At 47.0% G+C, this 72,089-nt stretch overlaps 2 protein-coding genes across 2 annotated transcripts; one reads left to right on the top strand and one right to left on the bottom strand.

The window, feature by feature from the left end:
- Positions 1 to 28,696: 28,696 nt before the first annotated feature.
- Positions 28,697 to 39,548, top strand: LOC125519664 (ultraviolet-B receptor UVR8). Its single transcript, XM_048684394.2, has 11 exons — positions 28,697 to 28,897; positions 28,973 to 29,117; positions 29,223 to 29,333; positions 29,409 to 29,469; positions 29,548 to 29,666; positions 29,995 to 30,080; positions 30,182 to 30,383; positions 30,805 to 30,858; positions 37,501 to 37,611; positions 37,733 to 37,789; positions 39,235 to 39,548. Exons 1-11 carry the CDS (start codon positions 28,860 to 28,862, stop codon positions 39,418 to 39,420), a joined length of 1,170 nt encoding a protein of 389 aa, XP_048540351.1. The 5' UTR covers positions 28,697 to 28,859; the 3' UTR covers positions 39,421 to 39,548.
- A 19,650-nt stretch (positions 39,549 to 59,198) lies between these two features.
- On the bottom strand, positions 59,199 to 61,942 carry LOC125520039 (Aha1 domain-containing protein). Its single transcript, XM_048684833.2, has 3 exons — positions 60,940 to 61,942; positions 59,706 to 59,785; positions 59,199 to 59,609 (listed from the first exon to the last, which is right to left on the bottom strand). Exons 1-3 carry the CDS (start codon positions 61,840 to 61,842, stop codon positions 59,516 to 59,518), a joined length of 1,077 nt encoding a protein of 358 aa, XP_048540790.1. The 5' UTR covers positions 61,843 to 61,942; the 3' UTR covers positions 59,199 to 59,515.
- Positions 61,943 to 72,089: the final 10,147 nt, after the last annotated feature.

Genomic DNA, 72,089 nt, shown 5'->3' with positions numbered 1-72,089 from the left:
TCCATGGTTAGGAAACCGTAACCATCTATTGATCAACGAGCTAGTCAACTAGAGGCTTACTAGGGACATGGTGTTGTCTATGTATCCACACATGCATCTGAGTTTCCTATCGATACAATTCTAGCATGGATAATAAACGATTATCATGAACCATGAAATATATAATAATAACTAATTTATTATTGCGTCTAGGGCATATTTCCAACACCCTCGCGCAACACCTCGTCGCCGTCCGGTAGGTAACCGGACCAGGCCGCCCCTCTGCTCCCCTTCCTCCTTCCCGTTTCCTTCTCCTCCTCTCTCTCAACTCCCTCTCCGTCTCTGTACCAGGTACGAACAGGAGAGCACCCGACCCCATGGACGGCCTCGAGCTCTTCCCTAACACCAGCCTTCTCAACCACCTTGTGTCACCACCGGCAGCTTCGTCGTCGGAGACCCACCAGCAGGTCACCAGCATCGTGCCCCGCCATCTCCAGCCTCGTGCCATTCAAGCCGTCGTCGCTGCTTGCCTCCTCTCCCTCCCTTGTTGCGAGCCGCCGTCGCCTGGATTCGTCGGACCCCTGCTTCATCAACGTCGTCACATTGCCGGCAAACTCCGGTTATCCAAGCCCGTGGCCGCCGCCTTGCCTCGTCGCCAGAGTCCCTCGCTCGCGCCAAGCTCCTGTCGCCATCGTTCCTCGTCGCTTCTTCTCTGTGCGAGGGAGACGACCAAACCAACACCAAGTCCCGCTCGATCCCCTGCGTTGACCACACGAGCGCGTCCGCTCGCGGGATCCAGCCGCGCCCGCTCCAAGGCCCGGCCTGCCTTGGCCTCCTCACTGACTGGGCCCAGCCCATGGTGAGCAACCAGCAGCTCCCCCCAGCCCAGTTTGCCTCTGATTTGGCCCGTTCATGTTTTTTTCTTGATCTACGAATTTCCTATTTATTCTAGTAAAACAGTTTTGCAGAAAGCCCCCTAGACTTCATGCATTTAATAACTCACAAACTATGCATCATATGTAAAAACTTTATATATGTAAAATGCTTAGAATTTCATCTAGTTTAATAATATGCCACTTTCATCCATGTTTGAGATGTTTAAAATGTTGTTTGGTTAAATTTGCTTAAATGCCATGCTAAAATGCTTTAATTCATAACTAAATAACGGTAGCTCCATTTTTAATAAACTTTATATGTAAATGGGGTACAAAAATACATTGGTTAACATGGTGGCAATACTTTGCATGTTAAACAACTCTAAAATATGGTTTAGGGTAGAACAGTACCAAATCCATAAATATGCCCATGAGGATTTTTCGGAATTGTTGTTTGTTGTTTTCGGCCTCATTTAAACTTGACTAGATAGTTAGTTTATGTATGCTTCACCCCTTGCCATGCTAACCAACATTTAATATTATTGAGTACTTAAATGGGAGAGAACTAAATAATTGTTGTGGTGTTTTATCAATATGCAACTCGTTGCATATTGAGCTCCACTTAACTTGTAGTTTTGCTTGTGCACTTTTCCATGCCATGCCTCATTAAACCGGACATGCATCATATTTGGTTGTGCATCATGCCATGTTTATCTGGTGGTTGTTTACTATGTTGTTTGCTTCTTTCTGGGTTGCTTCTCTCGTTAGCTTCGGTTTCGTTCTGGAGTTGTGAGGATCCATTCGACTACGTCTGTTTGTCTTCTTCATCGACTCGTTCTTCTTCCTTGCGGGATCTCAGGCAAGATGACCATACCCTCGAAATCACTTCTATCTTTGATTGCTAGTTGTTCGCTATGTCGTGCTACCTACCACTTGTTATATCATGCCTCCCATATTGCCATGTCAAGCCTCTAACCCACCTTCCTAGCAAACCGTTGTTTGGCTATGTTACCGCTTTTGCTCAGCCCCTCTTATAGTGTTGTTAGTTGCAGGTGAAGCTGAAGTTTGTTCCATGTTGGAACATGGATATTATTAGGATATCATTACTATCTCTTATTTAATTAGTGCATCTATATACTTGGTAAAGGGTGGAAAGCTCGGCCTTATGCCTGGTGTTTTGTTCCACTCTTGCCGCCCTAGTTTCTGTCATACCGGTGTTATGTTCCTTGATTTTGCGTTCCTTACGCGGTTGGGTGTTATGGGAACCCCTTGACAGTTCGCTTTGAATAAAACTCCTCCAGCAAGGCCCAACCTTGGTTTTAACATTTGCCACCTAAGCCTTTTTCCCTTGGGTTCTGCAGACTTAAGGGTCATCTTTATTTTAAACCCCCGGGTCAGTGCTCCTCCGAGTGTTGGTCCAAACTGGGCGATATCCGGCGCCCCCTGGGCAACCAGGGTCTATGCAAACCCGACGTCTTGCCCATCCGGTGTGCCCTGAGAATGAGATACGTGCGACTCCTATCGGGATTTGTCGGCACATCGGGTGGCTTTGCTGGTCTTGTTTTACCATTGTTGAAATGTCTTGTAACTGGGATTCCGAGACTGAACGGGTCTTCCCGGGAGAAGGAATATCCTTCGTTGACCATGAGAGCTTGTGATGGGCTAAGTTGGGACACCCCTACAGGGTTTGAACTTTCGAAAGCCGTGCCCGCGGTTATGCGAAGATGGGAGTTTGTTAATATCCGGTTGTAGAGAACTTGACACTTAACTTAATTAAAATGCATCAACCGCGTGTGTAGCCGTGATGGTCTCTTCTCGGCGGAGTCCGGGAAGTGAACACGGTTCTTGTGTTATGCTTGAACATAAGTATTTTAAGGATCACTTCTTGATCACTTCTAGTTCACGACCGTTGCATTGCTTCTCTTCTCGCTCTTATTTGTGTAAGTTAGCCACCATATATGCTTAGTGCTTGCTGCAGCTCCACCTCACTACCCTTTCATATCCATAAGCTTAAATAGTCTTGATCTCACGGGTGTGAGATTGCTGAGTCCTCGTGACTCACAGATACTTCCAAATAGTTGCATGTGCCGATGATACCAGTGCAGGTGACGCAACCGAGCTCAAGTGGGAGCTCGATGAAGATCTTGATCATTGTTTTGTTTCTTTTCCAGTTGATCAGTAGCGGAGCCCAGTTGGGTCGATCGGGGATCTAGAATTTGGGGTTGTCTTCTTTTATTTTGGTTCCATAGTCGGACCTTGATTGTACTCTGGATGATGTATGTTTAACTTGTATTTGTGTGAAGTGGCGACTGTAAGCCAACTTTGTATCCCTTTCTTATTCAGTACATGGGATTGTGTGAAGATTACCCCTCTTGCGACAAACCTACCATGCGTCTATGCCTCTAAGTCGTGCCCCGACACGTGGGAGATATAGCCGCATCGTGGGTGTTACATACACAGACAAAACACTGTGTCCCTAGTAAGCCTCTACTAGACTAGCTCGTTAATCAAAGATGGTTAAGTTTCCTAACCATAGACATGTGTTGTCATCTGATGAACGGGATCACATCATTAGGAGAATGATGTGATGGAAAAGACCCATCCGTTAGCTTCGCATAATGATCGTTCAGTTTTATTGCTATAGCTTTCTTCATGTCATATACATATTCCTTTGACTATGAGATTATGCAACTCCCGGATACCGGAGGAAGGCCTTGTGTGCTATCAAATGTCACAACGTAACCGGGTGATTATAAAGATGCTCTACAAGTATCTTTGAAGGTGTTTGTTGGGTTGGCATAGATCGAGATTAGGATTTGTCATCCGAATATCGGAGAGGTATCTTCGGGCCCTCTCGGTAATGCACATCATAATAAGCCTTGCAAGCAATGTGACTAATGAGTTAGTTGCAGGATGATGCATTACAGAATGAGTAAAGAGACTTGCCGGTAATGAGATTGAACTAGGTATGAGGATACCGACGATCGAATCTCGAGCAAGTAACATACCGATGACAAAGGGAATAACGTACGTTGTTATGCGATTTGACCGATAAAGATCTTCGTAGAATATGTGGGAACCAATATGAGAATCCAGGTTCCGCTATTGGGTATTGACTGGAGAGGTGTCTCGGTCATGTCTACATAGTTCTCGAACCCATAGGGTCCTCACGCTTAACGTTCGATGACGATTTGTATTTATGAGTTATGTCTTTTGGTGACCGAAGTTTGTTCGGAGTCTCGGATGAGATCATGGACATGACGAGGAGTATCGAAATGGTCGAGAGGTAAATATTGATATATTGGAAGGTAGTATTCGGACACCGGAAGGGTTCCGGAGTGTATTGGGTACATACCGGAGTACCGGAGGGGTTACCGGAACCCCCCGGGGAAAGATATGGGCCATAGGAGGGAGGCTAACAAGCCCACAAGGGGCTGGTGCACCCCCACAAGGGAGGAGGCCGAATTGGACTAGGGAAGGGGGCGCCACCCCCCTTTCCTTCTCCTACTCCCTCTCCTTCCCCTTTTCCCCTCCAGTAGAAGGAAAAAAAGGGGTGGGCCGAATCCTACTAGGACTGGAGTCCTAGTAGGACTCCCCTCTCCTTGGCGCGCCCCCTTTGGCCGGCCTCCTCCCCTCCTCCTTTATATACGGGGGCAGGGGGCACCCCAAAGCACAACAGTTGTTTCTTAGCCGTGTGCGGTGCCCCCCTCCACAGTTTACTCCTCCGGGCATAGCGTCATAGTGCTTAGGTGAAGCCCTGTGCGGATCACATCACCAACACCGTCGCCACGCCGTCGTGCTAACGGAACTCTCCCTCGACCCTCTACTGGATCAAGAGCTCGATTGACGTTATGGAGATGAACGTGTGCTGAACACGGAGGTGTCGTACGTTTGGTACTTGGATCGGTTGGATTGTGAAGATGTTCGACTACATCAACTGCATTAACCTAACACGCTTTTGGTCTACGAGGGTACGTGGACACACTCTCCCCGTCTCGTTGCTATGCATCTCCTAGATAGATCTTGCGTGATCGTAGGATTTTTTTTGAAATTGCATGCTACGTTCCCCAACACTTACAACCCACCAATTACAGATGGTGCATTATTGTTTGTCATGATACTTTCTTGTGCATCTTATTGCTCATGTTCGATATATGTCCTTTGGATGCTCATTGTAATATGTGGTACAGTGCTGTGATAATTGTCAAGTCCCATTGTTAATGAAGCTATGATGGCAATATTTCATTTTATTTTATTGTGGTAATTTAAATAAAATTTTGCCTACAATTTCAAACCATACGTGATTTGACGCCATCTAGAATATGCGACAGAAATTCAAGCCATCACCATCGTATGGAGCCCACATGTAAGCAACCACATCAACACCATCCGGACCCACATTTTAGCAGCCACGTCAGCATCTTCTTGGCCCAATGTCAGTACGCTGACCGGTCAAAACCGACGCCTTTCTTCTACTGACGGGCACCATGGTAATAAAAACCATAGTCGGACCCACATGGAGGTAGCCATGTCAGCATTTGCTGGGCCCATTTTGTCAGAATCTTTGACCGATCAAACTGATGAACCGATTAGTAGTGACGAATTATCATCACCAAAAGCAATCTTAGGTGACAAATCAGCCTATCAAAGGTGACAATTTTGTCAGTCACTGAAAATGGACATTCATGACAAAACTGGCTTCGTCACCTAAGATACGATCTTACGTGATAGAAAAAGGGGAACTTTCAATATTTTTTGTGCCGGTGCTTCAGTGATGATGGGGTTGACGGTCGAAACCGTCAACAAACCATTTTGGTTGATGAAAACCGGTTTTACGTGACACAAGTGAACCGACGCTAAAAGTCCTCCATTTTGTAGTGCATGGAAGTGGCCAATATTCATTGTCCTTCCCTGGCACTTATTGGAAGCGCCCCCTTCTACCACAATCTTGCCCTTTACTTCCTAGAACATCATTCCTAGTGATTAATTCACATGTAGACTACTGCAACGAAGAACATCAAGATCAATACACTATCATATTGCATCATAAATCGACCCACAATGTGCAGGATCATAACAATGTAGGTTTGTGCTATAAGACCACTCTTTCAACCATGACTAGAATGGTATGTTTACTTGTGCCATTTGTGCCCATGTTATGACATGACTGGGTTGAACACTTCATATACACCTGATCAGATCTGAGAAGAGGCTCTCCAACTTTCCACGATCATATATCTTTGATTCTAGAGAGATTTGAGAGAACCAAAGCACATATCTACTCCTCTCTTTTTCAACCAATCAGGTCTGTGAATTGAGCATGTTTTGAGCTTTCTCCTTTGTTTTTGTTACTCTTGGAGGTTGGAGACTCCTAGGCGGTAGGATTTCTTGGTAAGAAATCTAGTTTATGATTTTACCCCCGAAGTTTGTATAGGTTTGGAGTCTGTCTCAAGGTCTACCATGAGTGATTGAGAATAGCCATTATGGTGATATCTCAAGGAGAAGAAGGTGAGGCTTTTTAGTGTTGGTGTGCCCTTGTGGTACTCCCACCTTTCCAAGGGAGTAACATCGGGATACATTTATATCTCCATGTGCTTTTAGTTATCCTCAACCATAGCTTATTTACTTGTGTTTAACTTTGGTCCCATGACCTTTCCAACATCATATAGGTTGTTATCTCATCGTAGCATATTTAGGCGCACATTTTATAGTCCGTACAATCTAAATTTGTTAATAAGTGAAGTAAAATGTATATCTTCTCATACTCATCCCGCTCTAGGTAATTTATATCCTTCCAGTTTTGAACTGTGGAAAACTAGATTGTGCTCTCTAGGGTTAGAACACTCAGATGGCTCGACAATATTGGTTATGAAAAGCACAGTGGTACGAGTGCTTGGGAAAGATGGATGTTGAGCGGCTAAGGGTAGATACTTGGAGGATCTTTCGTTGGGATCTTTCATTGGGTTCAAATCATAGAGCCTTTGTGTGCATATCTCTTGATAGTACAATTGTCCTATAGTTAACAGGCATCTCGGCAAAGCACCCAACAGACCATCCCCACACCATTCTGTTCCAAGCACCAGGATGACCATCTTCCAAGGAGTTGGTCAGCCCAGGTGGGGAATGAGGCCAACTTCACCGCGTGAACCCATCCTGTCCGCGCGCGTCCGTTTGGGGTAAAACGGACTAACCAGACGGCCCAGCGCGCGGACACAAACAGACTTTTGTTCGTTTTCTGTCCACTTTCGATCCATCCTGGTCCAAGTTTGCGCCGCTTTTGGGGTGAAATGGACAGCACGCGGACGCGCGGGCCGTCTACGCGTGTCCTTCCCTGGCCCGCTCGTCGGTGGCACAGGGGCGCCTTTTTCTATCCGCCCCCTCCCTCCCTCCGGCCGCACGCCCTCCATTCTTCTCCACTCTTCCCTCGCCTTTGCCGCTACCATTGTAGTTGTGCAGCTCGGACGCGCGCTCGCCCAACCCCTTCCCCTCGGCGCCCCTGAGCTACCCAACCACGGCCACCTGATTTGCGCACCCGCCGGCCGGATTTGGGGCGGATCCGGTCGGTCTTGAGCTCGCCCGGCTGTGGAGGCCACGCCGCGCCATGGACTGGCCGGGCACCGGGCCGGAAGGCCCTGGCAGGGCCGCAAGGCCACATGCAGGCAGTGGCTCCTCCTCTAGCCACTCGGATCTACAACATCGGTGGTCCGCAAGCAGATACATGAATGCGGTCGACCGGGCTTGGTGCTAGCCCAACAGCTCGTCGGCGCACCGTTGCCACTCATTAAGTGTGAGCATTGCCTAAAGAAGGTCGTGCACCGCGTGTCTATAACACCGGAACATCCCGGATGGGTGTTCATCAAGTGCTTAAACGATAGGGTATGTGCTCTTTTTAGCTTCGGTTTGTGCTCTAGATTTGACTAGTTATGCTAACTTCAAATTTTATTGTGTAGAATGGTGCAAGTTTTGGTATTGGGAAGAAGAGTACATCGATATAGATAGAGCGTAATTTAGTAGATGTTCATTCACTTTTAGCTAGCATAGAGGCTGTAGATGAGACAAGTGCACTTGTTGCTAGATTAGAGGCTAGACACGAGACTAGATGCGAGGAAGCAACCTCTGCTTCTTTGGACTCGAAGAAGAAAGAAACACGCAAGATGGAGGCGGCTCTTCCGCAGATCAACAATGAATGCATCGAGAAGGCACTAATCCAACTTACAGGAGCAGTTATGGAAGTTGGATATCTTCTAAAATGTATTCTTGTGGTTCTTGTTTTCTTTGATCTTGCTTTTCTAGTCAAAATTTGGTGATGTATTCCCATGTACCAAGAATGAGTGATGAAAAAAGTTTAAGGGCTTGTAAAGAAAAAAATACGCGGACATGATGCGGCCGGGATGCGTCCGCGCATTGGGCGCACGACCATCGCATCCTAGAAACGGCCCGGATACAACCCCATTGCCCTACCCAAATGGACAGAAATGACCACTTCCCTCTCGTTAGGGTTTCGTTCCTCCCGGGGGCGATCTTTGTCGCCGCCGTCGAGAACCTGCTTTCCCTACTTCCTTGCCTCGACTCGCTGCTTCTATCCCTTGCTGGGGAGTCTGCTCCCCGATCTTGGGAGGACGGCGGGGGGCAGAAGCATCTAGGGTTCATCCGAGAAAGCCCGGTTTCAGATCGCAATTGGGCTAGGGTTTCGCGATGTCTTCAAGTAAAGCTTTGGGGTCGTCTGCGTCAGGCCAACCAGAGATCGACGACGTGGCGGCACTGATGATGGAGTTTGGATTGCGAGAAGAAGACCTGGACGATGTGGTGTTTGATGAGAAGGAAGCACCGCCGGCGGCTGCTCACTGGGTTGCTCTTGCAAAGGTTCATACCATCAAGACGTACAGCCAATTCTGATTTTTTCACAATATGCGGGCAGCGTGGGATCTTTCCCAGGACGTATAATTCAAGCCATTGGAGGATAATCTCTACTCGGTGCAATTCTCCTATTTAGGTGACTAGGAGAGAGTTACACAAGAAGGTCCGTGGCACTTTAGGGGGGACGCAGTGATCCTCAAGCCGTATGACGGGATGGCAAAGCCTTCGATAGTTCAACTTGATAGCATTGAGATCTGGGCACAAACCCATGATGTGCCACTGCTATATGCATATGTAGTGCCGTCCCTTGCGGCGAAGGTGGGGGAGGTGCTGTGCGCAGAGCCTATCTCACAGGATTTTGCGGGAAATTTTCATCGTGTGTGGCTGAGGATCAAGGTCGATAAACCGCTGAAGAATGTTGTTTCCATGATACGAGATGGCAAGAGCCAAATTTATAGGGTTAAATATGAGAAACTTCCGGATTGGTGCGTCGTATGCGGCATGTTGGGTCACCAGTACAAGCAGCATGGAACCGGTATACATCCACCTTCTGCTTTGGTCTTCAAGGACCTGAAGGAAAACTGGGCAATGCGTAACAGCCAGGGACCGGGAAGCGGACGAGGCCACAGGGGCAGACGCCGTGGTGGCCGTACTGGAGGGCGCAGTGCAGATTCTCAAGCCGGGGGACCAGAAGGGAGGGGAGATGAGGATATGGACATGGAATCGGAGAGGGCTGACACAGAGGGGAATAGGAAGAGAGCATCTGATCAGAAGCTCTCTTTGGAAGCACCAAACATGGGGACGACTGCTACAGCACAGGGAAACACCTTAGTGTCGTCCTCCACTGTTGCTCCTCCAAGACCAAGCGCAAAACAAGACCCGAAGAGGACCAAGCTAGCGTTGGAAATTGTGAAGAACATTATGACCAAGAAAGCCGGACAGGGAAAGTATGAAACAAAGTTGGCGGGCTCCTCCGAGGGGCGCCGCCGAGCCCAATGAGTGTCTTCTGTTGGAACTGCCGTGGCGTGGGCAAAGCCGCGACAGTTCGAGAGCTTCACGATTTTGCGAGGCAATTTGCCCCTACCCTTTTGTGCATTGTTGAAACACAAATAGAAGGAGCTAGGGTAGAAGCGTTAGCTGGAACTTTGGGTTTTGATAACTCTTATGCCGTTGATAGTCAAGGTAGAAGTGGTGGAATAGGTTTGTTTTGGAATAATGGAATAAATATTGATATTCTTGGTTACTCTCGTTATCACCTGGATGTTTCGGTGGAGGAACAGGGTAAGGACAAGTGGAGGATGACATGCATATATGGTGAGGCACAAACACACCTAAGGCATGAGACTTGGACAGTTTTGAAAAACATTAGCACTTTGAGCTCCCTCCCTTGGCTTTGTATTGGGGATTTTAATGAAGTGTTGCGTTCAGATGAGCATCAAGGAGTAGGTCAGCGCAGTAATGCTCAAATCCAAGCGTTCCGGGATGCGGTGGATGTTTGCATGTTGCTAGATTTGGGGTATAAAGGAAATTTCTGGACATTTGAGAAAAAAGTTTCAGGAAGAAGTTACACTAAATGCATACTTGACAGGGCACTTGTCAACGCCTTGTGGATGGCAATATATCCTCTAGCGTAAGTCCAACATCTCATCGGAGCCACATTTGATCATTCACCTTTGCTGCTCGAGATGGGAGACACTGATGGAGAGGTGCGAAGAAGGAAGCCTTTCAAGTACGAGCTTATGTGGGAGACACATGATGCCCTTTAGGACACAATTTCCTTGGGCTGGGCCGAGGGGCCGCCTTGCACATCTGTAGACGGGATGCGGCAGAAGCTTAATGACCTTGCAAAGGGCTTGGGAAAGTGGAGCACGGACACATTTGGCAGCGTCAGAAAGGAGATAAAACAGCTCAAGCGGGCTCTGGAAGGACTCAAGGGCGACTGACGGTGTCCTGGACTAGGGGGTACTCATCACGTCGTCTCCCGATCTATTAGATTGGGCCGAGGACCCCCGTGGCCGTATACTCATGGGCCAGTTCGGACGGCTACCGCATACAAGGAAGATTCCACAAGACTTGGCGATCAAGACAAGGACTTCTCCCCACCGGCGTATTCGGCTAGGACTCTTGTTATCCTAGGCCTCCGGTGCATTATATAAACCGAGGCCAGGCTAGTCGATAGATATACAATATATACAACAATCATACCATAGGCTAGCTTCTAGGGTTTAGCCTCCTTGATCTCGTGGTAGATCTACTCTTGTACTACCCATATCATCAATATTAATCAAGCAGGACATAGGGTTTTACCTCCATCAAGAGGGCCTGAACCTGGGTAAAACATCGTGTTCCCTACCTCCTGTTACCATCCGGCCTAGACGCACAGTTCGGGACCCACTACCCGAGGTCCGCCGGTTTTGACACCGACATTGGTGCTTTCATTGAGAGTTCCGCTGTGTGATTGACAAAAGGATCGATGGCTCGCCTGCAGATCAACTGCGACTTCGGCATCTTCGTCACCAGCTCGACTGGTCACCTTGGTTCAACCAAGAATTGCGCCCCGTGTTCGGATCACCATGTCCGGACGAGGGCCTTCATCAAACATCAACTCCGATCTCTATCAATATCACGGAGGAATCATCTATGGAGCTTGGGGGCTCAACGTCAACATTGCCCTCAAGCGACAGTGCTGTTTTTCTGGACAGCGAACTCGTATCTGCCACCACCACCTCCTCGAGTATCGCTTTGACGATTGCTTTGGTAGAATTGTGCGGAATTGAGTCTACAACAACCCTGGAAAATTTCGTCGAGTTCCGATGAAGGAATCTCTGGCAATCCATGATATACCGGAGCCCTGTCAAATCTGGACGGGAATTTGGATGAGTTTAGGGCGTGGTGTCCAGCTTCTAGCTCGGACGTCCTTTGGAAGATCCAACCGTTGATCGGCTGCCGAATTCCTATATCTACCACTTCTCAAAATTTCGGCTCGATCCGACCGTCCAAACTCCGGGAACCTTCCGATTAGTGCATCACTTTTCGGATCTGTTTTCTGCGCGAAAACGAATCCGACCCGAGTTCATCTTTTTTATGAACAGGATTTCGGACATCCCTTTTGAAGGAAGTTTTGTATGGGGTATTGTGTTTTGTTCCCGAACACATCCCACTAACTGTAAGATCTTTTGAACATGATCTTCAACATCATGCTGGTATCAAACCAGTCCGGCAATATTACTCCACGGCTGCCGACCTGTGCTAGACACGGCGTCACTTTGTTGAGCCGAGCTCAACTTCTTCGGATCATCATCTCGGCAAGCCGAACAAGAGCCCGGCATCGCGAAGGATAAATCATCACCAACATCGCCGCCCCACGGATTACATGGAGCGGGCATACCGGCATCGCCGCATGGTCGCTTCATCAAGCCGGCATCGACCACGTCACGACCTGCATCGACAGGGCCGCACTATTGCTTCTTCAAGCTGGTGTCCATCACGCCGACCTACTTCGACTCATCGCCTGACATCGAGGCTTCGACATCTCGGTTGGACCGGAGGCTTCGCCATCTCTTCATCAACCTACTCCGGACACTTCGGCGTCACTAGCCGACCAGCTCCGTCACGTTAGCTGGGCCGAGGGCTTTGCCTCGGTGAGTCAACCTTTACCAGCATTGCCATGCCGTTGTTTTATCTCCCATCAGGCAATGGGTGTGCGGAGCGGGTCCCAATTTTAGGAATCACCTTCCTTCGGATTGCTACAACAAATAAACCAGGTGCTATTAATCCCAGTATTTTTTGCTTGTTTGGGTTCATTTTTCCCAAGGAATTATTATTCTGATTTGTCCGTCATATGTACACAGGTCTATCAAATGGTGGCTGCATTAACGACAGTCGCATGGTGGTTCGGTCAGTTTCTGTACATAGTCCGGCGAACGCCGCACTCGGAGCTCGGACCGACCTGCGAATTCAGGCTTTGCCACGCCTTTACCGCATCACGCCGACGCCCTGCATCGACTTGACTTCGGCGCCAGGCCATATTTCTTTTATTACTCACTTTGCATAAATTATTTATTATGCAACGATTTTTTTAATTATCATTATTACTATTATCTCCGGTTTGCACTATTTTTTGTGCACAGGAAAATGATCCGGGGACTTCGGCGTCACTCTGCCGGTCTGCATTGATCGTGCTATGTCACCACTTCGGCGTGTCAAGGTCTCCGCTCCGCCACCTCGGGACCGGCTTGAGGGATGGAACCTTGCCCTGCATCAAGCTCGGACTGCGTCATCAATACCGAACACATTAACCAACTAAGTCGCTTTCATGCTCAAAGCTTTAATTTCTAACTTGCGTTCGGTTCGACCAAGCATTATACTTTTTTGGAAAAAAGTTGCTTCTAAAAAATTTCCTTGTCCAAACTTTGTTTGTGACGCATAAATTCAAATACCCTGTTTACTTGGGGGCTTCCTTTATGAAGCTTTTCCTGTAGCATATGATTATACTTGTACGGCTTCGTTCCTTGTTCGTGTATTACGCCACAATATGCACCACATTGACTTAAGCGATTTGCAAGCTGGGTTGCCTCGCTCTTGTGTTTACCCCTACGTTCCCGATTGTTCGGCTAGGGAGTAAAGGGAGCACCTCTGCGATTGTCACGATCGAGTCACCCGAGCCGGACCTCAGACTGGGTGAAGCCGAAAGCTAGCGCTCTTATAGTTATTCAATGATGGTCGGCACACAACAGAACTCATGAGTACAAAAAATCTATTGCACAAGTCTCATAATAACAATGAGCACCGAAGAAAGGTATCAGTGGGGGTACTATTTTCTTCGAAGATGCTTCTTACTCCTCGCAGTAATATAGCATAAGTTCCCTGAGCGCACTTTGTCTGTTACAGCCTTATGGCCTGATTGCCTGGTTATTGGAAACACCGTCGATATTCTCGACCGATGGAGTACATAACACTTTTCGGTCCTTAACCGAAGAGGGAGAAGCCGACGGTCGGTTAAGACGCGTTTAAAGTTCGGTTGAACATAGATATGATATAAGTACTTTGGTACATGCAATCATTCTTCTACCCAAGTCACTTGGGGGCTCTTAAGTTTATTTGAGCCGTTTTATAATAAGTGTTCTTCTTCTCAGTCGTTGCAAAGTTCTATTATTATTATTTATCACTCCTTTTTTCAACGCGAGTGTGCGGTCACTAGCCGGGGAGCCTAATTTCTCTCTCAAAGCCGCTAGAGTTTAGTTTGCTAAACTGGCCTAATGAGAAGTACTCCGCCCTCGGGATAGGAGGTTGAAGCCGTAGGCTGACCCGCTCGAAGTCTTGAGATAGGATGTGTCATGTTAAAGGACGATAGAAGCACTTCTTTTTTCTAAGACCAATTTTCGGATTGGCATCGAACACTTGATCTTGTTCGGACGTCATGTTTTTACTGACGTTTCTTGGTTTTCCAAGCTTTTTGGCACTTTAAACTATTTGTGCTTTTCCAGCATTAGTCTCGCAGTGCAACGCCGGACACCTTTAGGGATTTGGCAAAAACATTCTCAGATATTGCTATATATGCATCAGTTTCGAATTGTGTCTTCGGTCAATAGTTGGGTTGCCCGGCTCCTGCACTTGCTTCCTACGTTCCGTTTTGTTCGGCTAGGCGTGCAAAGGGAGAACCACTGCGATTGTGCTTCCAGCTCACATGGTTAAGCACCTTAGTGGAGAAAGTCGAAAACCGACTGTCACAATAAGCGTAAACTGGTCAGCGATCCGATGACTATGACGGGCCATTCATAACATTGGCCGAAGTGTTTACGGCTTGACCTCGACTGTCGCCGAACACTACCGGGGGCTATTAACTGGCCTCCCAAACTAAATCCTCGATATTTTGCTCTTACATTCGAGCTGAGGTTTCATGATCATGCTTAGCATGACAACCCAAAGAAAGGAACCGATATCGGGACTATTTTCTTTGGAATACATTTCTTCTGTTAAACAGTAATATAACATATCTCTCTGCGTACCTTTGTTTATAAAACCATGTGGCCAGATTACCTTGTTTGTCGTAAATCTTTGCCCTCATAAAGGCTTTATAAAGTAGGACAAACACTCCTCGGCTACTGGCCAAGGAGGTGGAAGCCGATGGTCGGTCAACAATGTTTTGTACAATGCGGATCCGAGCATTAATGACATAAAGTACTTGGATACATAGAGTCATTACACATAATTTGTGATTTTACTATGGATATTGATCCTTAATTCGGCCACCCGTGCCCGCATTAAGGCACGGGGGCTACTGGGCTTCGGGCTTATTATTTACAAATATTAAAGGGGCACATCGATCCCCTGATTTGGTGTTGCCACCCGACCAGTGTCTCGGGGGCTACTACATTGCTTGTCCAATGCAGAAAATTTTATGTGCAATATAGTTTCCGAGGAGATTTTGATCCTCAGGTTGGTCGGCCGCACCCAACCTGAGTCTTGAGGACTGAGCACGCCGCTTTTGTGTCCCGAAGTATTCCGCCGAGCTAGGACTTGATCCTCAGGCCGATTTTGCAAATCAACCTGAGTCTCAGCGGCTACTGGGATCAGCGATCTTATGTCATCCTTCATGTGCATCTCAGGTTTTAGACCGATACACACCTTGAGGGCTACTGGCTATATATCTCGGCAGAGAATAAATTGCACCAATAAAAAATATTGACAAAAAATCGGCCCATAGTCGGGGTGGTGCACCACCTCGGAAGCAGTCCGGCATAAAGCTCGGGCGCTAGTGGCTGGCTCCATAGAGGGCATTTCCGGCATTAAGCTCGGCTAAACTCCTTCAACTTTTTTGAACCAAGGTGATATGACACCTCGGATATAGTCCGACATTGGAGCCTGGACACAGTCCGGCATTGGAGCTCAGATATATTTCAGCGTTGGAGCTCGGATATACAGTCTGAAGGAAATATGCCCTAGAGGCAATAATAAAGTTATTATTTATTTCCTTATATCATGATAAATGTTTATTATTCATGCTAGAATTGTATTAACCGGAAACATAATACATGTGTGAATACATATACAAACTTAGTGTCACTAGTGTGCCTCTACTTGACTAGCTCGTTAATCAAAGATGGTTATGTTTCCTAACCATGAACAAAGAGTTGTTATTTTATTAACGAGGTCACATCATTAGTTGAATGATCTGATTGACATGACCCATTCCATTAGCTTAGCACCCGATCGTTTAGTATGTTGCTATTGCTTTCTTCATAACTTATACATGTTCCTATGACTATGAGATTATGCAACTCCCGTTTACCGGAGGAACACTTTGGGTGCTACCAAACGTCACAACGTAACTGGGTGATTATAAAGGAGCATTACAGGTGTCTCCAAAGGTACATGTTGGGTTGGCATATTTCGAGATTAGGATTTGTCACTCCGATTGTCGGAGAGGTATCTCTGGGCCCTCTCGGTAATGCACATCACATAAGCCTTGCAAGCATTACAACTAAAATGTTAGTTGTGAGATGATGTATTACGGAACGAGTAAAGAGACTTGCCGGAAACGAGATTGAACTAGGTATTGGATACCGACGATCGAATCTCGGGCAAGTAACATACCGATGACAAAGGGAACAACATATGTTGTTATGCGGTCTGACCGATAAAGATCTTCGTAGAATATGTAGGAGCCAATATGGGCATCCAGGTCCCGCTATTGGTTATTGACCGGAGATGTGTCTCAGTCATGTCTGCATTGTTCTCGAACCGTAGGGTCCGCACGCTTAACGTTACGATGACAGTTATTATGAGTTTATGCATTTTGATGTACCGAAGTTAGTTCGGAGTCCCGGATGTGATCACGGACATGACGAGGAGTCTCGAAATGGTCGAGACATAAAGATTGATATATTGGAAGCCTATGTTTGGATATCGGAAGTGTTCCGGGTGAAATCGAGATTTTACCGGAGTACCGGGAGGTTACCGGAACCCCCCGGGAGCTATATGGGCCTTAGTGGGCTTTAGTGGAAAGGAGAAAAGGGGCAGCCCAAGGTGGGCCGCGCGCCTCCCCCCTCCCCTAGTCCTATTAGGACAAGGAGAGGTGGTTGCCCCCCCTCTCTCTCTTTCCCCCTCGAGGAATCCTATTCCAACTAGGATTGGGGGGGGGGGAGTCCTACTCCCGGTGGGAGTAGGACTCCTCCTGCGCCCTCCTCCTGGCCGGCCGCCCCCTCCCCCTTGGATCCTTTATATATGGGGGCAGGGGGCACCTCTAGACACACAAGTTGATCCTTGAGATCGTTCCTTAGCCGTGTGCGGTGCCCCCTGCCACCATATTCCACCTCGATCATATTGTAGCGGTGCTTAGGCGAAGCCCTGCGACAGTAGAACATCAAGATCGTCACCACGCCGTCGTGCTGACGGAACTCCTCCCCGATGCTTTGCTGGATCGGAGCCCGGGGATCGTCATCGAGCTGTACGTGTGCTAAGAACTCGGAGGTGCCGGAGTAACGGTGCTTGGATCGGTCGGATCGGGAAGACGTACGACTACTTCCTCTATGTTGCGTCAACGCTTCCGCAGTCGGTCTGCGTGGGTACGTAGACAACACTCTCCCCTATCGTTGCTATGCATCACCATGATCTTGCGTGTGCGTAGGAAATTTTTTGAAATTACTGCGTTCCCCAACAGTGGCATCCGAGCCTAGGTTTTATGGTTTGATGTTATATGCACGAGTAGAACACAAGTGAGTTGTGGGCGATATAAGTCATACTGCCTACCAGCATGTCATACTTTGGTTCGGCGGTATTGTTGGACGAGACGACCCGGACCGACATTACGCGTACGCTTACGCGAGACCGGTTCTCCCGACGTGCTTTGCACATAGGTGGCTTGCGGGCGACAGTCTCTCCAACTTTAGTTGAACCAAGTGCGGCTACGCCCGGTCCTTGCGAAGGTTAAAACGGAGTCTATTTGACAAACTATCGTTGTGGTTTTGATGCGTAGGTGAGATTGGTTCTTGCTTAAGCCCGTAGCAGCCACGTAAAACTTGCAACAACAAAGTAGAGGACGTCTAACTTGTCTTTGCAGGGCATGTTGTGATGTGATATGGTCAAGGCATGATGCTGAATTTTATTGTATGAGATGATCATGTTTTGTAACCGAGTTATCGGCAACTGGCAGGAGCCATATGGTTGTCGCTTTATTGTATGCAATGCAATCACGATGTAATGCTTTACTTTATCACTAAGCGGTAGCGATAGTCGTGGAAGCATAAGATTGGCGAGACGACAACGATGCTATGATGGAGATCAAGGTGTCGCGCCGATGACGATGGTGATCATGACGGTGCTTCGGAGATGGAGATCACAGGCACAAGATGATGATGGCCATATCATATCACTTATATTGATTGCATGTGATGTTTATCTTTTATGCATCTTATCTTGCTTTAATTGACGGTAGCATTATAAGATGATCTCTCACTAAATTATCAAGAAGTGTTCTCCCTGAGTATGCACCGTTGAGAAAGTTCTTCGTGCTGAGACACCACATGATGATCGGGTGTGATAGGCTCTACGTTCAAATACAATGGGTGCAAAACAGTTGCACATGCGGAATACTCAGGTTATACTTGACGAGCCAAGCATATACAGATATGGCCTCAGAACACGGAGACCGAAAGGTCGAGCGTGAATCATATAGTAGATATGATCAACATAGTGATGTTCACCAATGAAACTACTCCATCTCACGTGATGATCGGACATGGTTTAGTTGATTTGGATCACGTGATCACTTAGAGGATTAGAGGGATGTCTATCTAAGTGGGAGTTCTTAAGTAATATGATTAATTGAACTTAAATTTATCATGAACTTAGTCCCTGATAGTATCTTGCTTGTTTATGTTGATTGTAGATAGATGGCTCGTGCTGTTGTTCCGTTGAATTTTAATGCGTTCCTTGAGAAAGCAAAGTTGAAAGATGATGGTAGCAATTACACGGACTGGGTCCGTAACTTGAGGATTATCCTCATTGCTGCACAGAAGAATTACGTCCGGGAAGCACCGCTGGGTGCCAGGCCTGCTGCTGGAGCAACACCAGATGTTATGAACGTCTGGCAGAGCAAAGCTGATGACTACTCGATAGTTTAGTGTGCCATGCTTTACGGCTTAGAATCGGGACTTCAACGACGTTTTGTACGTCATGGAACATATGAGATGTTTCAGGAGTTGAAGTTAATATTTCAAGCAAATGCCCGAATTGAGAGATATGAAGTCTCCAATAAGTTCTATAGCTGCAAGATGGAGGAGAACAGTTCTGTCAGTGAGCATATACTCAAAATGTCTGGGTATAATAATCACTTGATTCAGATGGGAGTTAATCTTCCAGATGATTGCGTCATTGACAGAATTCTCCAATCACTGCCACCAAGCTACAAGAGCTTCGTGATGAACTATAATATGCAAGGGATGAACAAGACTATTCCCAAGCTCTTCGCAATGCTGAAAGTTGTGGAGATAGAAATCAAAAAGGAGCATCAAGTGTTGATGGTCAACAAGACCACTAGTTTCAAGAAAAAGGGCAAAGGGAAGAAGAAGGGGAACTTCAAAAAGAACAGCAAGCAAGTTGCTGATCAAGAGAAGAAACCCAAGTCTGGACCTAAGCCTGAAACTGAGTGCTTCTACTGCAAGCAGACTGGTCACTGGAAGCGGAACTGCCCCAAGTATTTGGCGGATAAGAAGGATGGCAAGGTGAACAAAGGTATATGTGATATACATGTTATTGATGTGTACCTTACTAATGCACACAGTAGCACCTGGGTATTTGATACTGGTTCTGTTGCTAATATTTGCAACTCGAAACAGGGACTACGGATTAAGCGAAGATTGGCTAAGGACGAGGTGACGATGCGCGTGGGAAACGGTTCCAAAGTCGATGTGATCGCGGTCGGCACGCTACCTCTACATCTACCTTCGGGATTAATATTAGACCTAAATAATTGTTATTTGGTGCCAGCGTTGAGCATGAACATTATATCTGGATCTTGTTTAATGCAAGACGGTTATTCATTTAAATCATAGAATAATGGTTGTTCTATTTATATGAGTAATATCTTTTATGGTCAAGCACCCTTGAAGAGTGGTCTATTCTTATTGAATCTCGATAGTAGTAATACACATATTCATAATGTTGAAGCCAAAAGATGCAGAGTTGATAATGATAGTGCAACTTATTTGTGGCACTGCCGTTTAGGTCATATCGGTGTAAAGCGCATGAAGAAACTCCATACTGATGGGCTTTTGGAACCACTTGATTATGAATCGCTTGGTACTTGCGAACCGTGCCTCATGGGCAAGATGACTAAAACACCGTTCTCCGGTACTATGGAGAGAGCAACAGATTTGTTGGAAATCATACATACAGATGTATGTGGTCCGATGAATATTGAAGCTCGTGGCGGATATCGTTATTTTCTCACCTTCACAGATGATTTAAGCAGATACGGGTATATCTACTTAATGAAACATAAGTCTGAAACATTTGAAAAGTTCAAAGAATTTCAGAGTGAAGTTGAAAATCATCGTAACAAGAAAATAAAGTTTCTACGATCTGATCGTGGAGGAGAATATTTGAGTTACGAGTTTGGTGTACATTTGAAAAATTGTGGAATAGTTTCGCAACTCACGCCACCCGGAACACCACAGCGTAATGGTGTGTCCGAACGTCGTAATCGTACTTTACTAGATATGGTGCGATCTATGATGTCTCTTACTAATTTACCGCTATCATTTTGGGGATACGCTCTAGAGACGGCCGCATTCACGTTAAATAGGGCACCATCAAAATCCGTTAAGACGACGCCTTATGAACTGTGGTTTGGCAAGAAACCAAAGTTGTCGTTTCTGAAAGTTTGGGACTGCGATGCTTATGTGAAAAAGCTTCAACCTGATAAGCTCGAACCCAAATCGGAGAAATGTGTCTTCATAGGATATCCAAAGGAAACTATTGGATACACCTTCTATCACAAATCCGAAGGCAAGACTTTTGTTACTAAATTCAGAAACTTTCTGGTGAAGGAGTTTCTCTCGAAATAAGTGAGTGGGAGGAAAGTAGAACTTGACGAGGTAACTGTACCCGCTCCCTTGTTGGAAAGTTGTACATCACAGAAAACTGTTTCTGCGACACCTACTCCAATAAGTGAGGAAGTTAATGATAATGATCATGAAACTTCAGAACAAGATACTACTGAACCTCGTAGATCAACCAGAGTGAGATCCATGCCAGAGTGGTACGGTAATCCAGTTCTGGAAGTCATGCTACTAGATCATGATGAACCTACGAACTATGAAGAAGCGATGGTGAGCCCAGATTCCGCAAAGTGGCTTGAAGCCATGAAATCTGAGATGGGATCCATGTATGAGAACAAAGTATGGACTTTGGTTGACTTGCCCGCTGATCGGCAAGCAATAGAGAATAAATGGATCTTCAAGAAGAAGACTGACGCTGACGGTAATATTACTGTCTACAAAGCTCGACTTGTCGCAAAAGGTTTTCGGCAAGTTCAAGGGATTGACTACGATGAGACCTTCTCACCCGTAGTGATGCTTAAGTCTGTCCGAATCATGTTAGCAATAGCCGCATTTTATGATTATGAAATTTGGCAGATGGATGTCAAAACTGCATTCCTGAATGGATTTCTGGAAGAAGAGTTGTATATGATGCAACCAGAAGGTTTTGTCGATCCAAAGGGAGCTAACAAAGTGTGCAAGCTCCAGCGATCCATTTATGGACTAGTGCAAGCCTCTCGGAGTTGGAATAAACGCTTTGATAGTGTGATCAAAGCATTTGGTTTTATACAGACTTTTGGAGAAGCCTGTATTTACAAGAAAGTGAGTGGGAGCTCTGTAGCATTTCTGATATTATATGTGGATGACATATTACTAATTGGAAATGATATAGAATTTCTGGATAGCATAAAGGGATACTTGAATAAAAGTTTTTCAGTGAAAGACCTCAGTGAAGCTGCTTACATATTAGGCATTAAGATCTATAGAGATAGATCAAGACACTTAATTGGACTTTCACAAAGCACATACCTTGACAAAGTTTTGAAGAAGTTCAAAATGGATCAAGCAAAGAAAGGGTTCTTGCCTGTGTTACAAGGTGTGAAGTTGAGTAAGACTCAATGCCCGACCACTGCAGAAGATAGAGAGAAAATGAAAGATGTTCCCTATGCTTCAGCCATAGGCTCTATCATGTATGCAATGCTGTGTACCAGACCTGATGTGTGCCTTGCTATAAGTCTAGCAGGGAGGTACCAAAGTAATCCAGGAGTGGATCACTGGACAGCGGTCAAGAACATCCTGAAATACCTGAAAAGGACTAAGGATATGTTTCTCGTATATGGAGGTGACAAAGAGCTCATCGTAAAAGGTTACGTTGATGCAAGCTTTGACACTGATCCGGACGATTCTAAATCGCAAACTGGATACGTGTTTACATTAAACGGTGGAGCTGTCAATTGGTGCAGTTCTAAACAAAGCGTCGTAGCGGGATCTACATGTGAAGCGGAGTACATAGCTGCTTTGGAAGCAGCGAACGAAGGAGTCTGGATGAAGGAGTTCATATCCGATCTAGGTGTCATACCTAGTGCATCGGGTCCAATGAAAATCTTTTGTGACAATACTGGTGCAATTGCCTTGGCAAAGGAATCCAAATTTCACAAGAGGACCAAGCACATCAAGAGATGCTTCAATTCCATCCGGGATCTAGTCCAGGTGGGAGACATAGAGATTTGCAAGATACATACGGATCTGAATGTTGCAGACCCGTTGACTAAGCCTCTTCCACGAGCAAAACATGATCAGCACCAAGGCTCCATGGGTGTTAGAATCATTATTGTGTAATCTAGATTATTGACTCTAGTGCAAGTGGGAGACTGAAGGAAATATGCCCTAGAGGCAATAATAAAGTTATTATTTATTTCCTTATATCATGATAAATGTTTATTATTCATGCTAGAATTGTATTAACCGGAAACATAATACATGTGTGAATACATAGACAAACTTAGTGTCACTAGTGTGCCTCTACTTGACTAGCTCGTTAATCAAAGATGGTTATGTTTCCTAACCATGAACAAAGAGTTGTTATTTTATTAACGAGGTCACATCATTAGTTGAATGATCTGATTGACATGACCCATTCCATTAGCTTAGCACCCGATCGTTTAGTATGTTGTTATTGCTTTCTTCATAACTTATACATGTTCCTATGACTATGAGATTATGCAGCTCCCGTTTACCGGAGGAACACTTTGGGTGCTACCAAACGTCACAACGTAACTGGGTGATTATAAAGGAGCATTACAGGTGTCTCCAAAGGTACATGTTGGGTTGGCATATTTCGAGATTAGGATTTGTCACTCTGATTGTCGGAGGGGTATCTCTGGGCCCTCTCGGTAATGCACATCACATAAGCCTTGCAAGCACTACAACTAAAATGTTAGTTGTGAGATGATGTATTACGGAACGAGTAAAGAGACTTGCCGGTAACGAGATTGAACTAGGTATTGGATACCGACGATCGAATCTCGGGCAAGTAACATACCGATGACAAAGGGAACAACGTATGTTGTTATGCGGTCTGACCGATAAAGATCTTCGTAGAATATGTACGAGCCAATATGGGCATCCAGGTCCCGCAATTGGTTATTGACCGGAGATGTGTCTCAGTCATGTCTGCATTGTTCTCGAACCGTAGGGTCCGCACGCTTAACGTTACGATGACAGTTATTATGAGTTTATGCATTTTGATGTACCGAAGTTAGTTTGGAGTCCCGGATGTGATCACGGACATGACGAGGAGTCTCGAAATGGTCGAGACATAAAGATTGATATATTGGAAGCCTATGTTTGGATATCGGAAGTGTTCCGGGTGAAATCGAGATTTTACCGGAGTACCGGGAGGTTACCGGAACCCCCCGGGAGCTATATGGGCCTTAGTGGGCTTTAGTGGAAAGGAGAAAAGGGGCAGCCCAAGGTGGGCCGCGCGCCTCCCCCCTCCCCTAGTCCTATTAGGACAAGGAGAGGTGGCCGCCCCCCCTCTCTCTCTTTCCCCCTCGGGGAATCCTATTCCAACTAGGATTGGGGGGGAGTCCTACTCCCGGTAGGAGTAGGACTCCTCTTGCGCCCTCCTCCTGGCCGGCCGCCCCCTCCCCCTTGGATCCTTTATATACGGGGGCAGGGGGGCACCTCTAGACACACAAGTTGATCCTTGAGATCGTTCCTTAGCCGTGTGCGGTGCCCCCTGCCACCATATTCCACCTCGATCATATTGTAGCGGTGCTTAGGCGAAGCCCTGCGACAGTAGAACATCAAGATCGTCACCACGCCGTCGTGCTGACAGAACTCCTCCCCGATGCTTTGCTGGATCGGAGCCCGGGGATCGTCATCGAGCTGTATGTGTGCTAAGAACTCGGAGGTGCCGGAGTAACGGTGCTTGGATCGGTCGGATCGGGAAGACGTACGACTACTTCCTCTACGTTGCGTCAACGCTTCCGCAGTCGGTCTGCGTGGGTACATAGACAAACACTCTCCCCTCTCATTGCTATGCATCACCATGATCTTGCGTGTGCGTAGGAATTTTTTTGAAATTACTGCGTTCCCCAACACAGTCCGGCGTTGGAGCTCGGATACATAGTCCGGCGTTGGAGCTCAGATACATTCTGGCGCTAGAGCTGGGAAGCGGTCTGGCGTTGGTGCTCGGCTGCAAAAGATACCTCGAATGCAGTCCGGCGTTGGAGCTCAGACGCAAGAGGACCCTGCCTCCCGGGAACAACTTCAAACCCGAGGTGTGGCATAAAAATAAACAAGGCATTGATAAAGGCCGGAAACTTAAAGGGGCTCCTCGGATACCCGACGTGTAAACTCGTCAAATGCATTTCGGCGATCCTCAAGATTGAAGATAAAGAAGATTTGTTGAACCAGTTTTCAAGACCGGCAACCGAAGATGAAGAACAGTTCGGAAGAATCGAGGAGCGTCCCTAACTTGAAGACCGGTTCAGGGGGATACTGACGGTGTCCTGGACTAGGGGGTACTCACCACGTCGTCTCCCGATCTATTAGATTGGGCCGAGGACCCCCGTGGCCGTATACTCATGGGCCAGTTCGGACGGCTACCGCATACAAGGAAGATTCCACAAGACTTGGCGATCAAGACAAGGACTTCTCCCCACCGGCGTATTCGGCTAGGACTCTTGTTATCCTAGGCCTCCGGTGCATTATATAAACCGAGGCCAGGCTAGTCGATAGATATACAATATATACAACAATCATACCATAGGCTAGCTTCTAGGGTTTAGCCTCCTTGATCTCGTGGTAGATCTACTCTTGTACTACCCATATCATCAATATTAATCAAGCATGACGTAGGGTTTTACCTCCATCAAGAGGGCCTGAACCTGGGTAAAACATCGTGTTCCCTGCCTCCTGTTACCATCCGGCCTAGACGCACAGTTCGGGACCCACTACCTGAGATCCGCCGGTTTTGACACCGACAGCGACCCACTAAGGATCAGGCCAACGCATGTGGAGCTGAAAATAAATGAGCGATTGATCGAACTATACCATAGAGAGGAGATAATGTGGTGGCAACGGGCTAGAATCAAGTGGCTTTCGGCGGGTGATAAGAATACAAAAAAATTTCATCTTCGAGCTAGCCTTCGCCGCAAGAAAAACATGATCAAAGCTCTACAAAACTCGCTCAGAGTTGAGATTTCAGACCCAGTAGAATTGAGGGTGCTTGCCAACAGTTTTTACCAAACCTTATACCAGTCTGAAGGGGTCCAGAATATGAATGAAGTTCTGAACCATGTACCGCGCAAGGTGACAGACAAGATGAACACATTACTTTGCGCTCCGTACACCAATGAGGAGGTTAAGGCGGCCTTGTTCCAGATGTCCCCAACCAAAGCCCCAGGCCCGGACGGTTTTCCCGCTCACTTCTATCAACACCATTGGGACATGTGTGGGGAGGAAGTCACAAAGATTGTTCTGAGAATAGTCCATGGAGAGGAGATCCCAGAGTGCATCAATGATACTGTACTAGTGTTGATTCCTAAAGTAACGAACCCAACAGTACTGTCCCAATTCCGGCCTATAAGTCTTCGCAATGTTCTCTATAAGATTGCTTCGAAGGTGGTTGCTAACAGGTTAAAGGTAATTCTGCCTGACATTATATTAGAAGAGCAGTCCGCCTTTGTACCTAGAAGGTTTATAACTGACAACATTATTTGTGCCTATGAGTGCTTGCACTTTATGAAGCGTTCGAGATAAAAAAACAAACAATTTCTGCGCTTTGAAGTTGGACATGATGAAAGCCTATGACAGTGTGGAGTGGACATATTTGAGGGCCATCATGACCAAGCTGGGTTTTGCAGGACAGTGGATTGATATTGTTATGGGTATGGTCTCATCAATTTCCTTTTCGGTTTTATTTAATGGAGAGAAACTCGAATCTTTCAAACCTACAAGGGGTATTCAGCAGGGAGACCCAATCTCCCCCTATTTATTCTTGATAGCAGCAGAGGGCCTTTCGTGCCTACTCAAAACCAGTTCTCAGTCATCATTGGCAGGTATTCAGGTGGCCCCAATGGCTCCTACCGTTAACCACCTTTTGTTTGCAGATGACAGCCTGCTACTTTTCAAGGCGAGTGGGGAGGGATCTTTAGCGGTGTCAAACCTGCTAACTACTTATTGTAGTGCATCGGGACAAAGGATTAATAATGAGAAGTCCTCAATTTTTTTCAGCAAAGGATGTCTAGGACCTGTAAGGGATATTGTCAAGAACAATTTGCAGGTACAAAATGAATCTTTGAGTGATCGCTACTTGGGCATGCCTACTGATGTCGGCCACTCGAAGAACGGTACATTCAAATATTTGAGGGACCGTGTTTGGGAAAAGATAAAGGGATGGATGGAGAAGCTCCTATCATCGGCAGGTAAAGAGATTTTGATCAAGTCTATAGCACAGGATATACCAGTCTATTCTATGTCATGCTTCAGGTTGCCGAGGGGGCTGTGCGAAAATATAACCTCCATCATAAGGCAATTCTGGCGGGGTAGCAAGCAAGGAAGGAGAAAGCCAAGATGGGTGGCGTGGGATGTCATGACCAGACCTAAACATTTGGGAGGGCTGGGTTTCCGTGACTTGGAGATCTTCAATTTGGCATTGCTAGCACGTCAAGCGTGGAGGATTTTGACAGAAGAGTCATCTCTCAGCTCACGTATGCTGAAAGCGATATATTTCCCACAAAACACTTTGCTGGATGCGGAGCTTGGTTCTCACCCTTCTCAAATTTGGAGAGCAATACTCGATGGTCGAGATATCCTAGCACAGGGGATTGTTCGAAGGATTGGGGATGGGGATACTACAGATATTTGGCTGCATAACTGGATCCCTATGGATAGTTATAAGAGGCCCATCACATCACTAATTCCGAACCCCCCACTAGGGTGGCGCAGTTGATCCATGCACCAATGGTGTCATGGAATGAGGACTATATAAGGTCTATCTTTACACCTTTCGATGCTGTTGAGATTCTAAAGATACCTCTATGCACACGTAGAGTTGCCGACTTTTGGGCTTGGCATGAAGAGACACGAGGCAATTTCAGTGTTCGGTCCGCGTATCAGATGGTCTTGCGGACTAAGATGAATCGAGAAGCGTGGTTACAGGAAGAGGGGGGTCCTCGTTCGAACAGGCTGACATCAACAAGTGGAGCATGATATGGCATATCCAGGTCCCATCCAAACTGAGGATGTTTGTCTGGCGCCTTGCTAGACATTCTATGCCATGCAGAGAGGTCCTAAAACATGGACACATGACAACAGAAGACACATGCCTGCTATGTGGGGGAAGAGACACATGGAAGCACGCATTGCTAAAATGTCCATTGGCTGCTGCTGTTTGGGCGCTTGCCCCGGAGGATCTCCTAGAACCAATGGTTGAGTGAACGGAGGATAAAGCCAAGGACTGGCTTTTTGAGTTACATGCAATATTACCTGCAAATCTGTTTCAAAGGCTTATTGTAACTCTTTGGGCATTCTGGAAAGCTCGACGGAAGGCTATTCACGAAGACATTTACCAGACGCCGCACTCCATCAACGGATTCATCAACAGCTACTTGGGTGATCTCCGGTTTATGAATCACGTGCACCAGAAACCAAGGGGTGTGGCAACAGGGAGGTCTACTCGTTGAGTAAAACCACGCGAAGGAGCCGCAAAGGTAAATGTCGATGCCGCTGTATCTCGACGGGGCTATGGTGCTGTTGGCGCCATATGCAGGGATCAAGAAGGGGCCTTCTTGGGAGCCTCGACTTTTTTTTCAAACATATCGCTGATCCACAAACCCTCGAGGCGCTGGCGATAAGGGAAGCATTGGCTCTCTCGGAGGACCTCCATCTTCGGAGGATCCATGTAGCATCGGACTGCAAGGGGGTGGTCGAGGACGTCAAGAAGGAAAATGCAGCGAGCTATGGAGCAATTATTCATGAAATAATAGATCGGTCTATGTCTTTCGATTTCTGTAATTTTAGTCATGAGTTTAGGAGCTCGAATGTCGAAGCTCACAACTTAGCGAAGCATGCTCTTAATCTCGGTGGTGGCCGCCATATTTGGTTAGGACATTCCGGGAATCTCTCGTTCGTCCCTGTAACTGTGGTGACGGATTAATAAAGAACTTCGCGAGGTTGTCTTAAAAAAATCCAAATGGACAGAATCCAGTCAAAATAGTTTTTTTTTAAGAAATTCCAGTCAAAACGGATGTCTGTTTGGGGTCGCGTGATAGAGTTGGCGTGACGCGATCCAAGAGCAGCATGCGGGGCAACCTTGGATAAATTGAGTGACTCACCGGGAGGTGACGTGGAATCCACCGCCTCCCCGCCTCCAAAACCCTATTGCGCGGAGCACAAAACCCACACAAGACACGCGCAAAAGGTAGGCGCCCTCACCTCCTCACCCACCCCAATCCCACCTCCCCTCCCGGACAGGGCCGCAACAAAAGCAGCCTCCAGCGCTGCATTCTTGTTTTGCCGCTGCGGTTTCGCTATCTCCCCACCGCTTCCCGGCCACCTCAGACACCGAGCCGCCCCTCCCCCCTTCCCCCCACCCCATATGGCGCTGCCTTCCCGCCCCGTAGCCGTCCTCGCATGGTGATGCCTCCTCGCTCGCCCCCTCCGGCCGCTCTGTCCCTGAGATGTGGCGCCTGATTTCGTTGGGTTTTGCAGGGGTTCGGGGGAAGACGGGCAGCTGGGCATGGGCCGGTGCGACGAGAAGGACTGGGCCCGCTGCATCGGCGCTCTGGATGCGTACGCCGTCTCCGCCGTCGTAGCCGGCAGCCGCAACTCCCTCGCCATATGCGACGACGGCAGCGTACGCTTCCATTGCCCCGCTTCCTTCTTGCACTCCTTTCCTTTCTATACAGTACAGTGTTTGTTTTGATGTGGTTTCTCGCTGGCGGCCGCCGTTTCTCTGCAGCTCTTCACTTGGGGGTGGAATCAGCGGGGAACGCTCGGGCACCCGCCGGAGACCAAGACAGAGAGCTCCCCGGCGCATGTCGACGCCCTCATCGGGGTCAAGATCGTGCAGGTGAGCGCATGATCACTCTTTTGAAATGCGATTCGCTTCTTTTGTAATGCGTGTGTCATTGGGTTTTGGTGCCAGGCAGCGATCGGCGGGTGGCATTGCCTCGCGGTGGACGACAAGGGCCGGGCTTACGCTTGGGGTAAGGGAACTCGGTTTCTTGGCTGGTTTTTTCTTTTCGGAATTGGTTGATTACATGACATGTGCGCCCATGTTCCAGGGGGCAACGAATATGGGCAGTGCGGGGAGGAGCCTGAGAGGAAGGAAGATGGCACAAGGGCACTCAGGAGGGACATCCCCATCCCACAGCGATGCGCTCTCAAGCTCAAAGTTCGGCAAGTGAGTGGAATGGAATCAGATTCCTATCATGTACTACTTGCACCAGTCCCAATGTTCTTGGGATTTTAGTCATTTTTATGCATGTTTTAAGGATTGTGACTAGCAATTTTTTGCATCTTACTGTCAACACCAGCATACTTGTTGCCAACTTGTGTTAGGCTGGGAGAACACATAGGATAACTTTTTGTTAGAACTGTTACAGTGTGTCATGTCCAAATGAAATACTGATGTTCTAGTAAAATGATGCTAGAACTTTTCAGTCCTGCACTCCTGCTTTCCATTCAACATCATTAACTTCTGGTTTACTGTTTTCTTTCATTGACTCTAGGTAGCTGCGGGGGGGACTCACTCAGTGGTTTTGACACAAGAAGGCCATGTCTGGACATGGGGACAACCGTGGCCTCCGGGTGATATGTATGGCGCCTGTGACTTCAACTGAAATCATCAATCATTTTTATATTTTTGGTGTGTTTGTCCTTGTATCATAGTATTGACGATGTTAGTCTTCTTTTCAGCAAAAAAATATCTACGCCAGTACGTGTGCAAGGGCTTGAACAAGTGAGCATGATTGCTGTAGGGGCATTCCATAATTTGGCACTGTCAGTAGACGGAATCTTGTGGGCATGGGGTAATAATGAATATGGCCAGCTGGGGATTGGAGATACCCAACCGAGATCACAACCGATCCGTGTTGAAGGGCTATCTAACCTCTCATTGGTGAGCCACACTGGATTGTTGCTTCTTATTTCTGACATCCTTTCTAAATCAAGTTGAACATTAATGAGGTGTATGAAGACATTACCTAACAAGCCTGGTTCAAGGCTTGGTTAGACTCTAGCTGAGCAAAAGAAAAAAAAAGTTGGTCCATTGGATCCCAGGTTAATTCATGTTGACCCGCAGTAAGTTAAGCATATAGCACCTCTGGTACTAATCGTTGAATTTCTGCCATTTTTGTGGAACTTACATTTGTTCGATGTTGCCTATGTAAATAATTTCATATTGATTATGGCCTACCAGGCTACCACTAGATGCTGATAAATCACAAATACTTTTGCACACATATTTTCCTTACCAGGCCTATGAATCCTAAAAGACCTGTTTCTGTTTCTTGTTTTATATTTTCCACATCTATTTGCAGGTTGACATTGCTGCTGGAGGTTGGCATTCAGCCGCATTAACTAAAGAAGGAGAGGTATTTCCTTTTTTCTTTCTTTCTGTAAACTGGTTTATCATCATATGATAAAATTTATTTACTCTAACCGAACCGCCGGTGCATAACGGAAGGATAAAGCATTCTGATAATGTCAAGAGAGATCGGGGTAGACCAAACTTCACATGGGTGGGTCCGTAAAGAGAGGCCTGAAAGACTGGAATAACACCAAAGAACCAGCCATGGACATGGGTGCGTGGAAGTTAGCTATCCACGTGTCGGAACCATGTTTTGAGTCTTATGGGTTTCAACTCTACCCTATGCCAATATGTTTGGGACTGAAAGGCTTTGTTGTTCTCTGACCGAACCGCCAGTTTTGACACAGTTCTATTTTATTTTATGTTGGTGAAAGACGACACGGCTATAGGGAGCAACAAACTGTTCTCGCGTACTAGTTCTTGCATAATAGGATTATTCATGAAGGGTGTTGTCCACTGTTGGCTGGTGTGTGTGTGTGTGTGTGTTACCTGGCCCATGTGGCCCATATACATTAGTATGTAAAGCAAGAGAGAAGAATGGAGAAGGTTGACTCTTGACTGATTCTAGATATTTCTTGAACGACAAGATTGTGTCAGAGCACAGGTGGGAGAAGATGTTGGGTCTGCAGGTCGCCCGTGGTGAATCAGCAGCATGGGGTGGAGCTCCGGGCGCCTAGGGTGTCAGCGCAGCGGGGAACAAGCTCCGGGAAAAGGCCAACAGGCCCAGGCGGAGTAGTTGTGCAGGAATGGAGCCGGCGGCCGGCAGTGTGCGAGAGTGGGTCTGCCGGAGGAGACGGCAGCACTTGGTCTTGGCAGTTGGCAGCGATGCTAGGTGAAAGGATCGAGAAGAGGTGTCTAGAGGGGGGTGAATAGACTCTTAGCAAGAAAAGTTGCACTTTTTAAATTCTTTAAGTTGAAGTGGGGTTTTAGCACAAGTTCAAACATTCACAATACATATCAAGCAAGCATGACAAGAGTATATGAGCAGCGGAAAGTAAATCATGCAAGTTGCAAGAATGTAAAGGGATGGGATTGGAGTGTGCAAACGCAATTGGAGACACGGAGATTTTTGGCGTGGTTCCGATAGGTGGTGCTATCGTACATCCACGTTGATGGAGACTTCAATCCACGAAGGGTAACGGTTGCGCGAGTCCACGGAGGGCTCCACCCACGAAGGGTTCACGAAGAAGCAACCTTGTCTATCCCACCATGGCCATCGCCCACGAAGGACTTGCCTCACTAGGGTAGATCTTCACGAAGTAGGCGATCTCCTTGCCCGTACAAACTCCTTGGTTCAACTCCACAATCTTGACGGAGGCTCCCAAGTGACACCTAACCAATCTAGGAGACACCACTCTCCAGAAGTTAATAGATGGTGTGTTGATGATGAACTCCTTGCTCTTGTGCTTCAAATGATAGTCTCCCCAACACAGCTCTCTCTCATGGGATTGGATTTGGTAGAAAGATGATTTGAGTGGAAAGCAACTTGGGAAAGGCTAGAGATCAAGATTTATGTGGTTGGAATGGAATATCTTGACCTCAACACAAGTGTAGGTGGTTCTCTCTCAGAAAATGTATGTTGGAAGTGTAGGCATATTCTGATGGCTCTCTTTTCGAATGAAGAGTGGGTGGAGGGGTATATATAGCCTTCACACAAAATCTAACCGTTACACACAAATCACCAAACTCGGTGGGACCGAATTATAAAACTCGGTCAGATCGATTTGGTTCATAATGTGACCGTTAGGCATTTCGGTGGGACCGACATGATCAACTCGGTGGGACCGATGTGCTAGGGTTAGGGTAAAGCCTCATCTCGGTTGGACCGATTACACAAACTCGGTGGGACCGATTTTGGTAATAAGCTAAACAGAGAGTTGGCCAAGCAAACTCGGTGGGACCAATTTCATATTTCGGTGGGACCGAAATTAATGCAATAGGCAACAGAGAGTTTGCAAGCCCATCTCGGTGAGACTGAGATCCCTATCGGTGAGACCAAATTGATTAGGGTTTCTGGCAGTGGCTATGTCAAGAGAACTCGGTGGCGCCGGATAGAAAATTTCGGTGGGGCCGAGTTTGACTTTTGGTTTGGGACATATGTGGATATGAGAAAGTGGTTGAGGGCTGTGGAGCATATCACTAAGCACTTTGAGCAAGCAAGCCATTAAGCAACACCTCACCCTCTCTTAACAGTATTGGCTTTCCTATGGACTCAATATGATCTTGGATCACTAAAATGAAAAATGTAGAGTCCTGAGCTTTGAGCTTGAGCCAATCCTTTGTCCTTATCATCTCGAAAGGGTTCCACATCCTCTAGTCCATGCCACTCCATTGTTGAACTTATCTGAAGCATACTAGATGAAAGCATTAGTCCAACAAGAGATATGTTGACATTAATTACCAAAATCACCCAGGGAGCACTTGTCCTTTCACTAGGTCCTGGTGGTCGGATGGAAGCAAGAGTAGGAAGTACGGAGGTGGCGGCGGCTGAGAGGATGAAGCTGCAGCAATGCCGGTGGAGAAAGAGAAACCATCGAGAGTTGTGATTGGCACACTTCCATGTCGTATGAGTGAGGAAAGATTCAAGAAGTCAAACGAGGAAGAAACTTTGAGGGTGTATGCAAGAAGAAAACCTATGAGTGAAGAGATGGAGAAAGCCCAATGAGGAGTCAAATTTAGTGGCGTATGCAAGGATAAAATTGCAACATGAACAACAAATTCCAGTAGTTGGTGAGGTCCAATTGCAGGGGGAGCAACATCAGCGACATTAGATTCCAGTACTTGATGAAGTGGACTCATCTAAGAGTCAGTTGCGTGTCATAGATGATTGAATGAATGTGCCTATTGCCTTGAGGAAAGAACCATGAGCTGGGGCAGGAAATCCTCTTGGAAGGTACGGTTTTGAGCATGGTACTGAAAAGTGAAAACTATGCGTCATATGACTCACCGTCACCTAGGTATAGAGCCTTCATTGCCTCCTAACAATCGTCAGTAATCCCAACTGATTGGAAAGCAGCAGCGCAAGATCCTGAGTGGGATGAAGCGATGATGGAGATGCCAGCCCTTTAGAAGAATAATACATGGGAGCTTGTAGAGCTTCCAAAAGGGAAAAGGCAGGTAATTGCAAATGGGTCTACACCGCGAAGCAAGAGTCAAATGGTAAGATGGAGAGACATAAGGCCAGACTTGTTGCAAAGGGTTATAGCCAAACCTATGAAATTGACTATGATGAGACCATTGCACCTGTGGCAAAGAGGAGTACCCTGAAAACTTTGATATCACGTGCAGCAAATTTGGGTTGGCCTTCATACCAGCTCGATGTGAAAAATGCTTTTTTTTTTCATGGTGATCTTCATGAGGAAGTGTACATGAAAATTCCACCTGGTTTTGGTACATCTCAAACTCATTGAAAGTTCCTTAGGTTGAGAAAGTCATTGTACGGGCTTAAGCAATCTCCATGGGCATGGTTTGATCAATTTCATTGTGCTATGTGTGGTATGCGATAGTTACAGCGCAACTCCGGCAGGCATATCACAGTTCTTGCAGTATATGCGGATGATATCATTGTTATAAGGGGTGATACTGTTGAGATGTCACAATTAAAGCAGACGTTAAGCAAAGAGTTTGAGATTAAGGACCTTGGCCAACAGAGGTATTTTCTAGGCAGTGGAAATTGCAACATCCTCAAAAGGGATAGTTCTCTTGCAGCCGAAGTATGTCTTGGACCTTCTTAGTGGTGCATGAATACTTGGGTGTCGAGCTGTTTCAACTCCTATCGAGCCAAATCATCAATCGTATGCACGATCTGGAAGTCCAATTGTAGGGAGAACTACAAATGGCTTGTAGTCTGGCTCATCTTTTTGTGCCACACGATACCTGACATCCTATGCAGTGAGTGTGGTCATCCGCTACATGCATGGCCCAAGAAGTCAGCACACTATATATTGCCCTATCTAAAAGGGAGTCATGGAAGAGGTCTATTGTTTAAGGCCAGTGGGCACTTAAATGTAGAGGGCTACTGTGATGCTGATTGGGCTAGTTGCATTGATGCCAGAAGGTCAACATTTGGCTTTTGTGTCTTTGTTGGAGTAAACCTGCGAGGAGGATGAAGCAGCCGGTGGTCTCCTGATCTACAACTGAAGCAGAATATAGAGCAATGTCTTTTTGTTTGTGCGAGATGCTGTGGATGAAAGGCCTCATATCAGAGTTAAGGCTACTAAAGAGAGGAGCATTGAAGCTCTGGTGTGATATGAGCATCTCTAGCAGACCCCACATTTTGCCGAACTGTAAACTGTACAGTTTGCACGGGGGCGTTTATGCAGGCTCAAAATCACCGCGGCAGAACAGAAACTGTATCCAAACCCGTAAAATTTTAAAAACTCGTTTTGCATGAGAAATTTAAGGAAAAGCTCGCCGGAGCTCGCTCGCATAGATAGTTCTTCACATAGTTAGTTCTTCTTCACATAAGTTCGTACACAGCATGCATACATATAAGTTCGTCGGAGCTAGACCGGGCCTACGCTACCGTATCACTACACAAAATTGAGCTCACCGGAGCTTGTGCAGTAGCTGCCCAGCAGCGGCGCTCAATCGGAGTCGGAGGAGTCGAGGTCGATGTAGAACTTCGCCTGCTCCGCCTTCTCATCAGTCACAGGTCAGCCTCCTTGGACGCGTGCGCCTGCGACGCGGCGACGCCCGTCTGGAGGAAGAGCCGCTTGTACTCGAGCTCGCGCCGGATGCGCTCTTCCATCTCCTCTTGCTCCCTCACCGACCGCTCGAGGACGACGCGCTCGAGGAGCCCCCCTATTCCCCGGGGGGAGGTAGTCCTCGGGCCCGATGACACCTCGGCGCGGCGGCGCATCGGGCTCTACGACACGAGGTGAGAGCTCCTCCTTCGGTTCCTTCTTCACCGGAATGAGCCGCGAGCTCGATGCGCCCGCGGATGAGCTCCCTGCGGACCAGGAGCCGGAGGTGGCGTGACGGCGGCGGGCGAGCTCGCGATCGAACTCGTTTAGCTCGCGGCGGTCGAACGCCGGCGGCGGCCGGCTACAAGGGTTGAGCCACCGACGCGCCCCTCGCTTGCGCGTGGCATCAGATCTGGCGTGGCGGCGGCGCTCCGCCTCATCCCTAGAGCTGTCCATGGCTTTCGCAGGCTTGCCGGCGGCGAGAAATCGAGCGGCGTGGTGGGGAATCGGGGGGAAACGCGGCTGATAGGGTTTCGACCCGCATCTGCCCCGCAAACCCGTAGTTATACTGCTTCAGGGGTAACGTTTGCGGGCTGCGGCAAAAATATTTACAGGCCGGACGAGTATACGGGCTCTGTTCTGGCCAGAAAATTGGGCCGAGCCCGTATACTCGCCGGAATTATGCAGGTTCGCGCGTTATGCGGGGTCTGCTAGACTTGCTCTAACAAGTCAGCAATCAACATTGCAAATTATCTAGTTCGGCATGACCGAACAAAGCATGTGTAGATCGTTTTTTTCATAAAAGAGAGGCTTGACGAGGGAACACTGAAGCTAATCCATGTTACTTCCTCGGAAAAATAGCTGATTGCATAATGAAGGGGTCAGGAACAAAAGAGTGTTTGTCAGCATGTGGATTATAGATATCTATCGTCCATCTTGAGGTGTGCGTGTGCGGCCCATATACACCAGGGGGAATATCAGGTGCTCCAGCGTCGTAGGTGATACAAGCTTCCGGGCCGTCGGATCTCAGATCCAATGACATCTGGGGGGCTACTACACTTGCACGCGATTCTCAGACTTTCGAAGGGCTTTTTTGAGAAATGTTCAAAGTCCCCTAGGAGCATTCGGATCTGAGATCCAATGGCTTCCGATAGCTCGTATCACCGGAGCATCTAAGGCACTGGAGCACCTGATCTCTCCCTATACACTAGTATGTATAGCAATAGAAGAATAGAGAAGGTTGATTGATTCCAGATAGTTCTTGACCGAGAACATTCATGTCATAACTTTTAATGGGCTTGAGAATCAATATAATCTGACAAGTTTGTTATTCCTTCTATTCATGATCAAAATATGTCCATAAGAAACTCCGGCAAAGATATAAAGCTAACTAGACTTGAGCTTTGAAGAAGTTGAGCTCATCTGTTGGCTCAATGTTGGCGGACATGCAAATAACTGACTGGCTCAATGTTGGCTGCTCAGTTAGGTCACACCTAGTTCGTTCCAAATTTTCTGCATAAATAGTAGGGCGGACATGCAAATGTGTATGGATGCAGGAAGCTATTAGTTGTGACCACTGGAATAATGATTAGAAGAGAAGCACAATGCAACTGTCATTTGGTGTGGTACTGCCATCAGAGCAAGAAGGCTAAGAAATAACAGCGAATTGACATAGTGAATATATCAGTTGAAAACTAAATTTAGGAAGCATGTATTTACTATTCTGAAGTTTTGTTCAATGGGCAATTGCGAATCTTCTAGGTTTGAAACAAATGTATTTTGGTAATTGCTATGCATAAATTAGAAGAAATGAGTCCGGTTCCAAATTCGTGATTGTTAAACTGATGAAGGAAAATGTATTTTGAACTCTTAGTTGGAACTAACCATTTTCCATATGTTTACTGCTCGAACACGAGCTTGAATATGCTTTGGCACAATCATCTGTTTGGCGGTCTCTGCAGGTATATGCTTGGGGAAGAGGAGAACATGGGAGGCTCGGCTTTGGGGATGACAAGAGCAGTCACATGGTGCCGCTAAAGGTTCAGCTTCTAGCTGGAGAGGATATTGTTCAGGTAGTTTAACATGGGCCTGAAATGTTGTATTGAATTTCTTGATTGTCTGTCGCCTATAAGCGTCTGACTGAGGTTTGTTTCCAAGTTCAGCACCTGAGTTCACTCTTCTAAATGCTTGCAGGTATCATGTGGAGGGACCCATTCGGTTGTGCTAACCAGTGATGGCCGAATATTCTCTGTAAGTAGAAAATTTGGAGTTGCTTACATGCACTACTTGTAAATATGTTTTTGGATATGTCAGCTAGAATAAGCAACTTTTGGAGGTGTTAGCTATGCAGATAAAATAAATTAAACATAGTTTTAAAGCTATTTTGGGTTTACCAGAACTAGGACAGACAAAATATGGTATAAGCATTGTTATTAGTTGATATTGTTTCACTGACCATTGTAACCAGTCGAAATGGGTACCTCTATTATAGGCATCGCAAGAAGATAATGCATTGCAGCTCTCAGGTGCCACACACCCATATATGAGTATAGCATTAAAAAAATATATCAGAGAATTTCAAAAAATTCTGAAATTTTGGGATATCAAACCTGGGTGCTCGTTGTACACCCGTATTCCGTTTCGTGGGGAATGGGTGCCCGTGGTAGTATCCGGGGAATGGGTGCCCGTGGTAGTATCCGTGGCAAAGGAAATACGGTCCGACATACGATCCATCCAATTTTTTCCCCTATATATAGGAATTTTTTGACTTTTTTACCGAGATTACCATGGGCGTCCATTCCCCACGAAACTGAATATGGGTGTACAATGTGCACGCAAGTTTGATATTCCAAAATTTCAGAATTTTTTGAAATTTCCTGATATATTTTTTAATGCTATGAGAGCCACAAATCCTCCTCGTACGAAGCAACTATCTGCACTAGTAATATGAATTGCTTGAGGAATTTTCATATTCTCAGGGTCATAGATATGCTTTGGAAACATCATGATTCATGTGATATCCAGAGGCCGGGGTAATCCTCCTTTTCGGAAAAAGTTGTATGATTATCACCCGTGTCACAAGTTAGTACTGCTTAGGTTAGGTACTACTCCCTCCTTAAACTAATATAAGAGCGTTTGTAATCTAAACACTCTTATATTAGTTTACGGAGCGAGTAAAGAGCAAAACGTGTATGCTTTTAAAATTATTTTCTTTACCATGTTTGTTAGAAACCCCACTGTTTTCTTTAGCTTTGAAAGGTCATATTGCTGACAATGCCAATAATGTTTGCTGATAAGCCCTTCTCTTGTAGGAACATTTGAATAGTACTCCCTCCTTTCCGGTTTATAGGGTTTATCTTAAAATTTTAGTTTTTTCATCTTATAAGGCTCAATTTGGTTGTTCCTCATCACATGTTCAGATCCAAGGTGCATTAAATCATTGCATGCAGGTATTAAGAGAAAATTGACCAATGCATTGGTAAACATATTTTTCTAAAGAAAACAAGAGCATTAATTGGTGCTTTTGCAAACTACAAAAAGTATTTCACCACTTATCATCTACCTTGGTTGGTGAGATTTTTACATTGAGCCCTATAAACCGGAAAGGAGTGAGTACATAACTGTCTGTAACCAGTGGATTTCTTTATTAATGAGCTTTATTTATGCTCATCCTTTTTCCCTTTCTTTGTTTGCAGTATGGGAGGGGCGATCATGGCCGTCTAGGCGACGGTAGGAAGGTGACTACGGGTCACCCAATGGAAGTGCCCATAAACTTGCCGCCACCAAAGACCAGCACCAGCTCCGAAGGGCTATGGCAAGCGAACTACGTTGCCTGTGGCGGACGACACACACTCGCCATCGTGACATGGACCGATGTGTAACAAGGCATGATCACTTGAGTGTATGAATTGAAATTGTGGTAACAGTAATGGAGAATAAGAACTAGAAGTTGTGCACTTCAGGCTTCAATTGAATGTTCCGATTAACAAATTTTGTGCCGACTTTCCAATGTTGTTTTCTCCTTTGCATGTCACCGCAGCTATCTTGAGTCGGTTCAAATTGCAAAGATTCTATAATGGTAAATGTTATCTAGCTATTGGATCCGCCCACACAATACACATGTAACACGGATTAAGTATGTGAACCCAATATTGTGTTTACAACAATTAAGTATCATAAGTACTAGTGGGTAATCCGGACTCCATGAGAACATTTATGTATCCCTATTGCAGCTCTAATTCTCGCCTTCACACACTTGCAATATTTCCAACCCCATTCCGATAAACCTCAATAAAGGGCAAAAGACCATTTCCTCATCTCTTCATGGAATCGATACTCTTATTCAGCTATCACTAAACCATGTGCAATTCCAGTACATCGGCCATATGCGAGAGCAACAGGCAGCGGCATCGCCCATATATGAGGGAGTAGGAGTGGCACCCATCACGGGCACCATCTCTTGTTCCACCTTCGCAAGGACGCTGCGAGTGTGAGCTGAGGTGGGAGACATGATGCTAGGAGGGGGGAGATGTCACTGGGGGAGACATCAAGGGCATAGATGGGGTGGAGTTGCGCCTATGATGCAGAGATGATGGAGATCGAGCGTCGCTAAGCACCTGTTGGACAATGCGGCGGTGAGCTCATAGTCCACGCAAAGTTGCAAGGTGGCCATCGATGGCATCTACTGCTAGTCATCATGGCCGCGAACAGCGGTCCACTAGACGTCGAGGACGACAAAAACAAAGGTTAAGCGGCATGTGACTCTCTCAGAGCAGAAAGGAGCAATGGCCGACACGTTTGACCTCAGAGTGTGAAGGAGCTCTAGCCGGCACGGTCGACCTCGTGGCAGCGATGACCTGCAAATGCCCTTGACCGAAGAGTTTCTTCTTGATGGACCACCGGTTGCGATGAAAGAGGGATTCAATCATCATGGGTGCTACCGCCTCCTGCCCTCCGAGGCAACGCGGCCGCTCCTCTTCTGTTCTAGAGAAACACCACTAAGTTAACCTTGCCAACCACCCCACCGAATCCGTACATGCCATCGCGGGAGAAGACAAAGGTGCTCCTCCAGGACGATTACGCCTTAGAGCCAACGTCATCTCGACTCCCTCCGCGCAACGTCACAAAAAAAAACACTTCAAATCGTCTATAATGTGAACTTGTCTTGATGGTAACATGAAACTGTGTCGAAAGGTCGAGGATGGGATTTAAAGTGGACTTAATAATGAAACCTCCCACGTGGCTGTGGTTCTCCCGGTCCCTATCGTTAGTGGTCTCGTTTGGTTCGGCCGGCCTCGCAACGTGTGCGGTGGAGAGACGACGGTGGTGTCCTCGTGACTGTGATGGCGCAGGTTGGTGGGCGGTTGGCGTGGTGGAGCCGCCGGTTGGTTCTGGGTTGTGGGTATGAGGGGTAGGGCAAAATCCCTTTCGGGTCTGCCCGGCACCGACGCGGTTGAGGGAGTCCTGGATTAGGGGGTCTCCGGACAGTCGGACTATATCCTTTGGCCGGACTGTTGGACTATGAAGATACAAAATTGAAGACTTCGTCCCGTGTCCGGATGGGACTCTCCTTGGCGTGGAAGGCAAGCTTGGCAATACGGATATGTAGATCTTCTTCCATGTAACCGACTCTGTATAACCCTAGCCCCCTCCGGTGTCTCTATAAACCGGAGGGTTTAGTCCGTAGGACAACATACAATCATATCATAGGCTAGCTTCTAGGGTTTTAGCCTCTACGATCTCGTGGTAGATCAACTCTTATAATACTCATATCATCAAGATCAATCAAGCAGGACGTAGGGTATTACCTCCATCGAGAGGGCCCGAACCTGGGTAAACATCGTGTCCCCCGCCTCCTGTTACCATCCGCCTTAGACGCACAGTTCGAGACCCCCTACCCGAGATCCGCCGGTTTTGACACCGACATTGGTGTTTTCATTGAGAGTTCCACTGTGCCGTCACCGTAAGGCTTGATGGCTCCTTCGATCATCGGTAACGATGCGGTCCTGGGCGAGGTTTTCCTCCCCGGACAGATCTTCGTATTCGGTGGCTTCGCACTACGGGCCAACTCGCTTGGCCATCTGGAGCAGATCGAGAGCTATGCCCCTGGCCATCAGGTCAGGTTTGGAAATTTAAACTACACTGCCGACATCCGCGGAGACTTGATCTTCGACGGATTCGAGCCCATGTCAGGTGCGCCGCACGATCACGACGAGCATGATTTAGCTCTGCCGTCGGACAGTGTTCAGGAGATTACACCTGCAACTACTCCGACCTTCAATCCAAAGAAAATTGCGCCATCCGAGGACGGGTGGATAGATCCCGCCATGGAGGCCGCACTCTCAGTGACGATAGAGCCGGATACTGACTTCACCCCTTACGAGAGCCGTGTTGCCAAACCACTGGATTCATCTCTGGCCACGGACTCCGAGCCGCCTGCATCCGTGCCTATCGAATTCGATTGGGCGCCAATCATGGAGTTCACCTCCGCGGATATCTTTCAGCACTCACCTTTCGGCGACGTGCTAAATTCATTAAGTCTCTCTCCTTGTCAGGAGAACCTTGGCCGAACTATGTCCGGCTAGAGTGCGATGCGGACGACGAAGAAATTCGCTCCCCACCCACCACCCACTTAGTAGCCACTGTCGATGATTTAACCGACATGCTTGACTTCGACTCCGAAGACATCGACGGTATGGACGACGATGCAGGAGGCGAACAAGAACCACCGCCCACGGGGCGCTGGACCGCCACCTCATCATATGATATATACATGGTGGACACCCCCAAAGAAGGCAATGGCGACGAGACAGCGGGGGATGACCCCTCCAAGAAGCAACCTAAGCGCCGACGTCAGCGGCGCCGCTCTAAGTCCCGCCATAGCAAAAGTAGTGATACCGGCACAAGAGGCAATAACACTCCGGATAGTGCCGAAGACGACAACAATCCCCTCCAGCACGATTTAGAGCGGGAGGGTGAACAAGCTAGCCCTCCAGAGCGGGCAGCAGATAGAGAATCGAAGGAGGACAATTACATGCCTCTCTCCGAAGACGAGGTGAGCCTTAGCGATGAAGAATTTACCGTGCCTGAGGATCCCGTCGAGCAGGAGCGCTTCAAGCGCCGGCTTATAGCCACAACAAATAGCATGAAGAAAAAGCAACAACAGCTTCGAGCTGATCAAGATTTGCTAGCAGACAGATGGACCGAAGTCCTTGCGGCCGAGGAATACGAACTCGAGTGCCCCTCCAAGAGTTACCCAAAGCGCAGGTTGCTACCCCGATTCGAGGAGGAAGCATTGAAACCTACATCACCAATGTACGATGCGGCTGACCGGCCACCTCGTGGCCGAGCCAGAGAGGCGTTTCAGCCTGAAGTTCACCCTGTACCCCGCCGCCACTCAAACAAAAATACCAAGGCCCGGGGAAACACACGGGACCTGCGAGACGTATTGGAAAGCATGGCAAAACATGCAAGGTCGATATACGGGTCACGGGGGCGCGCGCCAACGCGGGACGATGACCATCACGTCGGGTACACTAAAAGTAAATCCGGTCGGGCTGAATACAACATACAAGACTCATATGAACTGCGTCGTGATATAGCCCGGCACAGAGGTGCCGCACACCCCCTATGCTTCATTGATGAAGTTATGGATCACGAATCCTGGAGGGTTTTAAACCCGTAAATATCGAATCTTATGATGGTACAACAGATCCCACTGTATGGATTGAGGATTTCCTCCTCCACATCCACATGGCTCGCGGTGATGATCTGCATGCCATCAAGTACCTCCCACTAAAACTCAAAGGACCAGCTCGGCATTGGCTGAATAGCTTGCCAGCAGACTTCGTCGGCAGTTGGGAGGATTTGAAAGACGCATTCCTTGAGAACTTCCAGGGCACTTATGTGCGACCACCAGATGCTGATGACTTGAGCCATATAACTCAGCAGCCAGGGGAATCGGCCAGGCAATTCTGGACACGATTCCTAACTAAGAAAAACCAAATCGTCGACTGTCCGGATGCAGAGGCCTTAGCGGCATTCAAGCATAACATCCATGGCGAGTGGCTCGCCCGGCACCTCGGCCAGGAGAAGCCGAAGTCTATGGCAGCCCTCACGACACTCATGACCCGCTTTTGCACGGGCGAGGATAGCTGGCTGGCTCGCAGCAACAACACATCAAGGAATCCGGACACTTCGGATACCAAAGATGCCAACGGCAGACCACATCGTAACAGACACAAGTGCCGCAACAACGGCGATAACGCCGATGATACGGCAGTCAATGCCGGATTCAGAGGCTCTAGATCCGGTCAGCAGAAACAGCCATTCAAAAGAAGTACTCCGGGCCCGTCCAGTTTGGATCACATACTTGATCGCTCATGTCAAATACACGGCACCCTTGATAAGCCAGCCAATCACACCAACAGAGAATGTTGGGTGTTCAAGCAGGCCGGCAAGTTGAATGCCGAAAACAAGGACAAGGGGCTGCATAGTGATGAGGAGGAGGAGGAGCCCCGGCCGCCGAACACGGGGGACAGAAGAGGTTCCCCCCACAAGTGAAGACGGTGAACATGATATACACAACCCACATTCCCAAGAGGGAACAAAAGCGTGCACTAAGGGACGTCTATGCGATGGAGCCCCTCGCCCCAAAGTTCAATCCATGGTCCTCTTGTCCGACCATCTTCGATCGTAGGGACCACCCCACTAGTATCCGTCATAGAGGATCTGCCGCATTGGTCCTACACCCCATCATCGACGGATTTCACCTCACTCGAGTCCTTATGGATGGCGGCAGCAGCCTGAAACTGCTCTATCAGGATACAGTGTGCAAAATGGGTATACATCCCTCGAGGATCAAACCCACCAAAACCACCTTTAAGGGCGTCATCCCAGGTATAGAGGCCCATTGCACGGGCTCAATCACACTGGAAGTGGTCTTCGGAACTCCGGACAACTTCCGAAGCGAGGAGTTAATCTTCGATATCGTCCCGTTCCGCGGTGGCTATCACGCACTGCTCGGGCGAACCGCATTTGCAAAATTCAATGCGGTACCACATTACGCATACCTCAAGCTCAAGATGCCAGGATATAGGGGGGTCATAACTAAAGGAAATATGCCCTAGAGGCAATAATAAAGTTATTATTTATTTCCTTATATCATGATAAATGTTTATTATTCATGCTAGAATTGTATTAACCGGAAACATAATACATGTGTGAATACATAGACAAACTTAGTGTCACTAGTATGCCTCTACTTGACTAGCTCGTTAATCAAAGATGGTTATGTTTCCTAACCATGAACAAAGTGTTGTTATTTGATTAACGAGGTCACATCATTAGTTGAATGATCTGATTGACATGACCCATTCCATTAGCTTAGCACCCGATCGTTTAGTATGTTGCTATTGCTTTCTTCATGACATATACATGTTCCTATGACTATGAGATTATGCAACTCCCGTTTGCCGGAGGAACACTTTGGGTGCTACCAAACGTCACAACGTAACTGGGTGATTATAAAGGAGCATTACAGGTGTCTCCAAAGGTAGATGTTGGGTTGGCGTATTTCGAGATTAGGATTTGTCACTCCGATTGTCGAAGAGGTATCTCTGGGCCCTCTCGGTAATGCACATCACTTAAGCCTTGCAAGCATTGCAACTAAATGAGTTAGTTGCGGGATGATGTATTACAGAACGAGTAAAGAGACTTGCCGGTAACGAGATTGAACTAGGTATAGGAATACCGACGATCGAATCTCGGGCAAGTAACATACAGATGACAAAGGGAACAACGTATGTTGTTATGCGGTCTGACCGATAAAGATCTTCGTAGAATATGTAGGAGCCAATATGGGCATCCAGGTCCCGCTATTGGTTATTGACCGGAGACGTGTCTCGGTCATGTCTACATTGTTCTCGAACCCGTAGGGTCCGCACGCTTAAGGTTACGATGACAGTTATATTATGAGTTTATGCATTTTGATGTACCGAAGGTTGTTCGGAGTCCCGGATGTGATCACGGACATGACGAGGAGTCTCAAAATGGTCGAGACGTAAATATTGATATATTGGAAGCCTATGTTTGGATATCGGAAGTGTTCCGGGTGAAATCGGGATTTTACCGGAGTACCGGGAGGGTTACCGGAACCCCCGGGGAGCTATATGGGCCATAGTGGGCCTTAGTGGAAAAGAGAAGGGGCTGCGCGCCTCCCCCTTCCCCTAGTCCTATTAGGACTAGGAGAGGTGGCCGGCCCCCTCCTTCTCTTTTCTCCCTCCGCGAATCATATTCCAACTAGGATTGGGGGGGGGGGAGAATCCTACTCCCAGAGGGAGTAGGACTCTCCTGGCGCACCCCTTGGGGTCGGCCAGCCTCCCCCCCTCTAGTCCTTTATATACTGAGGTAGAGGCACCCTAGAACATACAAGTTGATCCACGTGATCTATTCCTTAGCCGTGTGCGGTGCCCCCAGCCACCATATTCCTCGATAATACTGTAGCGGAGTTTAGGCGAAGCCCTGCTGCTGTAGTGCATCAAGATCGTCACCACGCCGTCATGCTGACGGAACTCTTCCCCGACACTTTGCTGGATCGGAGTCCGGGGATCGTCATCGAGCTGAACGTGTGCTCGAACTCGGAGGTGCCGTAGTTTCGGTACTTGATCGGTTGGATTGTGAAGACATACGACTACTTCCTCTACGTTGCGTCAACGCTTCCACAGTCGGTCTGCGTGGGTACGTAGACAACACACTCCCCTCTCGTTGCTATGCATCACATGATCTTGCGTGTGCGTAGGAATTTTTTTGAAATTACTACGAAACCCAACAGTGGCATCCGAGCCTAGGTTATTTATGTTGATGTTATTTGCACGAGTAGAACACAAGTGAGTTGTGGGCGATATAAGTCATACTGCCTACCAGCATGTCATACTTTGGTTCGGCGGCATTGTTGGACGAGACGACCCGGACCAACATTACGCGTACGCTTACGCGAGACCGGTTCCCCCGACGTGCTTTGCACATAGGTGGCTTGCGGGCGACTGTCTCTCCAACTTTAGTTGAACCAAGTATGGCTACGCCTGGTCCTTGCGAAGGTTAAAACGGAGTCTATTTGACAAACTATCGTTGTGGTTTTGATGCGTAGGTGAGATTGGTTCTTGCTTAAGCCCGTAGCAGCCACGTAAAACTTGCAACAACAAACTAGAGGACGTCTAACTTGTTTTTGCAGGGCATGTTGTGATATGATATGGTCAAGACATGATGCTGAATTTTATTGTATGAGATGATCATGTTTTGTAACCGAGTTATCGGCAACTGGCAGGAGCCTTATGGTTGTCGTTTTATTGTATGCAATGCAATCGCGATGTAATGCTTTACTTTATTACTAAGCGGTAGTGATAGTCGTAGAAGCATAAGCTTGGCGAGACGACAACGATGCTACGATGGAGATCAAGGTGTCACGCCGGTGACGTTGGTGATCACGATGGTGCTTCGGAGATGGAGATCACAAGCACAAGATGATGATGGCCATATCATATCACTTATATTGATTGCATGTGATGTTTATCCTTTTATGCATCTTATCTTGCTTTGATTGACGGTAGCATTATAAGGTGATCTCTCACTAAATTATCAAGAAGTGTTCTCCCTGAGTATGCACCGTTGCGGAAGTTCTTCGTGCTGAGACACCATGTGATGATCGGGTGTGATAGGTTCTACGTTCAAATACAACGGGTGCAAAACAGTTGCACACGCGGAATACTCAGGTTATACTTGACGAGCCAAGCATATACAGATATGGCCTCGGAACACGGAGACCGAAAGGTCGAGCGTGAATCATATAGTAGATATGATCAACATAACGATGTTCACCGATGAAACTACTCCATCTCACGTGATGATCGGACATGGTTTAGTTGATTTGGATCACGTGATCACTTAGAGGATTAGAGAGATGTCTATCTAAGTGGGAGTTCTTAAGTAATATGATTAATTGAACTTAAATTTATCATGAACTTAGTACCTGATAGTATCTTGCTTGTTTATGTTGATTGTAGATAGATAGCTCATGCTGTTGTTCCGTTGAATTTTAATGCGTTCCTTGAGAAAGCAAAGTTGAAAGATGATGGTAGCAATTACACGGACTGGGTCCGTAACTTGAGGATTATCCTCATTGCTGCACAGAAGAATTATGTCCGGGAAGCACCGCTGGGTGCCAGGCCTGCTGCTGGAGCAACACCAGATGTTATGAACGTCTGGCAGAGCAAAGCTGATGACTACTTGATAGTTCAGTGTGCCATGCTTTACGGCTTAGAATCGGGACTTCAACGACGTTTTGAACGTCATGGAGCATATGAGATGTTCCAGGAGTTGAAGTTGATATTTCAAGCAAATGCCCGGATTGAGAGATATGAAGTCTCCAATAAGTTCTATAGCTGCAAGATGGAGGAGAACAGTTCTGTCAGTGAGCATATACTCAAAATGTTTGGGTACAATAATCACTTGATTCAATTGGGAGTTAATCTTCCAGATGATTGCGTCATTGACAGAATTCTCCAATCACTGCCACCAAGCTACAAGAGCTTCGTGATGAACTATAATATGCAAGAGATGAACAAGACTATTCCCGAGCTCTTCGCGATGCTGAAAGCTGCGGAGGTAGAAATCAAGAAGGAGCATCAAGTGTTGATGGTCAACAAGACCACTAGTTTCAAGAAAAAGGGCAAAGGAAAGAAAAAGGGGAACTTCAAAAAGAACGGCAAGCAAGTTGCTACCCAAGAGAAGAAACCCAAACCTGGACCTAAGCCTGAAACTGAGTGCTTCTAGTGCAAGCAGACTGGTCACTGGAAGCGGAACTGCCCCAAGTATTTAGCGGATAAGAAGGATGGCAAGGTGAACAAAGGTATATGTGATATACATGTTATTGATGTGTACCTTACTAATGCTCGTAGTAGCACCTGGGTATTTGATACTGGTTCTGTTGCTAATATTTGCAACTCGAAACAGGGGCTACGGATTAAGCGAAGATTGGCTAAGGACGAGGTGACGATGCGCGTGGGAAACGGTTCCAAAGTCGATGTGATCGCGGTCAGCACGCTACCTCTACATCTACCTTCGGGATTAATATTAGACCTAAATAATTGTTATTTGGTGCCAGCGTTGAGCATGAACATTATATCTGGATCTTGTTTAATGCGAGACGGTTATTCATTTAAATCAGAGAATAATGGTTGTTCTATTTATATGAGTAATATCTTTTATGGTCAAGCACCCTTGTAGAGTGGTCTATTCTTATTGAATCTCGATAGTAGTAATACACATATTCATAATGTTGAAGCCAAAAGATGCAGAGTTGATAATGATAGTGCAACTTATTTGTGGCACTGCCGTTTAGGTCATATCGGTGTAAAGCGCATGAAGAAACTCCATACTGATGGACTTTTGGAACCACTTGATTATGAATCACTTGGTACTTGCGAACCGTGCCTCATGGGCAAGATGACCAAAACACCGTTCTTTGGTACTATGGAGAGAGCAACAGATTTGTTGGAAATCATACATACAGATGTATGTGGTCCGATGAATATTGAGGCTCGTGGCGGATATCGTTATTTTCTCACCTTCACAGATGATTTAAGCAGATATGGGTATATCTACTTAATGAAACATAAGTCTGAAACATTTGAAAAGTTCAAGGAATTTCAGAGTGAAGTTGAAAATCATCGTAACAAGAAAATAAAGTTTCTACGATCTGATCGTGGAGGAGAATATTTGAGTTACGAGTTTGGTGTACATTTGAAAAATTGTGGAATAGTTTCGCAACTCACGCCACCCGGAACACCACAGCGTAATGGTGTGTCCGAATGTCGTAATCGTACTTTACTAGATATGGTGCGATCTATGATGTCTCTTACTGATTTACCGCTATCGTTTTGGGGAAACGCTCTAGAGACGGCCGCATTCATGTTAAATAGGGCACCATCAAAATCCGTTGAGACGACGCCTTATGAACTGTGGTTTGGCAAGAAACCAAAGTTGTCGTTTCTGAAAGTTTGGGGCTGCGATGCTTATGTGAAAAAGCTTCAACCTGATAAGCTCGAACCCAAATCGGAGAAATGTGTCTTCATAGGATATCCAAAGGAAACTATTGGATACACCTTCTATCACAGATCTGAAGGCAAGACTTTTGTTGCTAAATTCGGAAACTTTCTAGAGAAGGAGTTTCTCTGGAAAGAAGTGAGTGGGAGGAAAGTAGAACTTGACGAGGTAACTATACCTGCTCCCTTACTGGAAAGTAGTACATCACAGAAAACTGTTTCAGTGACACCTACACCAGTTAGTGAGGAAGCTAATGATAATGATCATGAAACTTCAGATCAAGACACTACTGAACCTCGTAGATCAACCAGAGTAAGATCCGCGCCAGAATGGTACGGTAATCCTGTTCTGGAAGTCATGCTACTAGATCATGATGAACCTACGAACTATGAAGAAGCGATGATGAGCCCAGATTCCGCAAAGTGGCTTGAAGCCATGAAATCTGAGCTGGGATCCATGTATGAGAACAAAGTATGGACTTTGGTTGACTTGCCCGATGATCGGCAAGCAATTGAGAATAAATGGATCTTCAAGAAGAAGACTAACGCTGATGGTAATGTTACTGTCTACAAAGCTCGACTTGTCGCAAAAGGTTTTCGACAAGTTCAAGGGATTGACTACGATGAGACCTTGTCACCCGTAGCGATGCTTAAGTCTGTCCGAACCATGTTAGCGATTGCCGCATTTTATGATTATGAAATTTGGCAGATGGATGTCAAAACTGCATTCCTGAATGGATTTCTGGAAGAAGAGTTGTATATGATGCAACCAGAAGGTTTTGTCGATCCAAAGGGAGCTAACAAAGTGTGCAAGCTCCAGTGATCCATTTATGGACTGGTGCAAGCCTCTCGGAGTTGGAATAAACGTTTTGATAGTGTGATCAAAGCATTTGGTTTTATACAGACTTTTGGAGAAGCCTGTATTTACAAGAAAGTGAGTGGGAGCTCTGTAGCATTTCTGATATTATATGTGGATGACATATTATTAATTGGAAATGATATAGAATTTCTGGATAGCATAAAGGGATACTTGAATAAGAGTTTTTCAATGAAAGACCTCGGTGAAGCTGCTTACATATTAGGCATTAAGATCTATAGAGATAGATCAAGACGCTTAATTGGACTTTCACAAACAACATACCTTGACAAAATTTTGAAGAAGTTCAAAATGGATCAAGCAAAGAAAGGATTCTTGCCTGTGTTACAAGGTGTGAAATTGAGTAAGACTCAATGCCCGACCACTGCAGAAGATAGAGAGAATATGAAAGATGTTCCCTATGCATCAGCAATAGGATCTATCATGTATGCAATGCTGTGTACCAGACCTGATGTGTGCCTTGCTATAAGTCTAGCAGGGAGGTACCAAAGTAATCCAGGAGTGGATCACTGGACAGCGGTCAAGAACATCCTGAAATACCTGAAAAGGACTAAGGATATGCTTCTCGTATATGGAGGTGACAAGGAGCTCGTCGTAAATGGTTACGTTGATGCAAGCTTTGACACTGATCCGGACGATTCTAAATCGCAAACCGGATACGTGTTTACATTAAACGGTGGAGCTGTCAGTTGGTGCAGTTCTAAACAAAGCGTTGTAGCGGGATCTACATGTGAAGCGGAGTACATAGCTGCTTCGGAAGCGGCAAATGAAGGAGTCTGGATGAAGGAGTTCATATCCGATCTAGGTGTCATACCTAGTGCATCGGGTCCAATGAAAATCTTTTGTGACAATACTGGTGCAATTGCCTTGGCAAAGGAATCCAGATTTCACAAAAGAACCAAGAACATCAAGAGACGCTTCAATTCCATCCGGGATCTAGTCCAGGTGGGAGACATAGAGATTTGCAAGATACATACGGATCTGAATGTTGCAGATCCGTTGACTAAGCCTCTTCCACGAGCAAAACATGATCAGCACCAAGGCTCCATGGGTGTTAGAATCATTACTGTATAATCTAGATTATTGACTCTAGTGCAAGTGGGGACTGAAGGAAATATGCCCTAGAGGCAATAATAAAGTTATTATTTATTTCCTTATATCATGATAAATGTTTATTATTCATGCTAGAATTGTATTAACCGGAAACATAATACATGTGTGAATACATAGACAAACTTAGTGTCACTAGTATGCCTCTACTTGACTAGCTCGTTAATCAAAGATGATTATGTTTCCTAACCAGGAACAAAGTGTTGTTATTTGATTAACGAGGTCACATCATTAGTTGAATGATCTGATTGACATGACCCATTCCATTAGCTTAGCACCCGATCGTTTAGTATGTTGCTATTGCTTTCTTCATGACATATACATGTTCCTATGACTATGAGATTATGCAACTCCCGTTTGCCGGAGGAACACTTTGGGTGCTACCAAACATCACAACGTAACTGGGTGATTATAAAGGAGCATTACATGTGTCTCCAAAGGTAGATGTTGGGTTGGCGTATTTCGAGATTAGGATTTGTCACTCCGATTGTCGGAGAGGTATCTCTGGGCCCTCTCGGTAATGCACATCACTTAAGACTTGCAAGCATTGCAACTAAATGAGTTAGTTGCGGGATGATGTATTACAGAACGAGTAAAGAGACTTGCCGGTAACGAGATTGAACTAGGTATAGGAATACCGACGATCGAATCTCGGGCAAGTAACACACCGATGACAAAGGGAACAACGTATGTTGTTATGCGGTCTGACCGATAAATATCTTCGTAGAATATGTAGGAGCCAATATGGGCATCCAAGTCCCGCTATTGGTTATTGACCGGAGACGTGTCTCGGTCATGTCTACATTGTTCTCGAACCCGTAGGGTCCGCACGCTTAAGGTTACGATGATAATTATATTATGAGTTTATGCATTTTGATGTACCGAAGGTTGTTCGGAGTCCCGTATGTGATCACGGACATGACGAGGAGTCTCGAAATGGTCGAGACGTAAAGATTGATATATTGGAAGCCTATGTTTGGATATCGGAAGTGTTCCGGGTGAAATCGGGATTTTACCGGAGTACCGGGAGGGTTACCGGAACCCCCCGGGAGCTATATGGGCCATAGTGGGCCTTAGTGGAAAAGAGAAGGGGCTGCCCTAGATGGGCTGCGCGCCTCCCCCTTCCCCTAGTCCTATTAGGACTAGGAGAGGTGGCCGGCCCCCTCCTCCTCTTTTCCCCCTCCGCGAATCCTATTCCAACTAGGATTGGGGGGGGGGGAATCCTACTCCCAAAGGGAGTAGGACTCTCCTGGCGCACCCCTTGTGGCCGGCCAGCCTCCCCCCCTCTAGTCCTTTATATACTGAGGTAGAGGCACCCTAGAACACACAAGTTGATCCACGTGATCTATTCCTTAGCCGTGTGCGGTGCCCCCAACCACCATATTCCTCGATAATACTGTAGCGGAGTTTAGGCGAAGCCCTGCTGCTGTAGTGCATCAAGATCGTCACCACGCCGTCGTGCTGACGGAACTCTTCCCCGACACTTTGCTGGATCGGAGACCGGGGATCGTCATCGAGCTGAACGTGTGCTCGAACTCGGAGGTGCCGTAGTTTCGGTACTTGATCGGTTGGATCGTGAAGACGTACGACTACATCCTCTACGTTGCGTCAACGCTTCCGCAGTCGGTCTGCGTGAGTACGTAGACAACACTCTCCCCTCTCGTTGCTATGCATCACATGATCTTGCGTGTGCGTAGGAAATTTTTTGAAATTACTACGAAACCCAACAATAACAGACAATGGAAACACAGAACGCTCGCTCCGCACGAAAGAGCATACTGCGGCCCTCGCCGCAGAAGCACAAAGTAGCCTTTTAAGGCAAACCGCCAATTCGGCGATACATCCCCCGGACACCGTCAAGCGAGTCCGGAGTAACCTGCAACAAGATCGCCTGGCACGTTCAGAGCTCGCCTAGCAATTTGGCCCCCGTCCCAGTCCCAGTCAAGCGACGAAATCCGTGTCGCGCGTACATAATTACGCACTGAAAATACCATGGGCATAGGCGGGGGCATGATCGGGGCACGTCCCGCAATGCAACTTAACCGCCCTAGGGGTTGTATACCTTTATCATTTTTTCTTTTTTAGGACCCTACTCTCTGGAAACCCTTTCCGGCAGTATGATTGCCGGACATATTACGGGAAGGAACAACCAAGGAGGCAAGAAGCTAAGACGTACAAGGGAACCCCCAGGTGGTCTCTACTAACAATTGATATACCTGCTTTTTATTACCCATACGCAGCTTGCCCTTGGATAGGACATGTCAAATAGTCCTATTTTTTGCTTATTGCACTACTTGTATCAGTACGCTTCGACGTATTATTTAAATAACAATGCATAGCATCAGTCTATTATTGCATTATCCATTCCCTTTTTCTTATATGTTCATTTACGACAACTTGCACCCGTACATTCTGGTATGATCAGTACGCCAGGGGCTTTCGTTTACCCCATAATACGGCGTGAGAAGTCCGAACACTTTCGACAGTGCGGCACCCCGAACTTATAGCATTATATGCATCAGCTCCAAATCATGTCTTGGGTCAATAGTTGGGTTTGCCCGGCTCCCATGTTTTGGTACCTTACATTCCGCTATATCGGCTAAGGTAGCGCTGGGAGAACTACTGCGATTGTGTCCCGGTTCTTCCGGACGAGCACCTCAGTAGAGAAAGCCGAAAACTGACTGTCATGATAAGATGAGAGCTGGTCGCTGTTCGAAAGGTCTCAAGTCCTTAAAGACTTTTTCCGCTTCAGGCGAGGAGTCAGCCTTGCCTGACTTAGGCGTATATAGCGCCCCAATTCGGCCTTCCGAATACTAGGGGCTTCGCCAAAATTTAAAATTGTAGACTTCTATGGCTAAGTGAGAGTGATAAAGCCTTATAGTCCGATTGCCTGGTTCGTTGTGCTGAACACCTCCCTCAAAGGACCCAAAATTGGGATAAAGAGTGCTCAGGTTTATCCCGAACACCCCAGTACTAGTTACATGGGGGCAGAAGCCGACGACTGGCCAACTTCAGATTTTATAAACGGCCGCACAGAAGGTAATATTTTAAATTCAAAAAGCGTTGCATAGCGCAAATGAACTCGTTTCACATTACAGGATCACATGAGCATATTCATTCAAAAATTACATCTCTAGTACATTCCTCCGCCACAAGGCGGGAACCCTTCAGGACACTGTCATAATACATTTCGGGGCAGCGATGCTCCTTACCCTCTGGCGGCCCCTCCTTCACCAGCTTTACGGCGTCCAGCTTCGCCCAGTGCACCTTCGCCCGGGCAAAAGCCCTGCGCGCACCCTCGATGCAGACGAACCACTTTATGACTTCAAGCCATGGGCAGGCATCCACAAGCCGCCTCACCAGACCGAAGTAGCTGCTAGGCAGGGGATCGCCAGGCCACATCCGGACTATAAGACCCTTCATGGCCTGTTCGGCCGCCTTGTGAAGCTCGACTAGTTGCTTTAGCTGGTCGCTCAAGGGCATTGGGTGTTCGGTCCCAGTATACTGAGACTAGAACAACTTTTCCATCGAGCTCCCCTCCTCAGCTCGGTAAAACTCCGCGGCATCCAGTACACTGCGGGGAAGATCTGCGAACGCTCCTAGAGAGCTCCGAACTCGGGTAAGTAAAAGGAAAGTTTCCTTCACATGCTTGCTTTGCATAATGAATGCCTTACCCGCTGCTATCTTCTTCACCGCATCAATCTCCTGGAGGGCCTTGTGGGCTTCAGCCTTGGTGCTCCGTGCGCTTTCGAGCGTCTTCGCAAGCTTGGACTCTCGCGTCTTAGAGTCAAGCTCCAATGACTCGTGTTTTTTGGCGAGAGCCTCGAGCTCTTGCTACACCTCGCCTACCCGGGCTTCTTGCTTTTCCCGCTCAATGTGCTCCTTGGCCGCTTTGTCTTTGGCATTGGATAGCGCCTTCTTCAGTGTCGCCACCTCGGTCGTGGCCCCTGGCAAATTCATGATGATCCTATTACTTTACAACTGAATTTCTTTTTAATATGTAGACAAGGTATTGCTTACCTTTGCTCTCCTCGAGCTGCCTCTTGGTAAGGCCGAGCTCTTCCTCGGACCGCTCAAGGTCCTGCTTCAGTGCAGCGATCTCCGCAGTACGTGCGGCAGCGGCCAGCAGTGAAGCCTGCATATGCACATAGACATATTCTGATTAGACTCCTGAGTCATTATTTGATCCTCTATTCGGCCTTTCTTCGCGAACGCCAAAAAGAGCATCGGGGGCTACTGTCTATGCGGTAATATTTTCCTATATTTTGATTGCTTACCTGAAAGCCTGTTAGGAGGCTGGCACAAGCTTCGGTTAGTCCGTTTTTGGCGGACTGAACTTTCTCGATCACCGCACTCATGATAGTGCGGTGCTCTTCGTCGATGGAAGTGCCGTGAAGCGCTTTCAGCAAGTTGTCCGGTGCCTCTGGATGGACAGAGGCCACCGGCACGGGCGGCTTGCGCCCCTTAATGGGGGATCGCCTACCGGAGTCCGGAACCACCGAAGGTTCCGGCGTAGTGTTCAGCTGGGGGCCGAACTTGGAGCCCGTGGGAGTCTTGCTCCCTTTGCGCCTAGGGTCCGGAAGGTCGCCTCGAGGCGCCCCCAGGACTACCTCCCCTCGGCTTGGTGCCTTTTGAGACAACACCTCGACGTTGTCCGTAGGGCAAGGGGTGGAGGCGGTCGGAAGTGAATCGCTATTCATATCCGACGAATCCAAAGAACCGTCCGACGAAGATACGTCGAGACGGGCTCGGGACGGACTGCATAATCATATTCGGCGTAAGGAGAAGCAGTGCAATAAAACATACCATGAATTACTATGGTATGCAGATACTTACGACTTCGCCAGGGGCTTGTCCCTGGGTAACCACTCATCGTCGCTGTAGGCGGCCGTCGTGGAGCAGTCCGGAAGGAGGGTCCTTCCCTTATTGGACCCTTCGGCCTCCCCGGTTGGGGCGGCCTTCCTTTTTTTGTCTCCCCCGGCTGGGGGGGAGAATTTTTCTCTTCCTCCTCCTTGTTTTCGCGGGAGGAGTGCGCTTCGGAGTTATCGGGCGATGAGTCCGATATAACCTTGCGCCGGAGACCCTTTTGGGTCCCTGTGGCCTTCTTCACCGGCACCTCGTAAGGCGCCGGAGCTAGCATCTCCGTTAGGAGAGCATCTGCAGGATCTTCAGGTAGAGGGGCTGGGCAATCGATCTGCTCCGCTGTCTCTACCCAGTCCTGTTAGTGGCATGGGAGCTTAGATCCCGCACATGATTAAACTGGGGCAAATAAATATCCTGTGAGATATAAAAACTTACCGGATTGGCATGGCGCTTTGCGCTGAGTCCGTGGTCCTCGGTAAGGGGAGGAGGTAGCTTGGCGCCCTTGAACAGCACCTTCCAGACGTCCTTGTGCGTCGTGTCGAAAAGCTCTCGCTGCGTCTGGTGCTTGGCCGGGTCGAACTCCCACAAATTGAATACCCGTCGTTGACACGGGAGGATCCGACGGATGAGCATGACCTGGACTACGTTGACGAGCTTGATTTTCTTGCTCATCGTGTTCTTGATGCAGGTCTGGAGTCCGGTTAGCTCTACCGGAGAATCCTGCGACAGGCCCTTCTCTTTCCAGGAAATAAGCCGCATGGGGATTCCGGATCGAAATTCGGGGGCTGCCACCCAGTTGGTGTCGCGCGGCTCGGTGATGTAGAACCACCCCGATTGCCACCCCTTTATGGTCTCCACATAGGAGCCTTCGAGCCAGGTGACGTTAGGCATTTTGCCCACCATGGCGCCTCCACACTCTGCTTGCTGGCCGACCACCACCTTCGGTTTAACATTGAAGGTCTTTAGCCATAGGCCGAAGTGGGGCCTGATGTGGAGGAAGGTCTCGCACACGACAATAAACGCCGAGATGTTGAGGATGAAATTGGGGGCCAGATTATGAAAATCCAGCCCGTAGTAGAACATGAGCCCGCGGACAAACGGGTGAAGGGGAAATCCCAGTCCGCGGACAAAGTGGGAGCTTTGTGATGTTCTCCACGACGAAGGAGACCATCCACTTGCCTCCCGCTCCGGACATGCTTGGAGTGATTTGAGGAGAAAGACGTGAACTTGGACGCTGGAGCTCGAGTATGCGAGAATGGATAAGCAAGGAGGAAGAAGGCGTGGGTAAAAAGGGTGAATCTTTGTCCCTTTATAAGGGCAGAAGAGGCGATGCGCCTCCCCACTTACCTGGTAAAATCGCTTATTCTCCAAACGCCGTAATTGATGGCGCGGTTGGGTTACCCGTACCCGTATTGATGAGAATCCCGTGATAAGGGGACACGATCTATGCTTCGACAAGACGTGTTAAGAAAACCGCCTCGCGTTATGTGCAGTGCTGGTTGAGAAAAACGGTTCGAATAATGATCGGGCCATGGCATGATGTCATATTGCTAAACGTGTCAGCAGATTAGATTTGTGGAAACATTATTCTCTCTACGGTGGTATGTGGAACTTGTTTTGCAGAGCCGTACACTATTCTTGTGTTCAAAATCTTCTATGAAGTATTCGGAGGAAGAACCCGCCTTGCAATGACGAAGACAAATCTGCGCGCCGGACTCATCGTCATTGAAGCCTGGTTCAGGGACTACTGAGGGAGTCTTGGATTAGGGGGTCTCCGGACAGCCGGACTATATCTTTTGGCCGGACTGTTGGACTATGAAGATACAAAATTGAAGACTTCGTTCTGTGTCCGGATGAGACTCTCCTTGGCGTGGAAGGCAAGCTTGCCAATACGAATATGTAGATCTTCTTCCATGTAATCGACTCTGTGTAACCCTAACCCCCTCCGATGTCTATATAAACCGGAGGGTTTAGTCCGAAGGACAACATACAATCATACAATAGGCTAGCTTCTAGGGTTTTAGCCTCTATGATCTCGTGGTAGATTAACTCTTGTAATGCTCATATCATCAAGATCAATTAAGCAGGACGTAGGGTATTACCTCCATCGAGAGGGCCCGAACCTGAATAAATATCTTGTCCCCCGCCTCCTGTTACCATCCGTCTTAGACGCACAGTTCGGGACTCCCTACCCGAGATCCGTCGGTTTTGACACCGACAGCGATGACGCCTGCGGGCGCCATCAACCTTCTTGAAAGGACATCGGGAGTACCTTTCCCCCGCTTCCCTGCGTGTACCGTGTTGCTCGGTTCGCGGCGACTCGATAGCATTGGAGCATGGTGGATGTTTCCGGTGGGTCGAGAGTACCTCTCCCTCGCTTCCCTGCATGTACCGTGTTGCTTGGTTCGCGGCAACTCGATGGCATTGGAGCGTGGTGGATGTTTCCGGTGGGCCCAACGATTGCGGGATGCTTCAGCTTTCGTTCATGCGGCCCAACGACTGCTGGATGCTTCAGCTTTCGTTCATCCGGTGCTGCCAGCATTTCTTTTGGATGTGATTGTGTTGTTTGCCCCAGCATCAAACTTCTGGCTGTATCAGGTGGTTGCTATATTAATATAGCAGGGCAGTAAATCTTATATTGTCAATGCGCGCGCACACACTTATTTTCGAGGTTTTTCACGACATTTTAGCAAAGCAGCACTCGTAGTGGTGCTTGTAGAACTAGAACCTTCAATACAATTTATCTGGTACCATGTCATACAGACGCAAGGAACAAAAATAATAGTCACTCAGCGACCATCTTTCGCCGGCCTCTACATGAGTCACAAGCTCAAACTTTCATGAGTGACGACTTCAAAGCACAACCCAGCGTGATGAATACAAGGTAACACGGAGTATTTTTCAATTCCCGGAAGTTCACGAAGTTTTGTGTGTCGATCAGCATCGAATAAACTAAGACAGCAAAACATGGATAGCCATGAAAAGGCAGGATCGACTTCATTGAAGCTGGATGTCAAAGATGCTTTTTCAGACCCCAAAACCGAACACTGCACGTATCCTCTGGAAGATGAGCTCTTTCCAGCCTCTCTCAGTGTTCTCCACCACGGTTGAGTTCCCATACCTGCAGTAGGAAATGGCAACACAGGACTTTCAACAGGAGCCGAAACCGGTAGAGATTAACCAATTCAAAAGTTTAAAGCACAAAAACTTGAAGTACCTGTCTTCCTCTGGCACATCAGTTTGTTTGAGCTTTATTGTTGTCACTCCTGACTCAGGCTCATCAAACACCAACCTGACCTGCATTACAGCACAATGAGGTTATGTTCCTGAACGAAAAATGTGACGTTTTATATCTACAGAACATCATTAGCAAGATGAAAATATCAGCTGGTCAAGCATATTAAGCACTAGTATTTATTAGTAAGGCAGCTAGGAAAAGAGACATGGAGCACGTAGGCAAATAACCATATGCATATTACGGCATGCAGATATAACTGCAAGGAAGGAATGTTAGGCCACTGTAGCTACTCTGACATCCCTTGATAAGTCGGATCTCGTTCCAAGAATTTACATCGCCCAAATTGAATCAGTATTAATACAGTGTATAAGGTCAGCATTAGTAGTTCATTGCAAAAAAAAAACAATATGAAGTGAAACCATTCTTCTAGCTAGGACTCGTGTTCTAAAAATGGTAGACTGGACTCATTAGTCCTTGTATCACTCCACATTGATGGTAACAGACTAATTCTATGGCAACAGGCAGACATTCCTTACACAAGGCCTAGCATTCAGTCCACCTACAAGGCTACAAGACTAGAATCTTAGAAGATAATATGTCCATGGTAATTGGTATGATATATGAAAATCTCTCCTCTCATCATAAAAACAAAATAGTACTGATCATATGCTGAATTATATCAACCTCAAATGCCATACTAGAGATGCCAATTTTTGCTGAACATGGTGCTACCCACAGATGGTACTTGGCAGGAGGTACAAAGGAGTGGGAAAGTAAATTGTAACTGTAAATAGTCAACAGCTCAAGTTCTATGCTTATTACTCTCTCCGTTCCTAAATATTTGTCTTTCTAGAGATTTCAACAAGTGACTACATACGGAGCAAAATGAGTGAATCTACATTCTAAAATATGTCTATATACATCCGTATGTGGTAGTCCATTTGAAATCTCTAAAAAGACAAATATTTAGGAACGGAGGGAGTAGAATTCGCAGATGGCCCATTCTTACCAGCACGTCTAACTGTATGAAAGTAATAATTCATATAATCAAACATCCAATCTTGTTCATTCATTGTTAGATGAGCCTAAGCTAACTTGGTTCAGCATGAGCCAATTTCATGCATCCCTATCAAATACCGAACGGTGGAGCGGTACAACTACATAACACAAGCAAGCACAATGTCATAATGATGTCTTTGAGCATAGAACTTACTGTAGAATGGACGCCATCAGCCCAGCTCCCAAACCGCCATTTCTGCACGATCAGCTTCCCTTCCTGCAGCTCCTCATTAACACCTGTGATGGACCCATCAAAGAGGCTAAACTGCCCACCAACATCCTTGCTGATCCTCGCATTGCTCTGTGTGAAACCCTTCCACCTGTTGTCATCCATCAAGATCTCATAGATGTCCTTGGAGCGGCAGTTGAACTTCTCTGTCATCTCGATAGTCTTGAATCCTTCCTTATCCTTGCCATTCGCCTTCTTCTCCTTAGCTGCTGGCGCCTGCACTGGCGCTGCTGTTACCTTCACTGAAGGAGCAGGAGCAACAGCTGCGCCACCGGCCGCTGGGGCAGCCTTGGTGGAAATCTTCTTCGAATCTATCTCGTCCTTGGCGGGGCCACCATTCGCCATGGCGGCGACATAATCCCGGATCTTCGTAATAACCAGAGGCTTGCCATGGGCGATGAAGGCATCCTTGGCCCGGCGCGCGAGGGGGCCGTCGTCACCGCGAACAGTGATGCGGAGTTCGGGGTCCTCGTCGGCGTTCTCGTCAGCGAGGTAGGGTACCTCAGCGGTGCCGGTGACCTTGACGACCCCCGACTCGGTTGTGGCATCGGCCTCCCAGGCGAGCGTGAGGGAAAGCTCGTACCCTGGGATGACCTTGCCCTTGCGGATGTTGACGTAGGCCTCGCCATCAAGCTTGTCGAGGGTGGTGGTGCGGAGGGTGAGGCCGCCCTCTCCGGAGAGGACGGGGAGGCCCGCGAGGAGCTTGGAGAGAAGCGCGCGAGACCAGTCGAGACAGTCGCGCTCCGCCCAGTGCCAGTTGTGGACGTTGGCACCGTCGGCGCGCTCCTGCACGATCCACCGAGCGTCGCCCTCGCCGAACTTCGCCATGGGCTGGGGAGGGGGCTAGGGTTTGGTTGGGCACGATTTGCTTTTCTTTCCTCGGATCTGCGCGTCGTGTAAGCGAGCGTACGAAACTGATGTCTAGAGACGGGGGGCTTTTAGAATTGGGGAAGAATTAGGCCCACGGCTGAATCTGGACGGTTCGGTCGTGCGCTCGAATGGTCTGGAATTTTCCTTTTATGAAACAAATAAAATATACTTTCTCTGTTCACTTTTATAAGACGTTTAAGACAGCTAAAATTAAACTGTTTTAGGTATTATCTTAAATGCCTAAAACGTCTTACAAAAGTAAACGGAGGGAGTACTATTTCACTTAACCTTTGGATTTTAGCCATATCGCTAGTCACCAAACCAATAACAATGTCAGGGGCACCGGCATCTGCCAAGACTGAGAGCGGCAGAACAATCTTCAGTCCGTGTTATGCGAGTAGATGTGAGTATAATATCCACTTATTTCTTATAGTTTGAACTTTTGGATTAGTTGACTGAATTCGTGCCAACGCAGTATTGAGTTCAAAACCTTGCCAACGCAGTATTAAAGAAAGATTTTGCGCCCTACATCATCTCACCTTTAAGGTTTAGGCTGTGTTTGATAGTGAAGTGCTGCAGAAACTATAGTATTGAAAAATTGCAATATTTTTGTCTATAGGTACTAGATACCACAGTTTTGACATATCAAAGCATTTCGTAGTATTGGAAATACTCTGACAGTGTTTGGCTGGTGAATGTTTACAACGACGTAAAGTGGCTAGCTAGCCGCAAATTGAACAGCTTAATCAGACTCGGCGGCATGCTATGCATCAGCGGCGGTCAGAGCACACGCACGGAAGCGCGCGGTGTCGCTCTAGCTCGGCTGCAGGTTGGCCGGCAGCGGTGAGCGGGGCGCACTGAGGCATGGGGCGGCGTTCGGGAGCAGCGCATGCACGGCAAGCCGCGGCGAGCAAGGACGCGACATGATAGAGCTGCACACGTACGGTATGGTTATAATCGCACACAACGGCATGAGTTGCCCGGGGGACAACCTGATGCACAACACATACAAGAAGAGAAGGAGCGCAAGTGAGAGTAGGAAGGACACCATTTTTCTTTCCATTCCCTTCTGTTGGCTTGTCCCATGGCCAACGATCTTCCGGGCGGCGGCAGCTTGAGAGCGAGGAAGACGATCACGAAGAGTCTTGTTTTCTTCGCGTGCTCTGCTTTTAAAAAAGAGGTCTGAGGTTCTTTTTTTAATGCAGAGAAAATAACACAGTTTTGACAATACTATAGTTTAAATACTACAATTTTTTATCGATGCCAAACAGCTCACGATAATTAAAACCATGGTATTTTAGAAAACTGCAATATTTTTATAATACTTAGAAAAAGCTGAGCTATCAAACGGGGCTTTAGAGTCAAAAACCAGTAGATATAATAAATAATCGTGGCATGCCCCTGCTTCCACCGTCATAAACTCCAAAGAAGCATAGACATGAGGAAGAATTAGAGTATAATATCCGGTCCTCTTTTATAGTTTTGACTTTTAGAGTAATTGAAGGGTGCAACAGTTAATACAGGCTTATTACACTTCGGATGACAAAAGACAAAATTGAATTTTGCAAAGTTCATTTGCGCAGGAGGATCCCCTACTTTTGTAGAATCATACCCCCTTGATTTGAGAGCTTCAACTTGGACCTGGTAATCGGACTCGAAAATAACACGATTCCTCCAAGATTCACAACACCTTCCATTGCTTTTAATCACGTCATTGCTTTAGCTTGTAGTGGACTACGAACATGATCAAACTCCCCTGCAGCCGTAACATGAACCTCGCCATACTCGTAACGAACAATGAAACCCCAAGCTCCCTTCCATTTAGTGGCGGAGGGTGACAAAAATAGAAACGTGGGGAGGGAGGAGGAGTGGGGGGAATCCATATCAGGTCACACAATATGCATGGGAAAAGGCACCAAGTCAGAATATAAAGGGAGATGACCAGTTGACCATGTCACCGGTTCACAAATTGACCATGTCATAACACACATACAAGGGATATTTTCTATTCACACAATAAAACAGATAAATAATTGACATATAAGGGATGGAGAAAAGAACACCTCTCAGACACACTCAAGACATAAGCAAATCCCTTGAAATATTTCATGATGTTGTACGAGAAACAACATGATGGTGTTGCGTGAAGACATAAAGGTGGGACGATTTTAAAGTGTATTAAAAGTGTGTCCAATTTATTAGACATCATAAATATCTACCTAGGTTCCTGTATCAATTCATGTCTTTGTTGGCGTTCCTCCTCAATGATGCCCAAAAAATAGTGCATTAGGCTAAAAGTAGCAAAGTATATTGAGTACGATGCACATAAGAGCACATATTAGGCATGTCCATGAAAAATAATCAATCCATAAGGGTAGGAGATATGCCTAGCGGCAATTATAATAGCTACTCAAGCCTCGGTGGCACGTGGATCGGTGGGCACTATCGATGTCTTCAAACCCGCCCAAAGTATTCGTGTGGAACGTGCGAGGTCTCAATTCGCCGGCTAGAAGAAATGCGGTGTATCAAGTAGTGGCGGCGGCTAATGTGAGCATTGTATGCATTCAAGAAACCAAAATGGAGTCCATCTCCATCGATGTGGTTAAACATTGCCTGGGTAATAAATTCGAGCAATTTTACTACGTGCCTGCGGTGGGCACTCGCGGTGGTATTTTGATCGCTTGGGATAGCCTAGTAGTCTCCCTCTCGAACAGGCACACAACGGCCAACACGCTCACGGCTCTAGTCTCACAGGAAGGGAAACTGCATTAGTGACTTACCGGGGTATATGGCCCACAAGGTGATGTGGCCAAAGTTGATTTCATGACGGAATTGAGGGACATTCGGGATCTACATGTTGGACCTTGGATTCTGTTGGGAGATTTTAACCTTTTGGTCTCCACAGACGACAAGAACAAGCCTACCACGAACAGACGGATGATGGCAAGGTTCCGTGCTTTGATAAATAGGCTTGAACTGAAGGAACAATACCTGAATGGCAGAAGGTACACCTGGAGCAACGAACAAAGAGACCCGACACTAGAGAAGATCGACCATGTGTTTGTCACCAACACATGGGAGGACTTGTTCCCAAATAGCTTGCTCACTGCTCTGGGATCATCAGTATCAGATCATTTCCCTCTTCTACTGGATACGGATGCTGAATTCCATATGGGCAAGCGTTTCAAATTCGAGTGCTTCTGGCCTAAGGTGGATGGGTTCTTGGATACGGTCCAGGAGGCTTGGGGCTCGATTCAGTCGGTGGGGAATCCATTTATCATGTTGGATAACAAGCTACACGCCACTGCCAAGGCATTGCAATCCTGGAGCGACAGGTGGATTGGAAACACTCGACTGCAAATTGCCTTGGCCATGGAAGTCATTGCTAGACTAGATGCCGCTTCGTACAAGAGGACGTTGGAGAATCAGGAACACGATCTCCGCAAGATGCTCAAAAGGAAATTGTTAGGGCTGTGCTTGCTGGAGAGGACGATTGCGTGACAGCGTTCGCGCTTATTGCAGCTGAAGGAAGGGGAGGCCAACACAAAGTACTTCCAGCGACATGCGAGGCACATGCAACGCAAGAACATCATCACGGCCATCCAGGCCAACGGGGTAACACACACGGGTCAGGAGGATATAGCCAACGCGGTCGATGACTACTATGGGCGGCTCTTTGGCTCGACGACAGCAAGGAAGATGCCGATAAACCTTGATATGTTGGATTTGCCGTCCCATGATCTTCACCAAGTGGAGGTGCAGTTTGAGGAGGAGGAAGTTTTCAACATCATTAAGTCGATGCCACTTGACAAAGCGCCAGGCCTGGATGGGTTCACCGGCCGCTTCTTTGTCACTTGCTGGATGGTGCTCAACGATGATTTCATGAGGGCGCTAGATCACTTCCATAGAGGAGATATGAGGGGGAATGGCTGCTATAAACAAGGCCATTGTCACATTTATACCTAAGAAGCCAGGAGCGGTGGATATAAAAGACTTCAGACCAATCAGCCTAGTCAGTGGACCGATCAAGATTTTTGATAAAATTTTGGCTACAAGGTTGGCGGAGGAACTACCAAAGCTTGTGGGGCACCACCAAAGTGCGTTTGTTAAGAGGCGGTCTCTGCACGATAACTATATGCTAGTCCAATGCACTGCCCGGAGGTTGCATGCACTATGGAGGCCAACGGTCATGCTTAAGCTCGACATTACTAAGGCGTTTGACACGCTGCAATGGCCGTTTGTGCTAGAGGTTCTAAGGAGAATGGGCTTTGGGGAGAGATGGTTGACGTGGATCTGTGGACTTTTGGCAACGTCGTCGACTAGGATCATGGTCAATGGCACCCCTCGTAGACCGATACTGGCATGTCAAGGCCTTCGACAAGGGGATCCGATGTCCCCAATGTTATTCATCCTTTGCATGGAGCCACTACGTGCACTCTTCGAGTATGCGACAACGAAGGGGTTCCTCTCCCACCTAGCCAGATCGGGCTTGCGGCAGTGAATGTCAATGTTTGCGGATGATGTGGTTTTATTCTTCAAGCCAACAACTTTGGAAGCAACCACTTGTGCTGCGCTTTTAAACATCTTCGGGCAAGCGTCGGGCTTGATGGTCAACATGAACAAGAGCGCGATTTGGCCGATTCGCTGCTCTCAAGAGGAGGTGGAGGAGACTACGACCATCCTGGGATGCACGTCTTCGGCGTTCCCTTGCACCTACTTGGGACTCCCTTTGACGATCCGAAAGCAATCGGCGGCCCAGTTCCAGGGTCTCGTGGACAAAGTTCGAAACTCCTTGCCACTGTGGAAGGCAACTCTTCTGCCAAAGAGTGGGTGGTTGCTCTTGATCCAATCGATACTTTGTGCCATGCCCGTTCATTCCATGCTCGCGCTATCCCTACCTGCAAAAACACTCACTGCACTTGTCAAGATTTGCCGAGGCTTCTTGTGGTGTGGCAAGAGCGAAGCAAACGGCGGGAACTGCTCGGTGGCCTGGGATGAGGTGTGTACACCCAAGTGGGCAGGCGGGCTGGGCTTGCCAGACTTGAGGTGGCTCAACAAGGTGCTCCAGGCCCGCTGGCCATGGCTACAGAAGGTAGACAGTGATAGAGCCTGGGCGGAGTTCTCTATCTCGGTACCACATGAAGCCCACGCTCTGGTCCAGGCCGCGGCTCATACGACGGTGGGGAGCGGCGCCAAGACCCTGTTTTGGGAGGACCGTTGGATCAACGGAGCGAGAATTAGTGAGATTGCACCGGCAATATATGCCAGAGTACCACCACGCACCAGAAGGAAGAAGGTGGTCAGGGAGGCACAAGCCAACGACAGTTGGGCTTTAGATGTTGGCCCAAACCTAACGTGGGAGGAGCTTCAGGAGTTCTTGACCATTTGGACGCAGCTTGAGGTGGTGCAACTTGACGACGAGGTGGAGGACACGGTCAAATGGGTCTGGGAGAGCAATGGTACCTTCTCGGCGAAATCTGCGTATGAGGCCAGGTTCTTGGGAAGGGAAGTCTCGCTGATGGCTGCGTTCACATGGAAATCCAAAGCGCCATTGCAATGCCGGTTCTTCTCTTGGTTGGCTATCAGGAACCGCTGCTGGACTTCTGACAGGCTAGCACGGAGAGGACTGCCTCATCAGGACAACTGTCCGCTTTGCAGCCAACATGATGAAACCATGCAACATCTGCTCATTGACTGCTCATTCGCAAAGCAAGTATGGCATTGGTGTACCACACTCAAGGGACGTGTGGATTTCCTTCCGTTACCAGGAGAGACCCTGGCTGGCTGGTGTGTGAGACAGGATGTCAGCGATCTTCACCGCAAGTCAACTAGGGCACTATGCATACTATGAATGTGGGCACTCTGGAAACACAGGAATGATATAGTCTTCAACAACGCGACTCCATCACTTCCATGGGTTACGAATATGCTTAGAGAGGAAGGTGCGTCCTGGACGAAGGCGGGGCTGATAGAATAGGGCATGTGGCCAGCGGAGTGGGCAGTAACCTGAGTAGTTCGAACAGTTTCTTGTATTTCGGTAGGCCAGCTAAAAGCTGGCATGTAAATAGCGTCAAACCTTGTATTGGTGTTTTGGGGCTCCCCACCCCCACTCTATTCTTTAATGAATGACACGCACTCTCGTGCGTATTCGAGAAAAAATTATAATAGCTACTATTTATCTCCAAGTTCGTAACTATATTTATGTTCCATGCTATAACTGCAATGGTCCTTGAGTCTATATATCCATAAAGTCTCAGAGGGCCCATATGCACATGTAGAATAATAAATGAAAATAAATATTCCTAGTTGTGCCTTTAAGACTAGCTCAAGCATTGCATGATGGTCACGTTTTCCTGATCATGGGTATGACTATGCCGGCAAGTTCGAGGACACAATGTTATAAGAACGCTTGTGTTCAATTGACCCATATTGATGTTATGCTACGAGATACATCGGTCACGAGTTAATGGTTTTATAACATAGAGAAGTTAGCGTTTTCAGAATTCCTAAGACCATGAGAGTATTGAGTTCCTTCATGCTTGCTTGCTTCATGAACTTTGGGGTTTTGTTTACTGTCATTCGTAACAGGGTGGCTATTACAACAGCTTTTGGGTTCATGGAAAAGTATCACAAGTGACTTGATAGCTCAAGATTGGTATTTGCTCCTATAACGATGGAGATATATTCTTTGAGCCCTCTTGGTGTTATGGTATCCATCATCGTCTGGCTAGACACAATGTGATTTGATCACAAGGATACCGAAACGCGGGAACAAGAAAAGAGAACAAAACTAGTAACGAGAAAACTGGCATGGTGAACAAGTTGTTGATTCATGGGGATGCCATTAAATTTCATCTCGGGTATTTGTAGCATATCGCGAAGCAGCAGGAACAACATTCAATGATTACAAGTTCGCTCGAATATTCATTCATGTGGGTATAGGGGTCAATATGGATGTCCACGGTTACGCCATTGATCATTAATCGGAAAGAGTTCCGATCATGTCTATACTTCAACAAACCTATAGGGTCACACACTTAAGGGTCATCTATCTGCAAAGTAATAGCCATGGAGTCCAAGAGAATGTTACCGGAGAGTTTCGAAGAGGACATAAATTTTTCAGAGAAAATCAGAAATGTTTCAGAGTCACTAGAAGTGTTTCAGAGATAAAAACAACATACCAAAAATGTTCTGGAACACGTCCAAGATTATTTTAGGGGGTTCCAAAAATGTTCCTGACCTTCGGGAATTTTTCCAGATTAAATGGTCGTGGGGAAACTTGTCCCAGTCTGAGGGGACAAGATCCCATGAATCGTGGGATTATGATGTCATGGGTGATGTCACCCATTCCCTAAAGTAGTGGGTGATGTCATCTGTGCCCTAAAGTAGTGGGTGATGTCATCCGTGCCATGAAGTAGTGGGTGATGTCACCCGTACCCTAAAGTAGTGGGTGATGTCATGGGAGGTGCCCCCCTTTTGTGGCTTTAGGTGGAAAATATCCAAGGTTGTTTTGATCTTTTCCCCTAGTCTCTACCCCTTGCCTCCCACTATAAATAGAGGTGGAGAGAGCTCTCCATTTCACTCAAGTTCTCTCTCAACACATGCCATGCAATGATCTGGCTTTCCATCTCTCCCATCGCGAAATAGTTTTGTACGTCGAAAGGCTGTCTAGTCTTCGGTAGGTCCTAGTTTTGGACGACAAAGCCCTGCCGGATAGTTGACACCAGATGTGTGCAACCCGGTAGAGAGGTCTTAGTTTTGATCTTAGTTTAAGAGACATGTCGAGGTGCTGTCCGAGGGACTATCTTAGGTTCTGTCTGAGGGCCTCTCGAAGGGCCGTCGGAGGTTCTGCCTAAGGGCCTCCCAAGGGCTATCCAGGGACCGCCCGAGGGGCTGTCTGGGGGAGAACATCCTCACGGTTGGGAGGTTATAAAATCCTAGCTGCGGGGATCTGCACTGACGATCTTCGCTAACTCTACTTCCATTGCGCTATGAGTTGGTAACGATCAGATCAAACCTTGTATGCATCTTCATAGTGGTCCTAGGCTAGTGCGTAGGTTGGAAATTATTGTTTTATGTTGCGTGACCCTAAAGTGGCATCAAGAGTCGTGCTATACGTAGATGCATGTTACGATCTAGAATACATGATATGTATGGGTATTGCACAATATAATTTTTAGTAGATGAGATCTATTGCTAAAAATTATTTGTGTGAGTAGTAGATGAGATCTATTACCTGATGTTCTTCTTGTTTCCCTTGAATTTGCATAGTTCTAATCTTGATGACATGGTGGACTTTTTGCTACAGAGTTTTGGCAATCCACGATCCTTCCATGCTGCTCCTGAGTATGTTGGTTGATAGATCAACGAAGTGCTTCAGTTCTTTGGGTTCCACCATACTTAAGAAAGATGAATGTTTCGCATATTAAATGGCAATGTTGATATGATCTGCACAGGGTTCTTGTGTATGACGAAGTTCACTATGGGGCTCGAGATTTTTTATCTCATGTTTCATACTCCCCACAAAGTTAATCTAGCGAATTGAATAATCATACTTGATGATGAACGTTGGTAGCTGCAGTTTGTTTCGAAACCCTAGAAGCTGCGTAAAATAAAATCTGCACAAACCGATTAGTGGCCTCTAAATTGGTTTTGCAGGAAGGCACGTGATATCGTATAGTCTTCGTCTAATGAGAGTATATGTGAGAAGGCTATACAATGTAAATTAATTAACCTGACCTGCTTGTCATGATTTAGCATGATGGCTGGAGCTAGATGATTGTCACTTTAATGACCAGCGTGTCGACCTTGTTGTATTGGATTAATTTAATCAACTATTGTGATAGCAATATTATTTGATGCATATTACAGGCGGTGACAAGTTTTGCGAAGGTGGACACTGACACAAATGCCAAAGGTGAAGAAAATAAAACTCCTCCATCAAAAAGGGCTATACCATATCATGCTATTATGAATTGCTTGAGATGTTTATACCCTTTTATTGCACCCTTTTGATTGCACCATAGTCGCTCTTTATTAGGGTGATCTCTCACTTAAATATATGAAGTAGTTAGTGTTCTCCCAAGAGTAGCACCGTCTGAAATATGTATCTTTTTGGGGTGTGGCTTGCCTGCATGGGTACGAACGAATCGAGAGTATGAGGCGGGTGAGGTTAGACCTCGCATCGAGATCACTTGGTTGTCTTGAACATTCACGAACGATATTATGAGCTCAGAACATGTCCATCGAAAGATGAACAAGAGTCACATAGAGATGTGATTGGCAAGCTGGCCTACCGATTGAAATTCTTGTCATTAGTGATGTCCACATCATTGAATTGATAAATGGGTCTTGTATCCCTCAAAATCAATTATGAGAGATATTGATTTGAGTGGGAGCGCACTTTAGACTTAAATGTTTAATCACTAAGTGTAGTTAATTATTGAACATAGTCTAAGTATAATTTGCATATTAGTTGTAGATAATGCTTGCTTTTCCACTTTCCCTGTTGGAATTGAATAGCTGTTATTTATCTGGTTAATACTTTGCGATTGGTAACATAATGTGAGGATTGTCCTCAAGAGTGTCGAGAAGGACTTTGTCCTACCACATGCTTTTGGTATTCTCTCGCTAATGTTGTGGATGAAGTGGCTCTCGTCCTTCAACCCAAAAGCTAGAATTTCGTTACAGGCAAGTGCAATACGCTTGTTTCCATGAGACTCGAACTTCAAATATCTAGGATAGTTATGTAGTATTTATGGAACTGAAAATTAGTTTCCAAGTAGAAACAAAGGCCAAAAGATATGGTCAATGTTTGTTTGCAGTATTTGTGAAGTGCTCACTATGAACTAGGCTGGTGAAAGATGTGATCATGAAGGACACTAGTCATGTGATGATGGTGAATAAAACAACAACTTAAAGAGAAAGTACAAGTCTGAAGGGTGTTAGTGAGACTTACACGCCTAGGAAATCCAGGTCTAAATCCACTCTTAAAGGTTGGGTGCCTCTTATGTGAGTGACAGAAATATCGAAAGTAAAACTATTAGAAGTGTGAAGGCAAAAGGAAATAAGACTGGAAGGTCCAGCTCAGGTATGAATGGCATACAAGTTATTGATGTATAAGAGGCTGGTCAAAGAAGTATGCCGGTGTCAAAACCGGCAGATCTCGGGTAGGGGGGTCCCGAACTGTGCATTTGAGGATTAAT

Source organism: Triticum urartu, chromosome 7A (assembly GCF_056163025.1).
Source record: "Triticum urartu cultivar PI428250 chromosome 7A, HENAU_Tu73, whole genome shotgun sequence".
Taxonomy (NCBI): Eukaryota; Viridiplantae; Streptophyta; class Magnoliopsida; order Poales; family Poaceae; genus Triticum; species Triticum urartu.
The sequence above is the reverse complement of the archived record's forward strand: the minus strand, read 5'-3'. Positions and strand labels throughout refer to the sequence as shown.

Excerpts from the sequence above, each read along its gene's own strand:
- LOC125520039 (XM_048684833.2), bottom strand. The coding sequence starts at position 61,842 with ATGGCGAAGTTCGGCGAGGGCGACGCTCGGTGGATCGTGCAGGAGCGC. Across the intron at positions 59,786-60,939 it reads CTGATGGCGTCCATTCTACA|GTCAGGTTGGTGTTTGATGA; the intron begins GTAAGTTCTATG and ends GCTGTAATGCAG. Across the intron at positions 59,610-59,705 it reads GATGTGCCAGAGGAAGACAG|GTATGGGAACTCAACCGTGG; the intron begins GTACTTCAAGTT and ends TTCCTACTGCAG.
- LOC125519664 (XM_048684394.2), top strand. The coding sequence starts at position 28,860 with ATGGCGCTGCCTTCCCGCCCCGTAGCCGTCCTCGCATG. Across the intron at positions 29,334-29,408 it reads TCGGGGTCAAGATCGTGCAG|GCAGCGATCGGCGGGTGGCA; the intron begins GTGAGCGCATGA and ends TTTTGGTGCCAG. Across the intron at positions 29,470-29,547 it reads GGGCCGGGCTTACGCTTGGG|GGGGCAACGAATATGGGCAG; the intron begins GTAAGGGAACTC and ends CCCATGTTCCAG.